The sequence below is a fragment of the Cyprinodon tularosa genome, unplaced genomic scaffold (genome assembly GCF_016077235.1).
Source record: "Cyprinodon tularosa strain WSP-4 unplaced genomic scaffold, ASM1607723v1 ctg382, whole genome shotgun sequence".
NCBI classification, from domain to species: domain Eukaryota; kingdom Metazoa; phylum Chordata; class Actinopteri; order Cyprinodontiformes; family Cyprinodontidae; genus Cyprinodon; species Cyprinodon tularosa.
In genome coordinates, this window is record NW_024039099.1 from 341,397 (window position 1) to 413,485 (window position 72,089).

The window sequence follows — 72,089 nt, forward strand, 5'->3', positions numbered from 1 at the left end:
TAACTACTACAATTCCAGCCTCCATAATATCCTGGAATCTCATGCACCTCTAAAAACAAGAACAGTTCACTTTTCCAAATCAGCCCCCTGGTACACCATAGAGCTCCGCAAAATGAAAACTGCTGGCCGTGCCCTGGAGCGGAAATACACCTCCACTGGACTACAAGTTTTCAGACAGGCTTACCGTGAACATCGAACATCATATGTCAGAGCACTCACCACAGCCAGATCCCAATATTTCTCACAAAAAATCTCAAACAGCACTGGAAACCCAAAACAACTATTCTCAACAATAAATTTTCTGCTCAAACCTCCCACACATGCACATGTCGATAATAGTACTAGTCAGTGTAACAGATTTATGGACTTCTTCAAAACAAAGGTAGCATCAATCCGGTCAGCCTTCCCTGTTACAGCCCCATCACCATCACCCGCTGACGGCAGTCCCTCAACCCAACACAATACTTTCTCAGTTTTCTCAGACGTCACGCAGACAGAGGTGGAGAAGATCTTAAAAAGCATGAGGCCATCCACCTGCGTGCTGGACCCTCTCCCCACTGCACTACTAAAAAATCACATCACAGCCATCAGTCCATTAATCACAGCAATAATTAACCAGTCATTACACTCCGGTCAGGTTCCTCCAGCTCTCAAAACTGCAGTCATTCGCCCCCATCTGAAAAAGCCCTCACTCGACCCTGAAATCCTGGCCCACTACAGACCCATTTCAAACCTGCCATTCCTATCCAAAGTTCTGGAAAAAGTTGTAGCAGCTCAACTCCACAGTCATCTTCACACCCATAAACTATATGAAAAATTTCAGTCTGGTTTCCGATCAGCACACAGCACAGAGACAGCCCTGGTCCGCGTCATGAATGACCTACTCATGACTGCGGACCAGGGCTCACCATCACTCCTCCTCTTACTGGACTTATCATCTGCCTTTGATACCGTTGACCACACCATCCTACTCCATCGTCTTCAGACCACAGTTGGACTCTCTGGAACCACACTCAACTGGTTCCAGTCATATATCACGGGAAGGTCCGAATTTGTTGCCATAGGACAGTCCAATTCATCACCCCATACAGTCAGCTGCGGAGTGCCTCAAGGGTCGGTCCTTGGGCCGACCCTTTTCACCATCTACATGCTCCCACTCGGTCAGATAATCAAAAAACACAAGGTATCTTTTCATTGTTATGCAGATGACACCCAGTTGTACATAAAAATGGACTCCACTTCTCCCACAGTTCTGCCATCTGCTTTTCACTGCTGCCTGGAGGAGATAAAGACATGGATGGCTGAAAACTTTCTACAGCTCAACAGCAGCAAAACAGAAGCCATTCTCATTGGCACCCCACACCAAACCAAGTCCTTCTCCCTAAACAGTATCCCTATCTTCGGTCAAAACATCCCTCTGTCCTCATCTGTCACAAACCTTGGTGTCAAATTGGATCCACATCTCACGTTTGACTCCCACATACGTCACCTCTGCAAGGTCTCTTTCCTCCACCTCAGAAACATCGCCAAACTCCGCCCCTCCCTTTCCCAACCCGACGCAGAAAAGCTAATCCATGCCTTTGTCTCCTCCAGATTGGACTACTGTAATGCCCTCCTCGTCGGGGTCCCTGGCAAAAGTCTACAAAAGCTGCAGCACATCCAGAACTGTGCTGCCCGGGTCCTGACGAGGAGGCGCAAACACGAACACATCACTCCAGTCCTCAGGTCCCTTCATTGGCTGCCCATCCAACACAGAATAGATTACAAACTTTGCCTCCTCACTCACCAGTGCATACATGGAACTGCCCCGGCTTACCTCAAGGAACTCCTCACACCTCACACCGCCTCCAGAACCCTCCGCTCCACCACCTCCACCCACCGACTGCACCAGCCAAGAGTCAAGCTCTGCACAATGGGAGATAGGGCCTTCCAGGCAGTTGCCCCACAACTCTGGAATGGCCTCCCAGAGTCCCTTAGGGTCCCACAGAGTGTGGAGGCCTTCAAGAAAGGCCTCAAGACATTTTTATTTAAAAAAGCCTATGAACATTAGTTAGTATTTTATCTGTGGTTTTATGGTTATTTTACTGTTTTGTTTTTACTACGTATGTTATTTTACTGTAATGTCTCATTTTAACTATGTATACCGTTTTTATTATACGGTTTTGTTTTAACTATGAATTTTGTAGCACTTTGAGATTTTTTTTAAATGTAAAGTGCAATACAAATAAAATTTATTATTATTATTATTATTAACTCTCGTCTTTAAAGTGCCTCCACAGCCATCTAAATATCGACAATTGTGACAGCAGCACTAGATTGCCAGAAAGTGTGGGGGTGGGGCTGGTATTTTATTCATTCACACTCTAAATAGCCCAAATCAATTGCAGTTCAAAAGCAGTAGCATATTTGGCTACTCATCCATCAGCAATAGGAGAATACTAGTAGTGTAGTTATGTCTTATTTGGTGTTCAATATATATATATATATATATATATATATATATATATATATATATATATATATATATATATATATATATATATATATATATATATATATATATATATATATATATATGCACAACCTTTAACCCAACTACATGTTATTTCAGATATAGTAATAGTTTTGTCAGTATTCTCTAGCCTGACGTAGTCCTACTCAATTCTAGTCAGAATATGAGTCTGATGCTGCTCCATAGAGCTGTGATTATGGGGCGTGTTTCGAACGAACCAGGAAAAAAAATGCCTCTGCACTCAATTGGATAGACCTACAACCAATAAGAGCAACGGAGTGCGTGACGTATGTTAAGCGACGCATAGTTGTTGTCAACAAAAATCAAAGCGTGCAGTTGCACGCCTAGAATAAGAAGATGAGCCTTGATCGTGTTTCTCTGTTCCTCTTTTAAAATTAACTTGCTGTCGATATCTTCTAGAACAGACCTAACAGCAGAATCTACACACCTCAACTCTCCAGCGGCAGCCATTGTTGTTGTCACCCAAGCGCGCTTTGGTGACGCGGTTGATTACGTTACTGTTGATCATCTGTCCGTCATCGTATAAAGCCCGCCCTGACAATTTGATTGCCCGCCAGATATTGTGCGAGCATACTCGCGCTACTATTGAGCAATGCCAGACCAAACTTCCCGACCTCAAACGTTGTGGGCGGGACTAAGTTCGGAATGGCACCCAGGCTAAGTATTCTCCACTTGGTGCAAACTGTTGCTTCCTACAAGCTGCTCTTTTCCTATGTAACTTCAAAGGGTTGAATCTGTCACTGAATGGTCATATGACTGAGACAGTTACTTTACGGAAATCTGATATCTCCTTATACACTTCAGCTAACTAAGCTCAAAGTTTTTGTTTGCTAACCAAACAGATCTGACCATTACAGTTTCAGACACATTTTTGGTTCTGTGATGAAGGATCTAATCTAGAGGGCTGAGTTTTGCCTTGTCTTTAACAGCAACTGCCACTGCAGGTCAATGTGAGGTGATCAGAAATGGAATGCTTGTGACACACCATGAGATTTGTTACTCAAAGCTAACAGATAAAGCCAAAGGTTTTAAGCAATAGAAGGAACTATCTGTCATGATCTTGGCGCTGATGACTGGCCTGGTTACTCATTTCATTCACCTGCCTAGCTCCACCCAGTGTCTTATTACTGTTCATCTGTCCAACCTTCTCCAGCTTCTATTCAACCAGATTATTGCCAGATTATTCTCACACACTTGGTGAGCGTCTTCTAGCTTATTTAAGTGATTTCTAATTACCCGATCCTGACTCATTCTGCCTCTGGACCTCTGAGCCTGCCTGTTTCTGTTCTGATCTGTTTGCCTGACCTGTCCTCAGACTCCTGCTGGATTCTACCTGTGTACTGAACCTGGAACTTATTCCTGACACATCCTTGATTTTCCTTTGGTGCCTCTTTGGACCCCTGATGGGATCTCTGATATCCTTGCTCTGACTCCCGAGCACATTCTCGACACCAGCTCTGGCTTCACCCTCTGGATTATCCTGCCTTCCTTCATCTGCTTTGTTCTGATCTCCTGCTTGTCCTCCAACCTCCAGGACTTCGGTGTCTGCGAATCTTTGGCCGGCATCCGCTGCCTCTTGTGAGCAGCCGACCAGCTGGGACCAACCTTGTCCTCTAGGCATGGACTGAACACTAAGACCAGGTTAGTGACTTACGCGTTCATTATCATCATCCGCCAGATAGACGGTCACTAACCTGTGTTCTTGTGTCCTTGCTTAAAGGAAATCTGGGTCCTCCTATTCCAAGCCTTTAACATTAGAAATCCCAGAGATACGAGAATTTTTGTCAGCCTCCAGCCCCATCAATAGTGCTTCACAACCCCTTTTCAAATGTCAATGCCCCTTTAGCTCTTTGGCTGGAGAACAAATCCACCCCCTTCAGTTTTGGTTTTAGCTAAAGTCTCCCTTCTCATGTAAAGAGAGCAGCGGGGAAAAAACATATTTGTAATGAAATATGACTAGGTGTCGCCAACAGTGGAATGATTTCAGCGGAGCCACCAGCACAGCGATCGGACGATAACTGATCTGTACAATGAAATTAGCTGCATGAGCTGGAACGCTGTAGAGAGAAAGCAAGAATATTTATACAATAATGTCCATCTGGCCTATTTGTTAGGGGGCAAATATAACTCAAGCCATCTCTCCTCTCTCTCTTCTCCGCTGCAGCCGTGCAGACAGTATCCTGAGACTGCAGTGAAGTTGGCAATATATTCACAGCTTTGGCTTTTCCGGATTAATGACGCGTCGATTTATTGATTTATTGTACAAAACAGACACCTCTCCGCAACCACAGCAAGGCAGAAAGTGACCTACAGCCGTGGTTTCCTCAAAACGAGTCTCCTATCAGGCTGGGAGAATTACATTTGACCCAGTGTGCGAATGGAACTGGGTCGAATTTGTCCAGAGGAGGTCCGTTGAGGTCAACAAACAGGAGTGAAGACCTGCTGTCTTCACGCAATCTGTTCCGCGTTGCCCATCTTTTTAACTGCGGAAAAGCACATGGCTAATTTTCATACGCGAACAGGATTGGCTGGCTCCACTTTGTAAAAAACAGAACAGATTTGTGAATAAAGGTTTTGAATTTTAATACTGGACATGTTGAGCTTAAAAACATTTTAGTGACCATTAGTGACAAAAAAATTATTTATTTTTTTTTTTGACACAATTTAAGACCCCCTTTAAATTTAGCTTTTGAGGCTTTCAGGGGGTCTCACGGGTTAATCGGGGGGGTCGAGCACCCCCGGACCCCCCGTATTTCGCACTCTGATTGGACCCTATGCAGAGCTGGTGAATGGCAGATGTAAAGAATAATCTATGAAAAAAGTGTAATATTTTGATAAGACTGGAGCCATGGAATTCTCCTCTTCCTTATGATGTAATGATATGGTAGACTGGAGTTGTATAAAATGCTTCTTTAACTGTGATTCAGGCTCACTTCACAATATGTGAGTCTGGTGAAGCCTTCTGTAACTTAAAGCAACTTCTCTGATATGAGTAAGATTACAATTTCTGTCAAAATCTGTTGTTGTGTCTCTTGGTTATTTAATACATATACATTATGACGTGTTATTTAAATAGTTTTTCCTGCGTAATTTCTTATCAGAAAATAACCAGAGAGATAAAGCTTCAAGAGCTTTCCATAACAAATGGTGTTCCAGTAAAGGTTGACCCTGTTCTGCACATGATAATAATTGTTATGGTGGTTGAATGTCGTTGTGAAGGGTTGTCTGAATATTGGGCTGTCAGACTGATAGAATATTGCAATCAAGTTTAGACCCATTTAACATTTGGACTGTCTTTTGAAATAATCATTATTGAAATTTTACTAATTTGTTCATTCCACAATTTTACCCCAAATCTTATCTCATTAGAAACCCCCTAAAATAAGGCTTACAACATAATAGAAATTTCCACACAGTAATTTGCAATTGTACTGAGTATTTAGTACATTTTGAATTGAATATTCACAAGATCCATTCTTTGTGGCAAAACAGATCCAAAAAAAAGCAATAGTGTAATTACCCGAATTTCAACAGGGAATAATGAACAAATAACTGTTTTACAAATGAGTAAAAAACAAATGATATTTAATAACATATATAATTGTTATTTATATGATTTAGTGCCTATGTCTGAAAAGGAGTATGGATTGAGACTTATAGTATTAAATAAGATGACCTGTCTCTATAATGCATGTTTGCCAATAAGATAAGATGCAATATTGGACTTGAAATAAGATTATGGTTTAGTTTTTTTTTTTGTCACGATAAATTTAGATAATCCCATTCCAATGAAAATAGTCTCACTGAAAAAATCAAAAAGGAGACATGCACTTCTTTAAGAAGAATTTACTTACTTTAAACTAAGAAACCCTAAACTACAGTAGTCACTATATGCTTGATTGTATTCTTAAGGCATAGAGGTGTTTAAAAGCTCTTTGAACTGTCAACATCTTTTTCTTTCTATAAAAATAAAAAACAAAAAAACAAATTTAGTCAATATATATGCAGTGGATATTTTTTGAATTTTTTTGAATTTTTACGGAATGACTATGACCTGGATGACTGAGAACCTTCATCAGCAATATATATGCACATTTATATAATATGTATAAATGTGCGTTTTACGTCTGTGCTTGTTACTATCCAGAATGTATTTCCGTGCAAAAGTAGCAGGAATCCTCAGACTGTCATTCATCATTCTGCAGCTGCCTGACCTCCTGATGAACCAACCTCTTATAGCTTGGCCATCAATTCTCAGTGCACATGAATACACTAGCATGTGCACTAAAACATACAGTCTGTATGAATATGATGAGATACTTGCACAGCAGCACTGTGAAGGTGATGTGTGTTTAATGTTATTCCTTTAATCTACTGCCAGATGGAAGAAACAGATGGTGATTGTGGCGCATAGGGAGTGGGAGAAAGAATTCTCAACTTAGTTCACATAAAATGATACGTTGAATATCAGTAGGACAAGCAAACATTCTTTACTTCAACTATTTATGGCTCTAGCACGGAGTGATGAAAAGGAAAAATCTTTAACAACAGTTATTGCACATTATCATAACAATAAGTCTTTGTGTTTTATGTGAGCTTAGAGAGAAGATGGTCATCCCAAGAACCATGTGGTTTTGACAGGCTCAGAAAAAGGTAGATTTTTCAAAATGTTTATTTAAAACTGAACCGGAGTGACAGGCGTCGGCATGTGAAGCACACTGAAAAAAAAATAGAGGTTGACAGAACTTAAATTTTCTAGGCAACATGATGCATTTGGTTTTTTGAGTTTTCCTTACTTAAATTCACTGTGGTTGAGTTTACAAAGATTTTTGAGTTCTGCCAACTTAAGTTTTTGGAGTGTTACATAGAAATTTTGAGTTCTACCAACTTAGGTTTTTGAGTTTCACCTTTAAGTTCTGAGTTCTATCAACTTTGTTTTATGAGTTTGACATATAGATTTTGAGTTCTACAAACTCAGATTTTGTAGTGTTATCTGCAAGTTGAGTTCTATCAACTCAGTTTTTTTAGTCCTACCAATCGTCTTCACTACCAATCATTCAACACACAAAAAATTATGTTAATACAACATTTTTATTGCTTCAAGCCAAACATTGCATCAATAGATACAGTATAAAACCATGTTCAACAACATAATCTTAACTGCACAGATCAAAGTAACCTGACACTGGACCAGAATGTTCTAGATTTGTAAGAGTGATGATGAGGGAAAAAACAGTAAGACACCATTTTAGTAAGAGGAAAACACACAGGTAATTTTTTGTGAAGTAAGTGTATTAACATATATGAAAAAATAAGTTTTACAAATTTGGACGGCCTTCAGTTTGTTTTTTTCAATTGTAGTCTCTTTAAATTGTGTGCACCCTTTAAAAAAAATAAAATGAAATAAAATGTCTTGTTTCCCAACGGAAATAGAAAAAGGTTTTCCCTTTTTATCTCTGAGTTTTTCTTTTTTGTCCTACCACTCCGACAGGACGATGAATGCAAGAAAAGAAAGTCCTCTTCAGTCCAAATCCTTCTCTTCAGTCCAAATCCAGATGTTCACACGGTTGGCTCGCCATCTCCATTTAAGTAGAGAATCCAGAATCCAGGGTATCCAAAAAACCCAGCCTGCATAGCACAACAGGGCTTAGTTAAATCCATTCACTTCTTGTTCTTAACTGTACAGTTTATATCTCTCCAAGTATGATAAATTTCAGTGTGTAATGTAACTTTTCTAACTCATTACGAATTAACTGCTGCATTACAGGGTTAACATATAAAATGTTAATGTCACTGTTTTTCTTGTAAAGCAAATAAAATCATGAAAGCTAAAAATCCACATGTAAATAATGTAAATAACAGTAAATACCCACATCGGATTAAGAAAGTAAAATAATGTAGTCTTGTAATATCCTGTGCCTGAGTGCAACAACACTGCACTACATAAAACAATTTAGAAATTTCATAAGTTATTACACTCAACTTAATGTCTCTTTTCATTTGTACAATGAAAATAACAGGCACACTCTTTTCTCATATGCATAAACACTCACCCGCACATGCGCGGCATAAACATGCACGCGCACACGCGCATTATAAACGCGCACGTGCGCGGCTTTTCCTTTCATCAGAACGTGAAAAACATGTGAACTCATGCTTCAACTCGGTGGCAATACACCACAAGGGAATGCTAACTCACGGAGCTAACCGCTAACTGTCTGTACTTTGCAGCACTCACCGGGAAAAGAAAAGATTCAGAAAACTGGTAAGGTCCCAGGGTCGTTCCTCCGTGGTTCTCCAGATGCATAAAAAAAAAAGGCTGTGCACTTGAAGAAAGGGCTAGGAAACCCCGTACCGTAGTGGGCGTGTCCATGAACATAAACAGTGCGCATGCCCATGAGTTTACAGTTGAGGGAACTCAAAAAATCTTGTATAGGCGATTTAAAACTCCTTGTTAAACCAACTTCTGAGAATTTGAGTTGGGCAAACGTGTATTTATTTGTTAGATGTCAAATTTATATTTCTGAGTCGGATTACAATACAATTGTGTGTTAGAACAACAATTGCCATTTACTTTTTTAACAGTGCAGGAACCTCAGAGGGTGGAGAAAACAGGTTAATGAACATGTCTTTCTGGAAGAGGATGATAACGAACATGTGAGTCACTAACCTTGTCTTATAGTTCAGTCCCCGATGACCATTAACACCCCCCAGATGACCCCCTTGGCCAATCCAGTAGGAGTGGTCAGAGCCACCGTTTGTTTCTCACCAAATTCTTTGTTACTGTTGGGATCTGGAGGTCTGTTCACTTTCTCCACCAGAGGGCGTACTAGATCTCCTGGAGCTGGAGCTGATTGCACCACCTGTTGCTCATCTGCTCATCAGGAGATCCGTATTTAAGGAGGCGGAGGACTTCTCTCCAGTGCCAGAGTGTTTGCCAGTAACAGTTAGCAAGCCTGAGCCAACCAGTCTGTCTGAACCTCTGACTCCCTAAAAAACCTGAACATGATCTGTTTTCTCCTCTCTGCTTCCTAGATTGAATCTGCCAGAAACCTGAAACCCTGAAGAGTTTCTCTCCCGGTGATCTGCCTGTCCGTTCTCAGAAGAACTCTGGAGAACAATTCCTGTCTAAGACCTGCCTGCACGCTCTCAAAAGATACTGGAAGGAAACTCAATTGGGTGATCTGCCTGCACTCAAATTAAGCTCTGCCTCCGCCTAGCCCTCAGCCTGCCGACAGCCTCTGGACCCTCAAGGTTCCCCCCTCAGCTACTCAGTTCAACTCCAGAACAGGTACTGCCCAGCACACTCGCATCCTGCTAAATACCTGGACCTTCACTAACTCCTCTGTCCCCCTCTGCAGTAAACCCACTCGTGACCAGTCCTGGATCTGATTAATCTGTGTGCCTTTCAGAACCCACTCGTGACCAGACGAGTTCCCCTCTGGATCAGTTCTTTATTGTGAACAAATCTTCTTAATAAACCTTTGAACTTTTCTCATGCCTCTGAGTGTTCTGCATGTGGGTTAGACACGTTAAACCAAACATGACAGTTACACCTACAGTATATTGATCTCAGTGCTCCGCACCACTAATTAGAACTAGACAACCCTCTTAAAGGTATAGAGGACGATCTTTTTTCCGGGTGGATCATCTAAATAAGTGGTCCCCTTAATTGGCAATCATTCTGGTGATATGTTTATGTAAGGCCGTCCTATGTGCTTGTCCCATTAGCTAGTTTTTTCTGCATATGCACACTTTCAGGCATATACTTGTGGTTAGCTACGGTTTCAGATTGTCATTGAAGCTCACATTTCTCACCCCGGTTCTCACTGTCGCCATAGGCTGCTGCTACCCGACGGTGGCAACTAATAACTAAGATGGCGCAGGCATCACGCTGTGGAGGGGGGTTTACATGACCAACGGGGAAGTGATCATCTGCCCGAACCTGAAGTTGACCTCTCAAAACCTTTGAGGGTGCTATGAGAGGTTTAAGTTTTGAGAATAACTCACAATGCATGAAAATTCCACCAGTAACATTTTTACCATTATAGACATGTTAGACATCATTGGAAAGCTTAGATTCTCCACAATTCAACCACCAAGATCATTTTATGGACACAGCGAGCACCAAAGCACAATTAACACAGATATAGCAGCATGTCAAAATGTAAACATGACAAAGCAGCCTCAACTACATGCCTTTGAAGGCGTCCAGAAGCCGTTTTATAAATCCAATCTTCAAATGTTTATACTCCATTCGTCCAAAAAGGCCCACAGATTAAAAGTAATCATATATGTTTTTTATAAAAATATTCCATGATGAGAACATCACCCATGACGTACGGTTGTTGACATCAGAAAGTCAGCTGGTCATAGTTTATTCTCAGCATCTTGCCAGTATTTACTTCCTAATACTTATTTCCTCTGTTGTTAGCCTGCGATGTTTGGTATGGTTCTTTACATCGTCTTCTTATCTATAAGACACAAGTGTCTGCATATTTTTATGATGTGATTTGAACCAGATGTAGTCCCCAAAATCTCACTTCCGGTCCACTTTGGGTCAATTCCTGTCAGCAAGTGACGCACGATATTGCACGTCATAATTTTCTGCTGTTATTTGTTAAGACCACGTGGGCTCTTGGGCTTTGTAGCCAATGAAATAATCTTTTGAATGAGCCAAAATGTGTGTAGTTTATCTAAACAGGTACCGCATTACAGGCTTGTTTGAGAGAGAAACACAGACACCAGCAGGTGGAGCCATTGCAAGCCACTTCAAGCTCACACCAAAAGTTCAAAACCCAACAGCTCTGGAACTATTATAACTAGAGGTCTGAAATTATATGTGTTCTACTCAGCCAATTTTCTAATATATTGCACATGTAATTTGGGCTTATACTTCCTAAGTTATTTGCTTTTCCATTTGGGTATGCAAAATAGGCGAGGATTTCGCAAAATGAGGTGGATGCTAAAAACTGAGTTTGCTATAAAGTTCCCGCTCTATATAGCGATTGAGGGATTTAGTGGTTATGGTGGACATTCGTGCTTGTATGAGCTATGAGAACAGCAACTTTTAAACAGAGTATCCATGACGATAAGTGGGCTTGTGCACGGTCTCGTACGTGTTTAATAGGCGTTCCCTCTCGGTAGCGGGTACAGGGTTGTGCATGTGCATTTTTTTTCAAGTGGGGAAAGTGGGTGTTTTTTAAAACGTGGCGAAAATCCTCCTCAATTGCTTTAAAAAGAGGTTAAATCTCTGCTATAAAATTTCCCGTCCAGTTGCCCAAACTGAACTTTTCAAGCTTAATGCAGGAAAATCCAGGTTGCATCAGGAAGGTCAAACTTTGCCCAAGTCTGTGAGCTTGTAAAGGAAGCAGCTAAAAGGGTACAAAATTGAATAAAAAAAAACAACTTTCTAAACATTTCAACAGAATCATCTTGAATGTAATCAAGACCAGTGATTTGTCCACTTTCTGACCCATACAATATGAGAAAAAATCAAATAATGTTCTTGCAGGGTCGGCAATTCCAGTTCAGGGCCGGTATCCTGCAACTTTTAGATCCATCCTTGGTTCAACACTCCTGAATCAAATGTCTGAGTAAACTCCTTAGTATGCAGTCAGTTCCTCCAGAGTCCTCTAAATCATCGAATTACTTGATTCAGGTGTGTTGAACCAAAGGCATATCTAAAAGTTGCAGGATACCAACGCTCAGGAACTGGAATTGTGCTGCAGAGCTTCTCAGTTTTCCCGTGGAGGGGTTTGTTTGCTCTTATGAGGGCTATGTTGCCCAAAACCTTGGTTTCTTTGGGGAGACCATCAATCATTTATGGAAAAGCTCCAAAAGCACTAATAAAACAGTCCATTTTGGTTAATCCAGTGCAGTGTCTGGATTTTGGACCCTTGTAGATCTACCAGCACAGAGAGAACTCGTGCCTGTAATGGGCAGTGACAGACAGTCTATGCTGTGGGTAAGGAAGGAAATTAGCAGTTCTTCTAGGGCTAAATTAAAACTGCTTTTATTTAAAGCCACCTAAAAACCTCTTCAGAGCATTCATTACTTCTACCTTTGTTAATATTATTTTATCTATATTCCATTTTAACCATGGGCGTAGGTTTGCATAGGGACCATAGGGACATGTCCCTACCAAAATTGTGGACCGACCTAATTGTCCCTACCAAAAATTGCATGTGAACAACATGCAAACATTTTTCTCTTGCAGCTCCTCCGCCTGGTAGCTGCAGCTGCCTGGTCTTTCCTGTACATTTTACATAGCATCGCATCAACTGTGCTGCAATGTTTAACTCCACTGATTTTTCCACCTTAAGTTCCTCCTTCTCTCTTTCTGATTGCTTGTTTTCTAGTGTGCGCGCTAAGTTCCACCTTTCTCCAGCAGAGTCCGCCGTGGATCCTTCTGAAGGAGCCTCCTGCACAGCTGCAGCCCATCAAGATCATCAGAGGATCCACTACTTAAGCTGTCTTCAGACCTTGCCTCAACGCCGCAGTGTTGATCCAGTTGGTCAGCGCCTAAGTCTAGAACCTCAGTGTAACTTTGTGACTTTGAATCCAGCCTGGATTCTAACCTCTGCCTTCCAGGAAACCAGTGTCTCCTCTGTGAAGCTCAGGAAGAGCTAACCTGCCGAGCCGACCCTCTGAGCCAAACCTGAAGAATCTTTGAGAACCTCCATGCAGCTCTGGGCTAAGAGCTGGAAAATCCTAACCCAAGGTCTGTTCATTATAAGGCGTGAGACGCTGAAGCAGCAAGCGGACTCTGCTGACAAACTCCTCTCCAGATCCAACAGTGACTCTCCCAAAGTAATCCTCAAGAACCCTCAAGGTACAATCAGTAATCTTCAGGAAATCAAGCTTCAGCTTGCAACGCTAACTGAACTGTCTCTCACGCAGACTCCGGTGAACCAGTGTCCAGGCCCGAACCAGAACCAGTACATTCTGTGTGCTTGTGCAAAAATAAACTTGTTGAACTTTTATCCCTGTGTCCGTCAGTGGTGTTCTGCATACTTGGGTCACTATTAGTGAACCCATCATGACAGTAACCAATGTTAGGATTTCTTTATAAAACTATATATTCTGAGTCAGACAGGAGTTCTGAAAACTGCTGGTAAAATGAACGAAGACTATAAACTATCAACATTTGTGATTCCTTTTTATCAATATTTCCTTGCTATTAATGTTTTCATTTTTGATGGCAGTTCAGGTATAAATAACAGGTGTTATTTCTTTTGTAGAACATAACATGAGAAGGATGCTAAAGATCTTCTATTTTTTGTTTTTCACATTTAAATAGTGCTATTTAATTAACTTCTACTTCTAGAAATAGGATAAAGACAAACAGAGGAACTACTTACATTGATTCTCTTTTTCTAGATTTCCACACGGTCCATAAGTAAATTAGTGCAAACATTAGTGTCTGGTAAATAATGCTTGAATCTGGCTGTTTATTTTGGATATTATTACATTACAGATAAGATAGTGCTATATTGTCTTTTATAATTGTTAAAAGTGATTTTATATTTGAATAACTTAGGCTCATTCTTAGTGTTGTGTTTGTAGATGATGCCACTAAAAAAGAAAATAGACATAAGGAGCTATTTAAACAGCCAGACAGTAAGCAATATAGGATGATGAAAGGTTTTGTTACATTTAAACTTTTACAATTAAAAACCTTGTATAATAGAAACATTATATGATTGTAGGTAACACAGATATAATGCTGCAGGGCAGCCTCGGGGTGAAGCAGCTGCCCTTCAGTGCTGTATTATGAAAGATGTGTTTGGAATGTTACCATAAAATTAGGGCTGCAACTAATGATTATTTTGCAAATTGATTAATCCGTTGATTATTTTTTTGATTAATCGATTAATAATCAGATAGACAAAGGTTCCTTAAAAAAGTTTGTTTACTAAATTAAACAAGGTGAAACATGCATTTTTTTGCATAGGACTAATGACATCAGACCAATGAAAATGAAAACCAATAGTGTCCCTACCAAAGTTGAAATCAAAGCTACGCCCTTGATTTTAACTATGAGAAGCTTCACTTGGCTGCTCTTCTTTAACCTACGTCAGACTGCAGGCGGTGCTCCTAAAGACCATCTCTGACTCTGTAGTAGCATCAGCCATCTTCTATGGAGCTGTCTGTTGGAGCAGTGGCTCATCTGTAGCTGAGAGAAAGTGTCTGGATCAGCTGATCAGGAAGGCCAGTTCTGTGATTGGATGGCTTCTGAACTCAGGGCAGGAGGTGGGAAACAAAAGGATCCTGACTAAATTAACATTTCGGTTGGACGATGTCTCGCACCCCATGCATGAAGCTGGTGCAAAATTGGAGAGCTGCTGCAGTGTCAGACTGCTGCACCCAGTGGCGTCCAGTGGCGCCTACCCACCCAGTGACCCCTGAGCATAAAAATAGATGTATAAATAGATGTATTTATTTTTTAATGACTAGTAAGGCTAGCCTGGTAAACCAGACTAAATGTGAGTTCCAATGAGTGAGACATCGGAAGATTGTTGATGAGAACAGCCCTTTCTTTGTCAAACCATGTCTGTGCCTATTGGCCAACGCTCTGACCAATGAGGGCAACTGACTCTGACATAGGCAGCACGACAGAAAGTTGGTGGGGGAGTGTAAACAAACAGCCTGTTGATAAAACGGCTAATACGTCCTTCTTAAAAATGAATCAGCGTAGAGCCTCTTCCTGCTCACGTTTCGACGAAAATCCCAAGTCTAATCCTTCCAGAACTGATTCCAAGTGACGGGCAGATGGGAAAAAAAAGTGATACATGAAATTATTTTATAGAATAAAATTCTTCAGGTAACACAGAGTACATGTCAGACTTAATAATATTACTTTAGCGATAGTTTCAAGGTGTTGCTTTATTGTATATCTCGTACCATGTCTTTCGGTTGTGCTGTTCTTTTTTCATCTCGTTACAGGTGATGAAGCAGACTGAAAATGTTTTGTCATTGTCTCCTTTCTATCTCCTCTTTCTTTCATCTTTTGTCCCTTTTTTTCTTTTTCTTTTTTCTTTTTCTTCTTCTGTTTTTCTGCTCTATTTACATTGCAGTGTCCATATAAACTGTAAAACTCCCTGCATAATTATAATAAAGCAATTTATATGCATGAAACAAGTGGAGCAAGATGGCAATTGCCATACTGCTCCACTTGTGAAAGTAAAATCTGTTGGGCTCCTTTTGGCATCAAGACAATTATTCTTATTGCCACCTTAACAGACAGGACACTGTAAAAAAAAAAAGAATAAAAATCATTAGCATATTCCTGTCTAAATAACATGCTATTGCTATGGTAATTAGTACGAAGGCAAATAAATAAAAAAGCTAATTAAAAGATATATATATATATATATTCTCCATTTCTCCAGCAATCAGCACTCCGCTCTCTCCATGCAGTGCTGCTGTTTTACAACACTTCAGTTGTATCTAGTCACACGAAGTGGGAGAGGAGTAGTGAACGTTCTCACTGCGTGGGATTTACCACTGGCTGTTTCCACGCCATTTCCTACACAGGACAAACTAACTTATGAAGTAATTTTTTATTCCATCCTTCCATTTTCTGCCGCTTAGTCCTTGTAAGCATTACTAGCCAGCCAATATAATAGCAGGTCTGTCGCAGGGCCACACGGCGACACACAGCCAACCAACTAAGGAGCTAAGAACACCAACCAGCCTATCAGTCATGTTTTTGGATTGTGGGAGGAAACGAGAATACTCGGAGAGAACCCACACATACAAAGAAAGAAAATGAAAAATCCATGCAGAAAGACCCCTGCTCAGGAACCCTGTAAACAGCTCTTAAAGCCTCGTGCCTCATAAAGGAGGACAAATACAAATACAAATTTTTCTAATGTGCATTTTTAATGTAGTTTATGCTTTTCAATCTATGTTAGTTATTTGAGACGAGTTTGACAAATTCTGATTAGCTTTGAAATGCTAGCCTAATTAAAGCAAATACTGAGTAAAGAATGAAATCTGATGTTTTGGTCTGCCGCAAAATAAGAAACTATAACAGACTAATATATAACGCAGTCCTTTGGCATTAGCAGTCCCATAACAGGTGGTTAAAGCTGTCTTTCATGGCAGGGAGGCAGAGTTTTGCATGAATTATAATTCTAATGAACAATCCATAAAATCAAATTGATCTTTGAATTAGCAGACAGAGTGAGGCGATAGTGATTAGGGTGTTCTGCATGGCACAGCTAATTAGCGTACCCGCTCATTGTATGTGTGTGAGGTTGGGTCTGTGTGTGTGTGTCTTTGTGTGGATTTATGGTTCTTGGTCTTAGACTTTAATTTCCTTCTCCTCCTGACATGTCAGAGGTTGTAAATCAGTAAGACACAAGCATACAAACACACTCACTCAGGCGCATGTAGGCAAACCATCTGCGCATAGGGAAGCATAGTTTACAGCCCACTGTGTATGTGTCCTGTTCACTGTAATCATTTTCTCATTTGACTTTACAACAACCTTTGTGGTAATAAGAGAGATAAACACTGAATTCGTGCAACATGATCGACGCAAAGGCTTCACTGTAGACAAAGATATTTGAACTAAGATTTTCAGTCTATTCCTAGCAGTTTCTTCAAGTGTTGAAAAGTTAATTAGAGTTTTAATAGTTTGTTGAAAAGATTCCTGGCATCTAACTAAAGAAGAAGACAGTGGCAAAAATCCCATTTCATTTTTTCGGAGGGAGGCAATAAACAGAAGAAGATTAGACAGTAATTGTAACAAAGGGACATGAATAAAAAACTCTCTAGCTTTTCTGCTCCTTCGCGCATTTCCTTGTAGGATTGTTTTTAAAAGTGAAAATAGTAGTCATAGCATTATGCTTTATTACGCTATGATTTATGTGTATACATGTTTTTTTTTTTTATGTTCAGCAATGTCGACGTGATATTAGATGGAAGGTGCCAACGTTTCACCTTTATGATTATATCTTACAGGATTTATTTGCACCCTGCTCTAAGTTCCACTATGATCGTTCAGAATAGATTTCACAGGGATTTGACACTCAAATTACGTTCCGAACTACAAAGGAAAATCCTTCAAGGGTAATTCAACATCAAGGACTAGTCTGCAGACAAATAAAATGACTTTAGTGTCAGTAAACAGAAATTCCAAAAGATAGCACCGCTATGCTGCAAAATAAGCCAACATAAACCCAAATTCATTATAGCTTTGTTACAGATTTTAGGCCTGCTAATAAAATAATATGTTTTTAACCATTAATTATTGCTGCATGTTATCTGTTTCTGTGAAAAACTAAAATACTGCATTTGTCAACAACAATAAAACTGTCAGGGTTGCAGTGTGTACACAGAGCGTATACAAAAGGAAATTTCATTTTGTTCAGCACTCATTACATTTCCATTTCTTAAAGTGGAGCAGTGATCAAATGTAAACAGTGTGATAGAAAAAACATGGTGCAAAAAACGCGTTGATATGGAAGTTTAGAGCAGACTGGGAAGCACTGTGTCAGCCACATGTGAGGGACATTAATGCAATGATTGAGTACATAAACTTTTGTGTAAATAAAACCATCACAAAAGATCTGAAGAAACTGCTGAACATGAGAAAAATAAGTCTTTAGGAAGGGAAAAGGGGAATTATTGAGTAATATACAGAAGCAACTTAAAGGAATAGTACACCCAAAACATGATTAGCCTTCATTTTCTACTCACCCCCATGCTGAACAACACTCTGGAGTACTTTTTTGATATCTCAAATGCATCTGGAGATCTGGGAGGCTTCTTGCTGTCTGCTGACATTCAAATAATGGAGGTCTATGGTGACCGAGACAGAAAGGTCCATAAAAGTCCACAAAAAACGTGTCAATATTCCTCCATACTGCTCGTCCAATGTATTCCAAGTGTCCTGAGTGGGTAGCATCCAGAATTTACTCGAAACGAAGTCATTTAGAATGTTTTTAGAGCATAAACAGTAGTGTATAGGATTTCCTAAAAGCGCGTTCACGAGTCTACGGAAACCGCGGCAGACCAAACCAGACGAAAGTGCACATCCAGCTCGGCAAAGAACTCATGCTCTTCCTCAACACTGAAGTCCTCAGACATTTTTCTTTCCTTGTTTCTTTCTTTGCACAGGTAAACAGCACATTTCTTCTTCTACGCTTGCATTATCGGCAGAGCAGACGCTGAATGCGCACTTTCATCTGGTTTGGTCTGCCGCGGTTTCCGTAGACTTGTGAACTCGCAGGCGCGCGCTTTTAGGAAATCCTATACACTACTGTTTATGCTCTAAAAACATTCTAAATGACTTTGTTTCGAGTAAATTATGGACGCTACCCACTCAGGACACTGGGAATACATTGGACGAGCAGTATGGAGGAATATTGACACGTTTTTTGTGGACTTTTATGGACCTTTCTGCCTCGGGCACCATAGACCTCCATTATTTGAATGTCAGCAGACAGCAAGAAGCCCCCCAGATCTCCAGATGCATTTGAGATATCAAAAAAGTACTCCAGAGTGTTGTTCAGCATGGGGGGGAGTAGAAAATGAAGGCTAATCATGTTTTGGGTGTACTATTCCTTTAAGGTCAAGTTAAGACAGACAGATGGAAATCTGGAAATCAAACTTGAGAACCATGAGACAGCAGTGATGCGGAAGACCTCCTGCCCTGTTCCAGTACCAAAGAAGTACCTGTTGCCCTGACATCCCACATCATGAAGGTTCTAGAGAGACTTCTGCTTGTTCACCTTAGCAAACAAACCAAACAACTATCAGAACCGTCATCATGGAAGACTGAAGTCCAACTGGCAGTTCTGCACCTCAAGCTCTAGCTCAAATGGGTTACCAGAGAAAACAAGGCTCTGGACTGACCTAGTCAAAGTCTGAACCTGATTGTTTGAGATGTGGCTACATTACCTGTAATTTAATCTTATCGCCATCGCTATGGGAAAAAAACTGGAGGTGGTGGAGGAGAATAAGTAACTTGCATTTACCTGGACAACAAGCTCAATTGTGTCAGATTTAAGAGATCTGACCCACATGCAGATAACCAAAGGTTTATTGAGGAGACTGTACAGGAGTTGAATCAGGAACTCAGAGAACTGGTGAACCGGAACTGGAAAGTCTGGAGAGGAGATCACAGTGATCAGTTCATGGGCCGTAGGAAAAACTGATTGAGTGTTTAGCACAGTGGAAGCGGGATTCACGTTTGAGGGGGTTCTTGTCTTTCCTCGATCCAGTTTGTGTGGGTTTATCCAGAGATAGGGGAACTCCTTGGAGAGCTCCTTGAGGAGCAATGGAGCGGACTGTAAGTTGGATTACTGATGGGGACTTGAACGGCACATGTGGAAGTTTTTCCCTGCTCAGTATGAACTCGGTTAATCCTTCCAGGGGGAGAAGGCCAGGCATCCAGTTACACAGGAAGGTTTCCTGCTGAAAAGGCAAAGACAAAAACAAAGTTAGACCCAGAGAAACAAAGGCTCAGATTAGACTCAGCTAAACTCAGCTTGGCTAGAGTACCCAAAACTGGCAAACACTCTGGCGACGAGGTAGTGACAGTCCGCCGCTCAAATACTCTTCAGTGATGAACCAACAAGCCGCAGGTGTGCAGGAAGGCCAACAAGAACAGGGCACCACCTGGTGGTGGAGGGAGAGAAAAACACACAAACAACCCACACAAACTGGATTCCTAACAAATTGGACACTATCTAGAAGAAGGGACAGAGCAGACTGTACGTCTTCAGGAAGATTAGGTCCTTTGGATTTGCTCTCTTTATTTCAACCCAACGACATCTCCTGATGGTATGTACCATACTACTAGCATCAGAGCGCTGATAGCTGATATGATTAAGGAAGTACAATTTGTCCGAATTCAACACATTTATTAAAACCTTGCTTCACTACTGATCTGTAATACAGCAAAGCCTAACCTAAACTTATCACAACATTATGATTTGCATTGCCTGGTTAATTAGCTCCAATAGATGGAAACATATCCAATTCAAATTTTCTCCTTTTCTACATATTTAAAGGTTTACTAAAAAAATCTCAGTTCGCAGAGACGTGTACAACTACTTCAGTTTGAACACACCATTTACATAAAAATATTAGGGCTTACATCAAACATAAACATGCTGATGGATGTTTTTCTTAATATTCTAAAAAAGTAAAAAAAAAACAATCCACTGGACTTTGTTTCCAAGTTTGAAGACCTTCCGCTTCCCATATCTATTAACAGAGATATGCCCCCTTCTGCAGACACTCTGGTGCACCTCCCCAATATTGTAGGTGACCGCAGACAGTAGGGCTGGGCGATATAGAAAAAAAGCTTATCGATAAAAAAAAATACATATTGATCGATATCGATAATTATTTAAAAGATTTGAAACCATATTTTATGTGCAGCTCTGCCTGGACTTTTTATGATATTGCTAAATGATTTAATTTTAATAAAGAACACAAACACTTCCAATTAAATCTTTATTTAACCAACTTTTTTAACCATAACAGAATTGTTTTAAAGAAAAATAACTTAAGAGACCTGAGTTATGTTATTAAATACTGACAAAGAATAAACTAAAGTGACCAGAAAAGTGACCAAAACAAATATACTGCCAAACTGGCGAACTACAAAAACCCTTCTTTGGAACAATTTCCTCCGCCTCTCCTTGCTGCGACATCTTCATGTGCTCGGTGTTGTGGTTTGAGAGGGCGGCGCTTTGTGACGGCGTGCCTGGGTCCGCGATTGTGATTGGTTGGGAGGAAGTAGTGACTAGCATAAACCTACATGCTAGGCTACAATGAGAAGGAAGGAAAACTGCGTTTCTTTATCGAACTTTTATCGACCCTATTTTTTTTTATTGCGCCACACGTCTATCGATCGATATATATCGTTATCGAATTATCGCCCAGCCCTAGCAGACAGTGTCGTAGACAGCATAACAGGGAGGAGGGAAAGGAGGCCTCTGATTGGTCAATTCTACATCCGCTCTACAGTATGCGTAATTAAGTGTAAATTAAGTGTATTTAGCCTCAATTTGAGCTGTTAAATAATTAATTTTTTTTCGCTGTGTATCTAGAGGCAGAAACTCTGGCTGTAGTGCCGTCCACAACGCCTGGCACACCTTGGACACTACCACAAACACCATACAGGTTGCTAGTTTGTAGCTCTGTGCGACGGTCTGGTTGTGTCGCCGGCGACCCAGATGGTTTTGAGAGGTTAAAAAACAAAGCTCATAAACAAAACATTAGATTGATAAGATCAGTCAACTTTTAATTCATTCATTTGTAACTTGCATCCCCACTTAGGTCCTTCAGCATTTGCAGAAAGATGCTGCATTTGTTGTGTATGTCTGGTGTGCAGAAGGTGATGACGTTGATTGCTACAGCTTTATTAATATTAGAACTTGTGCTTTTCTGCTGTCAATCTGAGGTCCAGCAGAAATATTCAGCAAAAATGTTCTACATTCCTTGAAGTAAGATTATTAAAATATTAAGCATATTTCTTTCCAGAAATATTTATATTAAAATGCATTGAAAGACAGATGCTTTCTTTAAAATTGCATGTTTTCCTCACAATAAACAATAGAGTATGTCAACTAAGATCACTGACATCGCATTGTAGCATCCGCCGCAGCGCCATAGCAACCCCCTTTGATACAGTGATAAAATAATACAATAGGGATGTACAAGCTGCCCGCTTCATGCTTCATTCGGTGTAAAATCTTTGTATCCCACTGATTATCCTCCATGTTGCCCATGAAATAAACAAAGATAAACATACCCACACACACAAAAATGATAATAACGAAGTTGTAAAACTCAGAACTATTTTTCACACCACTGCGTAAAAGGCATGGTTACCAAGAAACCAAGGTTGTCTGTCATCCGGGATATCAAGTTTTTTTTTTTTTGTTTTAGACTTGCCGTGGTCAACTGGCAATGCTTAGGTATTGGCCTAGAACATCAGTAGACAATGCAGGTGAAGTGTCTTGCCCAAGGACACAACGACACTGAAAGTCGGAGTCGGGGCTTGAACCGTCAATCCTTCGATTTTAGGGCAAACTCCTACATCCAACGCCACTGTTGCCCCGTCATCACACAGATCGGCGGAGAGGGACCGAAGGCATCAGAGGTGAAGGTAGGAGGATGAAGGGTCCTTCTAGGACTATTAAAACGGTTTTATTTCAAATCCACCTTCAAACCTCTTAAGAGCATCCCTTATTTTATCTTTTTGTCAACAATATTTCCAATATTTTCCATGTTGATGTTTTCATGTTGGTACAATCTCAATGTTGAGATTACAAGGACTAATTGATTTGATGCTTGAATTGGTGATCAGCAGATAGTGATTTCTATGATGACCAAACCAACATTGGAAAGTTTTTGTGGTGCATTGAGCTACACCCATTCACACTAGAGCAGGGATCTAAGTGTAGGTTACATTGCATTTTATAAGGAACGCAGCTTAGCCAATCACATTAAGGAATGGGAAATGCCCATAGCTAACTTTTTTCTGTATGAGAATTAACTGAAATCTTTGGCAAAACTAATAAACAGAGTGTCTACATTCTCTGAAGAAAGATGGTGAAAATAATATGCATACATCTTAGCAGAAATGTCATTAAAATTACTATTTAAGTCGATGTTCTCTTCAAGATGTTCTATATTTCTCATGTGGGAATTATCGGCCATGTTACTTTTTTTGCTCAGATGCGGCCAATGGTCGGACGCGCCGCTGAATCTCTCAACACCGTCTCCCATAGACTTTACGTCTAAATCATACGCTTTAAAGCATGAATAGCCGAAGAGGAAGTGGTTAAGATTTTTATCATTTAGAGATCCTTGTTTCAGTTTCTGTGCAATTTTCTAAAACTTAAAGTGTAAATATTTCAATTTAGTTCTTCAACCTCTAGAAAAAAGTAATGTATTTCATAACTCATGAAAGGCACCTATTAAAACTAAACAAAAAGATGCATAACATTTAAAAGATAAATTAAAGTGAAAAATCTTTACAGGCAAAAATTAAGAGAACTTGAAGATAAAATGCATCATGATTAATCGTTTTCAATTAAAATTAGTGTTTTATTTGTTATTATTTAACTATTTTCTTGTGAATGTTAAACAATTGCTGCTGATTTGATACAAAATAATAATGTAAAGCATTTTATGATAAGTCGGAAGAATTATGTCTGAACGGGATCAGGCTCAATCAGTTTATGGTCTCGTGGGCTTGGAATAATTTTTTATTAGTATTTCTTTATGGAACTTAGCAACAGTATGGGATGCTGAATCTTGCTCTTGAAAAATACAAACCAATAATAATGCTTTTACTGTAAGTAAAAAACAAACCAAAACAAAATCATGCACCCTCTGTCCTGACTTTACTCACAGCCTGCAATATGTTTTACATCAATAGCAATCTTTAAAGCCAACGACTGCGGACTTTAAAATTCACAGAAAGCAATTTAAAATATTTACTGCAAATGTTTACTGGAAGCAACAGGAAAAACCACACATACACACACAATCCTTCACAAGAAAACGGCTCTGACCTATCCAGAAGCTGGGAGAGGGTAGAGAGGGCAAGGGTCATACGGAGTGAGGGGAGTGGGCATGATCCGTTAAACAGGGTTGTGGTCTTTTGATCCAGATTTGAAAGAACTACAGGTGCTGGTCATAAAATTAGAATATCATGAAAAAGTAGATTGATTTCAGTAATTCCATTTAAAAAGTGAAACTTGTATATTATATTCATACATTACATACAAACTCATATATTTCAGATGTTTATTTTGTTTAATTTTGATGATTACAAATGACAACAAATGAAAATCTCAAATTCATCATATCAGAAAATTAGAATATTACTGAAGACCAATAAAAACAAAGGATTTATAGAAATGTTGGCCTACTGAAAAGTATGAACATGAAAAGTATGAGCATGTACAGCACTCAGTATTTAGTTGGGCCTCCTTTGGCCTGTATTACTGCAGCAATGCGGCGTGGCATGGAGTCGATCAGTCTGTGGCACTGCTCAGGTGTTATGATAGCCCAGGTTGCTCTAATAGTGGCTTTTAGCTCTTCTGAATTGTTGGGTCTGGTGTATTGCATCTTCTTCTTCACAATACCCCATAGATTTTCTATGGGGTTAAGGTCAGGAGAGTTTGCTGGCCAATTAAGAACAGGGATACCATGGTCCTTCAACCAGGTACTGGTAGCTTTGGCACTGTGTGCAGGTGCCAAGTCCTGTTGGAAAATGAAATCTGCATCTCCAAAAAGTTGGTCAGCTGCAGGAAGCAGGAAGTGCTCTAAAACTTCCTGGTATGTGGCTGCGTTGACCCTGGACCTCAGAAAACACAATGGACCAACACCAGCAGATGACATGGCACCCCAAACCATCACTGACTGTGGAAACTTTACACTGGACTTCAAGCAACGTGGATGAAGTGCCTCTCTTCTTTTCCTCCAGACTCTGGGACCTTGATTTCCAAAGGAAATGCAAAATTTACTTTCATCAGAGAACATGACTTTGGACCACTCACCAGCAGTCCAGTCCTGTTTCTCTTTAGCCCAGGCAAGACGCTTCTGACGCTGTCTGTGGTTCAAGAGTGGCTTGACACAAGGATTGCGACAGCAGAAACCCATGTCTTTCATACGTCTGTGTGTGGTGGTTCTTGAAGCACTCACTCCAGCTGCAGTCCACTCTTTGTGAATCTCCCCCACATTTTTGAATGGGTTTTGTTTCACAATCCTCTCCAGGGTGCGGTTATCTCTCTTGCTTGTACACTTTTTTCGACCACATCTTTTCCTTCCCTTTGCCTCTCTATTAATGTGCTTGGACACTGAGCTCTGTGAACAGCCAGCCTCTTTAGCGATGACCTTTTGTGTCTTGCCCTCCTTGTGCAAGGTGTCGATGGTCGTCTTTTGGACAACTGTCAAGTCAGCAGTCTTCCCCATGATTGTGTAGCCTATAGAACTAGACTGAAAGACCATTTAAAGGCTTTTGCAGGTGGTTTGAGTTAATTAGCTGATTAGAGTGTGGCACCAGGGGCCATCAATTTTGAACCTTTTCACAATATTCTAATTTTCTGATATGATGAATTTGAGATTTTCATTTGTTGTCATTTGTAATCATCAAAATTAAACAAAATAAACATCTGAAATATATGAGTTTGTATGTAATGTATGAATATAATATACAAGTTTCACTTTTTAAATGGAATTACTGAAATCAATCTACTTTTTCATGATATTCTAATTTTATGACCAGCACCTGTAATGAGATGTCCAACAGGACCTAGGCAGAGCAGAAAAATCAAAACAGACAAGCTTGGTCAAAAAACTGATCAGACAGATCAGAAACGCTGCACTTTTTACTACGTCAAGGCTTTCAATAATCTGGCATTGGCTGACATAGAAGGCAGCAGTGATGGGAGTAACGGCGTTGCTCCCATAATGGTGTTAATGGAAATAATGGAAATAATGGTGTTACTAACGGCGTTACCTTGTTTTAGTAATGAGTAATCTAACTAATTACTTTGACTGTAACTATAACACAGTTACCATTGCAAACACCCCGTTACTCAGGTGCACGTTACTCAGGTCGCACAATTAACCTTTTTTTCATGATAGGACTCGTGCGCGCCTTGTCATGAGAGAGGGGAGGATGAGATTGGCTGATGTACAGGTGCTGGTCATAAAATTAGAATATCATGAAAAAGTAGATTGATTTCAGTAATTCCATTTAAAAAGTGAAACTTGTATATTATATTCATACATTACATACAAACTCATATATTTCAGATGTTTATTTTGTTTAATTTTGATGATTACAAATGACAACAAATGAAAATCTCAAATTCATCATATCAGAAAATTAGAATATTGTGAAAAGGTTCAAAATTGATGGCCCCTGGTGCCACACTCTAATCAGCTAATTAACTCAAACCACCTGCAAAAGCCTTTAAATGGTCTTTCAGTCTAGTTCTATAGGCTACACAATCATGGGGAAGACTGCTGACTTGACAGTTGTCCAAAAGACGACCATCGACACCTTGCACAAGGAGGGCAAGACACAAAAGGTCATCGCTAAAGAGGCTGGCTGTTCACAGAGCTCAGTGTCCAAGCACATTAATAGAGAGGCGAAGGGAAGGAAAAGATGTGGTCGAAAAAAGTGTACAAGCAAGAGAGATAACCGCACCCTGGAGAGGATTGTGAAACAAAACCCATTCAAAAATGTGGGGGAGATTCACAAAGAGTGGACTGCAGCTGGAGTGAGTGCTTCAAGAACCACCACACACAGACGTATGAAAGACATGGGTTTCTGCTGTCGCATTCCTTGTGTCAAGCCACTCTTGAACCACAGACAGCGTCAGAAGCGTCTTGCCTGGGCTAAAGAGAAACAGGACTGGACTGCTGGTGAGTGGTCCAAAGTCATGTTCTCTGATGAAAGTAAATTTTGCATTTCCTTTGGAAATCAAGGTCCCAGAGTCTGGAGGAAAAGAAGAGAGGCACTTCATCCACGTTGCTTGAAGTCCAGTGTAAAGTTTCCACAGTCAGTGATGGTTTGGGGTGCCATGTCATCTGCTGGTGTTGGTCCATTGTGTTTTCTGAGGTCCAGGGTCAACGCAGCCACATACCAGGAAGTTTTAGAGCACTTCATGCTTCCTGCAGCTGACCAACTTTTTGGAGATGCAGATTTCATTTTCCAACAGGACTTGGCACCTGCACACAGTGCCAAAGCTACCAGTACCTGGTTGAAGGACCATGGTATCCCTGTTCTTAATTGGCCAGCAAACTCTCCTGACCTTAACCCCATAGAAAATCTATGGGGTATTGTGAAGAAGAAGATGCAATACACCAGACCCAACAATTCAGAAGAGCTAAAAGCCACTATTAGAGCAACCTGGGCTATCATAACACCTGAGCAGTGCCACAGACTGATCGACTCCATGCCACGCCGCATTGCTGCAGTAATACAGGCCAAAGGAGGCCCAACTAAATACTGAGTGCTGTACATGCTCATACTTTTCATGTTCATACTTTTCAGTTGGCCAACATTTCTATAAATCCTTTGTTTTTATTGGTCTTCAGTAATATTCTAATTTTCTGATATGATGAATTTGAGATTTTCATTTGTTGTCATTTGTAATCATCAAAATTAAACCAAATAAACATCTGAAATATATGAGTTTGTATGTAATGTATGAATATAATATACAAGTTTCACTTTTTAAATGGAATTACTGAAATCAATCTACTTTTTCATGATATTCTAATTTTATGACCAGCACCTGTATAGTGAGATTCCGTCTGTCAGTTGGGTAGGTGGGTGTTTCTGCTGGTGGGTGTTAACGTACAGCACACACAGAGAGATGGAGAGTCAGGAGGACTCCAGCAGCAAAACAGGGTTTTCCAGATGGAAATATCGGTGTTACGTCGAGCTGCGTTTCCCCATCAGATACGGTTTCCCCTGCATCTCTGCACAGCGCAGGCGGCACGATTCACCGCGCAAGTGACAAGAAACGCGCATGCTAGCTAAAGCGTCGTACTTTTTTTTTTATTTACTTTATTTGGAACAGTAACAATGGCAATCTCAAACAATACAGTATAAAAAAACATAACTTATAGTCAATCATACCTCCTGACACTTTTCTTAATATTTTTTGTTTTCTTTCAAGTTGCGAGGTAAACAGATGTTTATTTTATGCAATACGCTTCAGAAAGAGAGAAAAAAAAATCTAAATCCAAAGATATCTATAATTACACATGTCGAATATAACAGAATTATAATGAAAGATAAATGAATAAAGAAAAATAAAGAAATACAAAACACACACACACAAAAAAAGAAAGCATTATTCTTTAATTTGTATCGAGGGAGGGCTGATAAAATTAGAGAGGTGATATGACAAACTTTTTGCCTTTGGTTTCTGAATTTTGTCCAAGGAAAGGGTTAGAAGATGGATCTCCTGTTTAAATACAGATCATATCGGTTTAGCTTTTCCAAATCTGCATTTATGTATATAAAATTTTAAAGTGATGATAATGCTATTAATGAGATATTCATCTCTTTTGTTTTCACATAAAAAGCCATAAAAGACATTTTGTTTTATTTAACCTTTATTTAACCAGGAAGTCCCATTGAGATTCAGAATCTCTTTTTCTACCTGGCCAAGGTAGCAGCCTTTTTGATGAGAGGGTGGCTATGTTTATGAGTTTACTAGTCAGTAGAGTGTGCAAACATTCCCACAATCTCAAGGCGCGTAAAAGCCGCCCTGTGCTCCCGCCACAGGGGAACTACGGAGAGCGTGAACGATCAAATGTTAGCCTCTATTGAGAAAGGGAGAAATCGAGATGGATGGATGGATGGATGGATGGATGGATGGATGGATGGATGGATGTGTAGCAGGAAGAAGCCCGCTCCAATATTCAGAACACCTGGCTCCCCTAATTACCTCATGATTGCTGGAGAGTATAAAGGGAAACTCTCACCTGGTTGCTTATGCTGGCATCTGGTCACACGCCGTTTGGAAGGTCACTTGGAAAGTATGCAGGTCTTAAGCTCTAACATCAGTAAGTAATGCTTCCATCTGCTTAAGACCTACATATTAATCATTTTATTTGTCTTGTTTAAATCTAGAAACCACTGGAAGTCTGCTGCTTTGTGTTTGGCTCAGTGCGGTTATCACATAAAACGGGTATGTATTGTTTTATTGCCCCCATACAGCTCCATAATGCAAAAATAACAATTATTCATATATAGAATATATTGGAAAGCTGATCCTCTTGCTATGGGCCTGAAAGGATCCTCTGATTTGAAGTGAAGTCATCCAGCTCTGGTAGGTGACAATGGTTTCCTCTGGCTTCCATCTTCTTTAAATCATCTACTAACCTTTTGATCTAATTCCAGCTGCAGCTCGCTGGAGACCCTGCTGTTTTGTTTCCCTGTTTTCTTTTCTTTATTTTTTTCTTTAGTTAATCTGGTTCATTGGTTGGTATTTCCTTTGGAACATTCTATTGTTTTATGTGGCCCCCAGCTTTGCTGGCAGGTAGCAACAAGGGGTTCTTTTAGACTATTCTATTAAAGCATTGATGATTTTAATTGGTTATGTTGGACCGCCCTCTCCCTGCTGGTAGACCTCAGTACTGTACACTCCCTTCCTATTGTGTTTCCTTGTTTTGATTGTTTTTTTTAAAGAAAAAAAAGTCTTGTTCTCTTTGGTCACGAACCTCGAGCCTACTGAGTCTATTTCCTTGGGTGCAATTCCCAAGGTGGCGTTGTTGACAACTTCTATTTCCACTGCTCCTCACAGCAGGGTGTCAGACTCCTACCTTAGTGTTTCCAAAGATAAATGGATCTGACGGGCCTATAAACCCCGTCAGATAGCGTTCCCCCTGTCTAACATGGCGGGAACGCTATCTGACGTGGTGCATTACCTCTACTCTACTCTGTCAATCAAACATGTCTGGCCAATAGACAAGCACCCGCCTACTGTGAAATGTGTCAAAATTATTCAATTAAAAAATTTTGAACTTCAAATTTTTTTTCACTTCAAAAAAGAAAAGAAACACATTCTCTTCAATACGCTTTTTAATTCTTGGGGTAATTTTTATTTTGCATTTGAACAGTTTTTTCTTCGATTGATTTTTTTTTTTTTTTTGAAAAACTTTTTGGGAATTGACTGATTAAGACACAAATGTCCTACCCATGTGTGGCCCAAACACAAAATAGATTACTTCTACCAAAGAGAACTTTTTCAATAATAAAAAAAGAGTTCAAATGCTGTTTTTGGAGTCTAAAATATTTTATTTGCATTCAAAAACTATTTTCTATGATTGAAAACTTTTATCTTTTCATTGAAGTTACTTTTTTATTGATTCTGTCTAATGTCCTACCCATTATATGGTCCAGTCCAAAAACAATGTTACTTCAATTTAAAAAATTGCTTTAAACTAAAAATGACTGCACTTCTATCAAATAAAACATTTTCAATCAAAGAAAAGCAGAGTTTAAATCCATTTTTTTGAGTCTCAAATATATTTTTGCAGTCAAAAATGAGAAGTTTTTTTGTTCATTGAAGTGAATGTTGTTTTTTGATTGACAATTTATTCTTTGATTAAAGCAAACTTTTTTTGATAAATAAAACAAATCTACCTTCATACGTTAGCAGAACTTCTGGATTAATTAGAAGAGAGCACTGCTGCTAGTTTTGTTGCAAGGATGGAAAACTATCCACAGATCCAACAGGTGGCGCTCTGATGCAGGGATGGGAACTTTCTTCCATTTTTCCCCAAATCCTAAAAATATAAATCACACCAAAGAACGCTGGAGATGGAGGATGTGGGATTTCTGGGTTATAGAGCTCTGCTCTGATGGATGTCAGTTCCTGCTTGATTCCTCGTGACTCCATCAGCTCCTCCCAACAGAAACACGTCCACCATCGAAATATTCCTTTATCCTGTTTCTATAATTTCATCATGCAAAAAAAAACTAAACTGCACGGTGAAGCGGAGCGGTGAGAGCGTTCACTGCTCCTCCCTCACCTCATGCTGCTATGTGACATTTGCTCCAGGACAAACATTTAATCATGAATAATTATTATATATTTAAGCCCACATAATCCTTTTCTATTAGCCTGACGTAGTCCTACTCAATTCTAGTCAGAATGAGTCTGATACTGCTCCATAGAGCTGTGATTATGGGGCGTGTTTCGAACGAACCAGGAAAAAAAATGCCTCTGCACTCAATTGGATAGACCTACAACCAATAAGAGCAACGGAGTGCGTGACGTATGTTAAGCCACGCATAGTTGTTGTCAACAAAAATCAAAGCGTGCAGTTGCACGCCTAGAATAAGAGGATGAGCCTTGATCGTGTTTCTCTGTTCCTCTTTTAAAATTAACTTGCTGTCGATATCTTCTAGAACAGACCTAATAGCAGAATCTACTCACCTCAACTCTCCATTGTTGCCATTGTTGTTGTCACTCAAGCGCGCTTTGGTCACGTGGTTGATTACGTTACTGTTGATCATCTGTCCATCATCGTATAAAGCCCGCCCTGACAATTTGATTGGCCCGCCATATATTGTGCGAGCATACTCGCGCTACTATGGAGCAATGCCAGACCGAACTTCCCGACCTCAAACGCTGTGGGCGGGACTAAGTTCGGAATGGCACCCAGGCTACTTTTCTATAGTGAGATAATACACTTTGAGCCCGTTTTGCCATAAAAGGCTGACAGAAGACTTTTACATTTTTGCGGCTCCAGATAGATTTGTTTTTTTGTGTTTTTGGTCCAATATTGCTCTTTGATCAGTTGGGGTTGCCCACCCCTGGGTTAGGGCACACAGCTTTGATCCGGAGGTTCTGATTTCAAGCCCCACTCCCACAGACTGACACTCTGGGTCTCTGAGTAAGCCCCTTAACCCCTCACTGCTCCCCAGGCGCCGAACAATGACAGCCCACTGCTCCCCAAGGGGATGAGTTAAATGCAGAGACTTCATTTCATTTTTTCATTCGAAAAAACATAAATGTCTTTACGTTAGCTTTTGTCAGACAGAGCACATGTAAATAAAGAGTATATGTAAAGGATTGTGGGAAATTGTACAGCTCCTAAGCACCAGGTAGGATTGTTGGAAGGTCCCTACGCTAAATGAATTATAGATAGGAATCCAGCTTCCTCTTCTTATCTCCTTCCTTACTGCCAGCACTATTTGGCCTGCATGGATCATGGCGACCTCTGACACACTTCTGCTTGCCTTACCAATTTAATAAAAACAGATGGAACCCAGTTTTGTCATGACAGAAGGCCACTCAATGAGCCAGGTTCTCCTGGATGTTTCTTCCAATTAAAGCTACAGTGTGTAATAATTACAGGCATATAAAGTCAGAAATTTAATATATTATACATAACTATGTTATTTATCATCACCTATGAGCTCAGCCTTTTAACCATAATATTTGCGCTGCCTTAGAATTCGTTATTTATAATTACATAGGAGCGGGTCTCGCAGCCATGGAGGCTGACATCTTTGCGCTACGGCAAGCGCAGAGGCAACAAACTAGCGATTGCGAGATCTCCCATGACGCTCGAAAATAACTACGGCAAGTTGAGAGAGATGAACTGAGACGGTACTGAACAGTAGATGGCAGTATTATGCCTGAGAAGCGTTTAGTCTGCCTGAAACCAAAGAAGAAGAAGAAGCAGGTATACTGCGCATCAGTAACAAGAAAGGTGAACAAAGGCGGCAGGCGTGAGTGACTTTGCAAACTGTTTGGCACTGTGTGGCCAAACATCAGACGAATGGAGGATCATGCCTACTCTGTATCACAACGAAAAGCGGCGGACACCGAACCCCCGTCATCTAAGAAGCGGAAACACGACGAGAATAAACGCAAGCGTGACAAGAAACGACAAAAAACACGGATCAACATTGGCACGGCATTTACACGATGCAAGTCACTGATGGAGGAAAAAGGTTTTCAAAGAGACGCTCAAGTTGCCAGTTTTCTCTTGGACAGGTAATTAATCCTACACACACAATTGTCTAATATCACTGCAGTTTTTGGAGTACAGAATGCTCAGTGCTGTCTAAAACAATAACATGCTGCGTGATGATGCTGTTCCTCTCCAGTATACTTATTCAGCAACGTCCCTGACGTTTCATAGGTAATGATTCAGTAATTTTCTGTAAAATAATTTTCTGGATATATACCTCGGTTACTTCTCTCCGGCTCCTTTGGAGATCTTCAAGCGTTTCCTCCTCTGCTCTCACCCCGCTGGCTCCCCTCTCTCGCCTGGCCCTAGCTGCACGGCCTCCCTGCCTTCGCCCTCGTCCTCTCCCTCTTCCTCGCGTTGTAACCCCCGTGCCACCAAAATGACTTGGACTCTGTAAACGGGGAATATATATTCTTCCAGGGAACACAATCTCGCTGTTAAACTAATGACTACAATTACTTCGTCTGTTTATATCACCATGCAAAGCAGCTCACCAAAACGTCACAACGATGTAGAAAAAATAACGGGTATATTTATTATCTTAAGTCTACATGAAATCTATACCCTACTCAGACTAATGAAATACTATCTGTAAAATTATCTATGTAAACAAACCTCATCACTTGAGAGGGTAGGTGATGCGGACGTCGTGGAAGAAATTTTGTCCCGTAACGCTCGCCGTACTGTTGGGGGGGAGAAGCGGTGGGGGGGAGATGTTCATGTTGCTGCGGTCTGCAGTCTGACCGCTAGATGTCGCTGAAAATTAGACACTGTAGCTTTAAAGGGGAGTTCCATTGTCAGTACAGGTATTTTGGGCATGAGGGATTGCTGCAAAGTTTCACTCAGGTTATCCTGAGCTATCACTATAGTTACGCTACTATAGGCTTAGGCTGCTGGAGGACATATGGTTCACTTTTCATTATTCTGCTTCACTCTATTTATATTCTGCAGTGTTTGGTAGTTAAATCCCTAACTGTATATTCTGTCTTCTTTTTCTTGTGATAGCAGCTTAATTTGGTCTCTGGTCCTTCTTAGCTGTGAAAACATCCTGGAGGGAAATATCAGCCGGCCTGCTGCCATCACAAACTTTGATTATAGATGAGACAGTTGGTCCTGTTTTTCACTGCTTCGTCCCGTTTCTCTACTCAACTCTATGTGCTTTGTTTTATTATGTTATTTTATCATGTTCAAATGCTTTTTTATTTGTTTTTATTTCTATAGGCATATAACCTGACTATGCACCCCTAGTATTTACAAATTATGCATACCAACATTTTTTAAAGGTTCCTCCAATTTTTCATTATTCTGGATTTTTTTAATAAAGTCAACATAATGCGTTTTACAGTGTACCCCCTACCAGACCAGAGCTATATTTCAGATACACTTTGGTTAATCTTGAATCTTAAAGAACGCCTTCAAAAGAAGTTGAATCTGATGACTGGATCAGTTTCTTCTTGTAAGGAGAAGCTAAATTTCACCTCTGAGAGATATTCTGCTACGGTTTAAAGATCAAACATTTTGCTTTGATAGAGAAACGGATCCAGTGGGAGGAGACAGATTTTCTTTCTTTCCAAACAGTATCATCATGAAACGAAGGACACCGAATGAGGAAGAACGGAGCTGAACGAGGAGAGGAGGTGATGAAGATGAAGGAGAGGGGAAGGAGAAGTGCTGCAGAGTACACGGTCAGGTCAAATGCTTCATTTTTGGGTGAAACAAAGTTCACATTACCATACCCTTCATTGTGTGTGTGTGTGTTGGGTGGCGGGGGGAGTGTGTGTGTGTGTGTGTGTGGGGGGGGGTCCTGACTGTGTGTCTGGTCTCCATTGAACTGTGTGAGACAGAATTTGTAACCAAATGACGCCGATAGATAGAGCTTCTATTGTGAGGTTGTGTATACATTCACACCCACCCACTAACACACACAGGTGCACATGCACGTGCACAGACACACGTGCACACTGCCACATCGAGACACAACTGCACACTCATCTCCTAATGAGAATAAAGTTCACAGAAACGGCAGACCTCTGGGTTAAAGAGACTCACAGATTGGTTTGCATCGGTTACCTGATAATCCAGACAACATGTACGTGTTTGTGCAGAAACTGAACCCTTGAACTGTGTTTAACCCCCCATAACCCCACCCCCACCCGTTGTCCTGTACATCCTTCATCTGCTCTTTATTGTTGCTTTTCTCCTTCCTCTTTCTCTTCCTGTTTTTGACACCTTCATTTGTTTCCATCCAAGTCTTTCACTCTTTCTCTTGAAGTCAGCAGCACATTAGATTCAGGTGCTTTGAGCTCAGGGCTACAATCACTCTGAGCTGCTTTCAGAGTCTAAATGGACAAAAACAAACACGTAACACACATTATAAGACAGAAATAAATCAATGATCATTTACAAGACATCTGGGTAAACACCGAATATTAACTAGATGTTAAATTGGCCTCTTTATGAAAAGCATTATGGCGACAAAGTGAAATTAGTTTTCATTATTGATCATTTATCTGGTATTTGGGCCTTTAAAAATGATGTTAACTGTTAAAGTGCGTCGATTATGAAGGATGTTTCAATTAAAATCATGTTTATCGATATCGGCTACATTCGGTCAGGAGAAGGACCAACAAATAGATGTTATTGCATCTTTAATGCCTCATTTGTGCACAGAGGGAAATCCCACTTCACTACACATTTAAAGCCTTTGAATCAGCAAAAGGAGGAAACAAAATTAAACAAACGGAACTTTTAAAGATATAAAAAAAAAACTGTGATTGGAATATTCCTTTAAGAAGATTCACTAATTATACTAACAAGCTACTTCATACACTGAGTTAGAAACTATTGAACTAATAAAGTTAGTATTTATCAAGCAAAGTAACGATGCTTTACTTTTTACAACCTAAAATGTCAATGACTTTGGTTGCCTTTCCTCTTATGGTAGCTTTTAATCCAGCTTTGATTTTAATTATCAGTTAGTAAATGTCTTATATAAATTATAGAATGATTAATAAAAATTAATTATACACAATCTTATTGTGTTTTTTTGGGGGGGTGGGATGGAGCGAATCAGAATCAGAATCAAAAATACTTAAATAATCCCAGAGGGAGATTACTTTAGTTACACGCTCCGGTTACAGTTTTATATAATATATACACACACACAATATAATAAAGATAAAAAAAATAAGAATAAAAGAGATAAAATATATACACATATAGCTCTTCTGTATATATATATGTACGTATATCTATGCATATGTAAAAACTAAATCCAAGTAAAGTGATACATGGCGTGCAAAAAAGACATTAATTATAATGTATTGATGTAGACATGATTATCATCATAGTCATTTTTTCTACTAAAATAACTATGAATTTAAAAGAGTTTTAACCCTAAAAAATAATACTTACATTTAATTTATTGTATTGTGTTATTATATTTAAGTTGTTTTTTTCTTGCATGCTTTTTTAAATTCTAGTTTTTTGGTATTAACTTAGCATCCAGTGTGGACAACAAAGAAAGAATTTGATTGCACAGGGAAACGTGTCTCTTTATTGTGCATATGACCATAAAATCTTGATTTGATTTGATTTCTTAAGCAGCATAACAAAAATGTACAATTTGCTGCACAATGAAACTGACAGCAATAAGGTGTGCTATATCTCCACAATATTCATGTTTTTAAAAAGGATGCGAGAGGTTTCAGTATAACATTAAAAAGTAAAATGCATGGTTTGGAAAAACTAATACATCTACAGTAGTTGGAGGTCAGTATTGTTTAAGGGTTTTTAGAAAATACTTGTAACAGTTATGGGCTAGGCAGCTAACTGCGATATCAGAAAACAGTTCGTTAAGGAGCCTGAGGTGTGAATGAAAACACAAGGAAACTGTTTTAGTTGGTGTTTCGTGCAAGTGTATTATTGGTTTTCCTTGGAAACAGGGAAAAAATAAGGGGCAGGAAAAAAACAACAACAAACAAACAAAACAATTACAAATACTGTACACAAATAAACCAATTCAAGAGTCCTACGGGTCTTGTCCTTTTTTAGCTCGCCATCAGTTGTTCAGGATCTGAGGATCTGATCCATCATATATATAAAAACCCGACCTAAAAGGCCAGAAAACCCATTAAGTGTTTTAACAAACAACACAAATGCAACAAATAAAGTCAATACAACTATCAAATATCTAATATTTAAACATTTCAATCAGGTTAAATTAACCATAATTTAAATAAACAAAAAGAATAATCATTTCAAACTAACCAATTAAGGTTAAACTTGAAAAGTTAAAATCACAGACATGTTTTGTCTTTGACTTCAGTGAGTTTAAAATAATGCCAATCCTTCCAGTTCAGAAAGGCTCTCGTTGAATTTAAGGGGCTTTTCCTCATGGATTTCTGCATCTTCTAACTGATTTCATGCGTCGTGTACGATGCATCATAAACATTCGCCTTCATCACATCTCCTACGGCAATGCACGCCTCTATCAGCAGCTCTGCTTTTCCCCCCACTGCAACAAAAAGCAGACGTCTGCTGCAGCAGTTATGGAAAGCAGCACACAATGTTGGAAAGCATGGACTCAAACTCTTTCCCAATATTTTGTGTTACTGTGGTAAGAAATATAAAATGCAGATAAATAAAAAATCACTATTATTGTTTTTGAAGTCTTTTGTATACAAGCCGCAGCAATAAGAGCCTGTTATAATAAAAACTGCTGTTGAAATATATAAACCTATTTAAAATTCAGCACAGCAGTATTAAAAAAGTGTGTTTTTTTTACCATGAAGCAGACAAGAATTAATACATATAATCATATTCTTTTAGTTTGTCAATTTTTCAGTTAAAAAAGGAAAACAAAGAAATAAAGTAAACATAAAAATTCACAAAGTTCACCAATTTTTGGCGGGTTAAACTAATATTCTAATTTATAATTCATTATCAAATTTCTTTTATCACAATAATGAAAAACAAAATAATAAATGCCTACCCTACAAACACAAAACTTTATATTATCACACAAATACTGCTTTAAATAACACTTTTATCACATAATGCTGTATTTCGAGCACAATGTAAAATAAAATAAAAATTTTACAAAACAGAGCAGTAAAAATTAGAAATAGAAATTCATAGAACTAGACATAGATATTCTCATAGAGTTATTAAAATCTTTGTGATTTGGAAAATTACAGTTTTAAAATCGATGCAGAAACCTCATATAACTCATTTCCCAGGACATATCCGACATATATTTAATAAAAGCAAAATAATTATGATTAACAGGAATCTGAGAAATCTGTTAAACCAAAGTTCAGAAATAAAGTTTTGAAGGGATTTCTTTCTGCTTATGGAACAAATTATTGTGTTAAGAAAACATGTTTCTCGTTTTGCTGCTCTTTGTGCTCAATGTTAAGGTTTAGATATGAAATAAAGATTAAAACTTTGGCAATGTTCCAGTAGTTTGTAAATAAGCTGCTATGATCAAATATTAAACTTCTCTATTTTCAGCTCTAAAGTCAATTTGAAAGTCAATGTTTATTAAAGCAGATGTTAATTAAACTGGGATGTTAATCAGTTAATAATACAATATGGAGACCAGTCTCACTGCTGTGGATTAATTCAAATAAAAATTAAATTAACCTTCCTGCATCCATCTGAAATGATAAACTGGACTTAGTTAGATATAAAAGAAAATAATGCAGGGAAATAATGCATAAAATAATGTATTTATTTACCAAAGAGCTTGATAAATACAATCAACACCTGTTATGGTTGTTTAAAACAAGCATAACAGCTAACCTATCCAGCTTTTAGCCTAGCCTGGTAGCTGAGAGTGAGACAGTGTGAACAATACTGGCCGTAAATGAAACAGTTGTGTTTCATTTACAGCCTTTTCACAATTTGAAAGTCAATGTTTAAAGTCAAATTGCTTTTCACAATAAGGTTCTATCAAGATCCAAGAACAAAAACACAAATAATAGAGAAAAATTATATTTGCATCTAAAATGAAGCTTATGAAATACTACAGTTCACTGCAGGAAAATCTGTTTAAAATAAATTTCTGTTTTCTGAAAATCCTACTTTTGTACAAATTGTGCTGTTTGTAGCTCAAAAAAAAAAAAAAAATAGAACGGTTCCTTTTATCCCGCTTTAATGCTGTTTGTACATAACTGATAATATTCACTGATAAAAACAAACACACTTGAAAAACAATCTAAAAATAAGTAACTATTTCTTAAATTAAGTGTATTTACCCTTAATTTGAGCAGGTAAATGAGATGGTTTGTGTATTTCTACTCTTAAAATAAGATAATTAGATAATATGCACTTGAAATACGGCAATACAATTGTCTCGTTCCATTGGGAGGGTTTCTCACTAACCTCAATTCAAGAACAAATGCCCTTATTTTGAGAAAAAATTACGTATCTAGATTTTGATTTTTTGCAGTGCATGTATCTGATCTGAACTCAAAAACAGGTTAGGAGAAAATTTGTGTCACTTTGAATAATAACAATTAATGGCACAGCAATTACTATCATTTCTTCAATAATTTTTTAAAACAGTATTTTATTTAATTTTAAATATTTAATCATTTTATTCATTTTTTTTCTTTTAGTCTAAAGCAAAGTACATTCGAAATAGATTCTTTAAAATCAAATGCGTCTTTAAAATGAAAAGGTTTTTAGTTAGTTTTAATGTAAATGCACCAGTGAGATGGAATGAAGTCTCTGTTTTCTGTTTTTGAAAACAACCTGCGGTCCTCCTACAAATACTTTGGTAAATCAAACATAGCAAACATTATTTTATTTAAGTAAAATGCCCCCCCCCCCCTCCAGCTTAAGTCCAGCAGCATCATTAAGGGTGTGATGACCATGTGAACTCCACGCGGTGAACTCCTGAACTGAACTTGAACCGATTGTGGGGTCATGGAAAGGGCAAAAGGCCTCTTGAACATCCTCCATGGAACAAGCTCGGGCTTTTGTTCATGTTGCTACGAACAGCAATCAATAGTACAAACACAACTGTTTCATTTACGGCCAGTATTGTTCACACTGTTTCACTCTCAGCTATCAGGCTAGGCTAAACGTTGGATAGGTTAGCTGTTTTAAACAACCATAACAGGAGGCTATATCTTTGAAGTGTATTTACTGTCATTAAAGCTTAATAAACTATGCATAAAACAGAGGATAGTCACTTCAGATGAAGATCGTAATAATGAGGGCTGGTATGGAAATTTCTAAACAAGTTTCTACAGTGAAAATACCCAAAAAAACATGAGATTTCTTATTACACCTTTGATTGGTTCAATTTTAAAGCTTATATTTCCTTCCCTTAGATGTTGATTGTATTTATCAAGTTCTTTGGTAAATAAATACATTATTTTATGCATTATTTCCCTGCATTATTTTCTTTTATATCTAATTAAGTCCAGTTTATCTTTTCAGATGGATGCAGGAAGGTTAATTTAATTTTTATTTGAATTAATCCACAGCAGTGAGACTGGTTTCCATATTGTATTATTAACTAATTAACATCCCAGTTTAATTTCAACTGCGACACTTAGGCAAACCCACACTGATCATTCATAGAGTCTCATTAGGAGCAGAAAGTTGACAGAACTGGGAGAGAAAATGTCACACACAAAAAACACACACACACACACACATATATATATATATATATATATATATATATATATATATATATATATATATATATATATATATATATATATATATATATATATATATATATATATATATATTATTCTGAGATTTTATTCCCTTACTTAATTCTTCATTGTTATTAATATCATAAGTAAATAAATAATAAAAGGGTTAGGGTTATTATTAAATGAGGATTTTCCCCACATATATTTTTGGTTGATTTGAATGTAACATCAAACTAAGAATGGCACACAATCATTTTATTTATTTTGGATGAATCATGTCCTGCTTTGACATGATTTCTAAATGTAGATCCCTTCTAGAAATTCCAGTTTCGTTTACTATAAACTCTAAAATAGAACTGCACACAGAAATACAACAAAAGGAATTCTCACTTTACCATGCGTGCAGCCGGGCATGTACGTAGACCATCTCTCTCCGGTCTGAATAGGAAGTTATAAGTCATTGGTTGAAGGGAGGAGACGGTGAACTCCCGCTGAACTCTCCACTCCCTGGAACCTTTTGCCAGAAGCAAAAAATGTATTAGAGCCGAATTTAAGGCCAAAGATTAGACAAATGTCCAGGAAAAGAGTGTTTATAAAAAAACCTGAGAAGGAACTGACCAGGTAGAAATAAAATAAAGGAGAGTCTGTATTTAAAACAATGGCAGCCAGAAAGATGAAACTGAGAGAAAAAGCCCCAAAAGGAAAAACTACTCAGTGTGGACCTTTTAAAGCAGGAAAAAGACAATTTAAACCCTGATTAGCAAAGAAAAAAGCAAACAGAGGAACCAAAGCTAAATTGACACATGGGGGCAGTATTTGGACAGACTTGAATCCCACCCCAGACATAGCGGGGCGGGGCAGTGAGTGGGAAGAGCCTTAAGCACCTCGTAATGACCGAAAGATTGCAAACTAACAACGTCTGCCGATCCCATTGGTTGACATGATTAACCTCATAACGCAGCGTCAGGTTGGCATAGCGAGGTGGGAAGGGCATTGTGTGATGATGTCGACGTGACACTCATACAGCCGTACACAGCGACTCCATGGAAACGCATAATCTGCTCCAACAGACAACACCCAGTTGGCTAATACACGTACGAATTCATGCCGCATTTATGTAAATACAGCTAAACAAACACAGTCAACTGTGGTGCACACTGACAGAGAAGACAACAGATTCATGGACTTACACACTTGTGTGTGTGGCCATGGTTTTGTTATCTTGTGGGGACCGTTTCCAAGGATTAATCTGCATTTTGGGGTCTTTTAGTTACTTGTGGGGACCAATGACTTGTCCCCATGAGGAGAGTTTCTCGTCTTGGAGTGGGGGTTGAACATTGAGTTTAGGTTAGGTTTAGTTATGAGATGGTAATGTTAGGCCATAGACATGAATAGAGGTTGTGCATGTCGGGGGTGCTTGTGTGTGTGTGTGTGTGTGTGAGGGAAAGAGATTAAAAGAGAAAAGGATTAGTCATAGTTTTTCTAGCCCTTAAAAAGTGAATGCATGTCCATCACCTGATATATAGTTTTGCTTTTTAAACTTTATGTGTTCTTTTTGAGAGAAAGGCAAAAACTACAATCAAAGTGATGAAAAAAACAGTGCTCAACACAGGTCTAGATTGTAACCATGGCAACGCCTTGGTCAGAGATGTCACACTTTAGACCATCTCAAAAGTTGTTCCTCTTGTGATCCTTCAAATTCATTTAAATTCATTCCTGTCACATGAAGGGGTTCTATAGAAAGGATTCTGTCAGATTATCCAGTAAGATTAAACATTTTCTTTCTAAGGAAACACAACTTGTATTCTGTTCTGGAGCAATCCCTCACACTGAGCATGCATGCAGCAACAGTGGAGAGGAAAACCTCCCCCTTTAACAGTGAGAAACCTCCAGCAGAACCAGAGCCAGGCTCAGTGTGAGCGGCCATCTGCTGAGGGGTTCACAAAGACAGAAGCATAAACTGATAATAACATGGCAGCACAGATGACTTAAAGACTTTCTGTGTTGGAGAAGGTACAATAGTTACCTATTGCTCCATAGGAAAGAAACAGTTAAGCAGAAGACTTCTGAGCTGAGCTTTATGGCAAAATGATTAAAAAGAGAATATATAGTTAGTTGAACTAACCAATGCTGCAGAATTGTAGCCTAGTAAACTAGCCCCACCTGCCCGTGGCCAAAATAATTTTTGCCTGCCAGTTTGGTCTAGCTTAGACAATCACAACACAGCTATATTTTTGCAATTTCAGGATGAAAAGCGGGCTATTGAACAGTAGCATGCACTGCAGCAGCAGCAGCTTCCAATGAAGCGCTCCATTGAAGTTAAAAGTAATCTTTTCTGTTGCTGTTGTTCAATAAAATACGTTTTAAGATCATTTGAGGCGAGAATATTATACTTTAAGGCGTCACTATATGGTCCATTTACCGATTTAATGCATGATTAAAAAAACTATTTCCGAAGTTGATAGAACGGTGGAGCAACCGGTGGAGCTCCGAGGCTAACGGCAGCCAGGGCTAACGGCAGCCCGTCTGTAGCGGCCCTCTCTCGGCATAGTCGTGTGTGAAGGACCGCTGGCTCTGATGGCGATTTTTGACTCGGCTTTGGAATCGGTTCTGGAAGGATTAGACTTGGGGTTTTCCTTTAAACGTGAGCAGGAAGAGGCTCTACGCTCATTCATTATTAAGAAGGACGTAGGCTGTTTGGTTCCACTCCCCCACCAGCTTTCTGTCACGCTTCCTACGTCACAGTCAGTTGCGCTCATTGGGCACAGCGTTGGCCAATAGGCACAGACATGGTTTGACAAACAACGGGTTGTTCTCATCAACAATCTTCCAATTTCTAATTCATCGGGGCCAGACTAAATTACACATTTAATCTCACATTTAGTCTGGTTTATCAGGCTAGCAGAATTGGAGAATTAAAGCAGAATGAAGCAGAGTGAGGGAAAGTGGTCCCTATGTCCTCCAGCAGACAAAGCTTATAGCAGTATAACTATAGATAAAGTTCTGGATATTTGCCACTCTAACTTTAGGCTTTATTTCATCAGAGGTCAATGTTAAACATTGCTGTAATCAGCAGGTAGTAGAGGTTTCAAACTAGCATGAAGCACAGAGCTATAATAAACTGGCAGAGCTTTGTGTTGCTTCTAAGTAAGATGTATTTTTTTACATTACAACCAGTCCTGGAAATGTTGCAGACTGTCCAGAGATGTAGAGAAAGAAATGACTATGGGGATATTGGGAATACCCAAGAAGACACAGTCAGTGGAAACAGCTGATCAGTCATGTGAGATAAAAGTATTTTTTTTATTTCATTCCTCATTTAGCACACTAACTCTTTTTTATAAACAAGCCAAAAAAAAAACTCAAGAGAGCGTACAAAACCCTTTTTACCACTGAAGAAGCATATAAAGTGCAACGAACAACATACTTTTAAACAAGACATCTCTGTTTAGAACCACTGTTTTGAAAATTTGATTTTTCACTCTCATTATGTTAGCCGTAAGCAATATAAAAAATAAAGCCTTGAAATATAAATGAAATATGGTCTTTATTTTATTAAAAAAGACTAAAAGTACCAGATTTTTCCATTTTTTTCCATTTAACTTTATGCTTCTGCAGATCTAAAGCTGTAGCTCTATCACAGGCTTAGGATTTCACATGGAACCAAATATGCAAACTACTCAGCTACTAGAAATGATATTCTGAATGAATTGTGTTTTACCGTGGTCCATAAAAGGCACCCTGTCAATTTGATTTGACTTTGGGTTGTAAAATACGGATGCTTTGTTTTAATGTACATTGGACTTACACGTTGACGGTGTTTTCAGTTGTAGCTTTATTGTTAAGTCCTTGTTTAGATTTTCATTCTTTGCTGCCAAAGCAGTAGAGATATTTATGGCAATGAAATAGGTTGGTGTCTACAGGCCAAACCCTATAAAACAAACAAAAAGAAACAATGGCTGACAAGACATCTGGTTTGGCAATACGATAAATCTTTAAAATAAAATAAGTTTCTGCACTTTACACGACCTGTTAGTGATTATGTTCTGATTAAGAAATTAAAACAGTTAAAAGTATACTCTGTTATCTGTAAACTAGGCCAAATAAAATAGTAATTTTAATATGAGCTAAATACAATATCCAGTGTGCATAAGTTTGATGCACAAGTAGCTGTTGGTGATGAAAAAACTTAAGGAAATGATCATAAACCAATGCTATATTATTTTTTTTTGTCATCTGCTACACAACCAGAGAGAGAAACCTAGATTTTAAAGATCTACTTGGAATATGTTTAAGATAAAGCATAGTAACCTAACACTACATAGTGAATGTACATAGAAGTATTCAAATAAACCTCTTGTAATTTCAGTGGTGCATTTTGCCTGCCTTTGGAGAGGCACCTAATCTGTTTCATAATTATGGATTGTTCACATTGTTTAAAGGGGGGGGGTTGGTACCAGCTGTTTGTTTAAACGTTGGAATAAGTAAAACCGTTTGTAGACTATTGGATAACAGGTCAAACACGAAAAAAGGAGCAGATCCTTTTTTTCTTAAACCAACAGAGCCCTACCCAATTCCTAAGCTCTGAGTAATCAGCCCAGTCTGCTCTAGAACAACTAGTTTACCTTCAGCCAAACGGCTCAGAGTCTCTGCATATATCGGAATCAGAAAGAAGAGGTTCACACGCAGACAGAATTCTTATCACACTGCAAAAAACATCTAGAGATAAGTGGAAATGTCCTAAAATAAGGGAATCTACCCTTAATTTAAGTAGGTAAATAAGATCATTTTCCAATGAGATTAATATTTTAACTCTTAAAATAAGATAATTTGATTTATCCACTGGCAAAGTGTCTCACTTCAATTCAAGTAAAAATACACCTTTTAAAAAAAGACTTATTTAGATTTTTATTTTTTGCAGTGCAAATTTAAACATGTCTAGTTTATCATGTGATTGGCTTGGATATAGTTTTATGGAAAATAGATTTGTTGAAAATCTGATTATTTCATCTGTGAGTGTAACAAAAATGAATTTTTGTTTAGATTCAACTCTAGGGGGCAGTGCAGCGTGAAAGATCTTCAAACGGATTTAAAGTGTGTCTTTTTAGGGCTGAATTTGACCAATTTTCTGTATTAAGAGGATCGTTGTTCTCATTTTTCAGAATTAAAGTAGTGGGATCTCTCTCTCCCTCTCTCTCTCTTTTTTTCTCTCTCTCTCTCATCCTCAAATACACTCAGAGCCTTACACAAACACACACACATACTCGTTCTGACATCGTAGTGAGGACCATTTGTTGATTCCCATCGACTTCCATTGATTTTCAGTCATTTTCAACCCTTTCTATGCCCCAACCCTAAAACTAACCCTAAACCTAACCATTACCAATGCATAACTCACCCTAACCCTAGTCCTTCACATAACCAATTGAAACCTTAACCCTAAACCTAACCATTGACAAAATAGCATGTGAGAACTGCCAAAATGTCATCACTTTGCAACAACTGGTTTTGAATTTGATGGTGAAATTGGAAAAATGGTCCTCACTCTGAGGGCAAGGCAGGCACACACACACACACAAAGAGAGCATAGAGAGATACAGCCACTTGGGGCAGTGTAGTCCAACAGTTATCTGTAATCTGGGCTAGACTGTGAACCCTCTGGCAGTTGTGAGATGATGTATGAACCCAGAAAGGGTCATTTGTCTATTCTACAAAAGTATCATTGTGTCAGTGATTTGGGGGAGCACGTTTCTGTGAAATACTTTATAATTTCCAGCCTTTGGGCCAAAAACATTAAATCAAATAAAATGACTGAACAAAAAAAGAAGCTTCCATTAACTGTGAACAGGAGGATTTTCTACCCTGGGGAGTTTGAAGTTTCATAAGTCTGAAGGCTAAAGTCCTTTTCTGCTTATTGTTTACTTACAGTTTGTTAAAAGTGAAATTTATGGAGATTTTATTGCAGTAAGTCCCTGTCATGTTTCCTCTAGAAAAGGATAGCTGGAAATACTGTTAGCAGGATTGTTTTATAAGTCCTATTGAATCATTTAAAGCCATTTAGCTACATGAGACCACACCCTCTCATGTCACAAATATATAACACTTGCTAGATGAACGGAATAAATTAAACATTTTCTTTAACAGGTGACACTTTCAATTTGTACCATTTATAGAGGAACTGAATAGGTGGCATATAACACGTTTTTTTTTTGTAACATGAGAAAAGGTGAAGAAAAAGGTTTGATTTGAATGTGTTTGCATAACCCAGTATATTTACAGCCACTGGGAGAAGTGAAAGAAGTACACCAAAGGGAGAAAATAGCTGCTGTTTGCTACAAAAATGACATAATAAAGACCACGCCAATACATTTTAAGTGAAATGATCAATCATTTTTAAAGTAATACTAAATTATTTTTAATCTTAAAGGAACCAAGTAATCCACAACCACAACTGTCACATTATATTCACACATAAAACTCTTTTTTTTAAAATAATAAATCCATTTTAAGAAATAAATACATGTGGGAAAAAGTCAGTGCATTGGAAAATCTTTGAGGCAATTTTCTGCTGTCGCAACTTTCTGTTTATCATTTAAGGCTTTCATAAAAAGTCAAACAAATGAGTTCTATTCAGTTTATTTCTATAGCTCCAATTCACATCATGTCATCTCAGGTCACTTTCCAGTTCAACCAGATCATCCAGTCAGATTGATTCAAAGTTTTCTATCTAAGGAAAACCAGTTGATTGCATCGACTCATTGACTCTTCAGCAATCCCTCACACTAAGCATGCTTGTAGCGACAGTGGAGAGGAAAAACTCCCTTTAAACAGGAAGAAACCTCCAGCAGAACCAGGCTCAGTGTGAGCGGCCATCTGCTGAGACCCACTGGGGTTCAAGGAGACAGAAGCAGACATAGAACAAGAAGCATAGATACAAAAGGCAACTGTCAACCAGCTCCACAGGCGGCCCCGTCCAGGAAACACACAGCCAGGCAGACGAGCTCCGAGCCAGCTCCCATGTCAGAGGATGAAGAGGGCACATCCAGTTAGTCACAGTCAGAGAAACAGGACTACACTGGAAAACAGGCCAAGCTCCAACATCTAGAAACAAAGGTGTTGATGGCAGCAGCACAGCTGATATTTCTCTCCAGGATGGAGTCAGAGCCAAACAGGAACAGACCAGATGAAGCTACTATGAGAAAAAGCAGAGAGAGCAGAACGTTAGAGATTGAACTAACAGATTCTGCAGAGTGGGAGAATAGAGCTCTGGTACCAGTTTAAACTATGCAGGAACTCCGACGAGACGAAGGAAACCGATACTGAATGAATATTATTACTGGAGTCTGAGATGATTTTCTGGACCTCTCATGTTATCGTTTTACTGACGAAGAGACGAGTGAGTTTGGTCTTTATATGGATAAACAGGTTACCAAATTAGGCACAAATGCCATAATGACGTTCTCTATTACACACTGAACAAACAATCTGAAAATATGTAAAAATGTTTTCTGTTTTTTCTGTCTTGAAGAAATATATCGATATAAATATATAGATAGATATGCAATGGTAACGCAATCAATTAAAAACTATTTCTTTAGCACATTTTCACAGATAGGATGTAACAAAGTGCTTCACAATTAAAAACTGTATGCAATGCAGAAAATAAACACTCATAAATGCATATCAGAAATATTGAAAGCCTAACTACAGGTTTCTTGAAATAAAAAAGGTTTTTAGATGCTTTTTAAAAACATTTCCAGAATCCAAACCCAGATTCTGAAACAGGTCTTGGTTATCACTAAAATATTTAGATTTGACAAACTTAAATTAGAACAAGAGATATATTTTAGGATCTAATTAGGTATAAAGAATAATGGTTAGGTCCACTACCACCTTTGGTGAAATTAGCAGGATAAAGTGATTTCAATTAAATTTAGAAACACTTCATTGATCCCAAAGGCAAATAAATGCTGTCGTAACTCTAAAGATTTTATTCGAATGGTTTTTGTTTATGTTTATAGCTGAAGATAGGAATGAATAATGTAGGACCTCTTGCTTTCTCTTGTGTTGACCTTAACTTATTTCTGTATACTTCCCAATCATTTTCTGTTCTCGGACCAGAATGTTGACATTTTGGACAAAGAAGACAAGTTTTTTGAAAGGGGTGTGAAGGAAGCCATTTATGTTAAGAAAGAAAAGCCAAACTTAAACATCATTTCAAAACCCAACCCCCATGCAGGGAACAAAACATCTCGCCTGGGCAGCCAAGGCAACAATTGCCCCTAGCGACTCCCCTTTCAGAGGCCAGAGTACCCGGAGAGAACCCATGCATGCTCAGGGAGGACATTCACACTCCATGCAGAAAGACCCCAGGATGGGAATTGATCCCAGAACCTTCATTCTGCAAGGCAGCATTGCTACCCACTGCGCAACTGAGCAGCCCCAAAACCAATTCAAGATGAAGTTATTTTCTTTCCTTCAAGAGAATAAATGAATTTAGAAAATAAAAAATGTAAATAATATATACACTCATACAAACGGTAAATGTTGCAGGCCTTCCTGCTTAAATTATTTAATGGTTACATTCTCTCTACAAAGACCTGTTAAGTTTGAAAGGTAAAGAAATGCCAGTCTTAAATCTGAGCATCGATCCAAAATTTTTATTCTTTATTTTAGCTGCCTTTCCTACACAATAGGGGTGAGTGTTGGCATGGGTGTTACAATACGATACTTGGATCTCAATACATTATTATGACGTTATGGCAATATCTGATATATTGCAACATTTTACCCATTTATCAAAATTAAATGTATAGATATAAAAGCAAGTGTTGTACATGCTGATCTGAGGGTATTGATCATTTTGTTATTTTGGTGTTCGTGTTATTTGGGTTTTGAGTCAGTCCACAACTTCTACTGTGACTGCCTCAACTGCAGAAGTGCTGCTGCGGTGCACAACAGAAGGGCTCCACAGCGCCACCTGCCAGAGTGGAGGTGCAGAGGTAACCAATTTTCACTCATATTTTTAGGTAAAAAACAACAAAACGACAAATCTCTTATTTCTAACACCCCTAATACAAATAGCTCTTACATAATATACATCTCAAATAGGGTTGCCAACCGTCCATTGAAAAACTGACTCTCTTAGTATTTAGAAATAGAAGTACCAGTCCCGTATTTAGTGGAAAAGGAACACACTTTGTCCTGTACTACTGTGAGAGAAAAAGAATAGTCAGTAAAATGGAAAATGAAAGGAAAGGGCACGTTAGATACAAAACTTGCAGTAAACGTGTTCCCAGGCCCTGTCCTTCGTTGTGACCAATGAGCTGACAACATATACGTAACGATCCAGATTCTCCTCATCCCATTGGTTGAGCCAGGAGTTGCTCACAGAGAAGATAGCGGGAGACAACAGAGCAGGATGGGGGACAAACGGAGTAATTTAAATGCTGACGCTGCTTTACTCTGCAGCACTCAACGACAAACAACTCCTCACTGCTGCAAGAGCTCGGAGGAAATATAAGTGGAAAAAGTCGCCACATAATGAGCCATTGATCAATTTACAAATTTGCACAAGTTTGCTGTTGCAACAAAGATGTGCACTATTTATTAATTGTTTTATATTCATTTTTACAGTTTGAAGTTAAGCAGGACGGGGTTATGTTTAAGATACTTATTTTATTCATCAAAGTTTTTTATTTTGTATTAAAGCGGATAATAATTAATTTTCCATGTCACTCACAAATATGCATCCAATTCAATGCAGATTTGAGTCAAATAGTTAAAAAAATTATATTAATTTCACACAAAGGGGTGCTAAAAAAAATCACCATGACAGGAGGAATGAAGCCAATCTGGTCAGCTGACGCGCACATGAGGTGTCCCTTTTTTTTGTTTTTTTTTCAGGGAGTTGGCGACCCTAATCTCAAACCAGAGGTGAAAATTGACCCGTTTAAACATTTGAACTTCTTTATATGAAATAGATTCCCATCTGTTTCCAGTGGCTGTGTTTAGTGTTTCCATGTTTTGGGTTCCCCTGTTGCTGAGAAAGGAGTCTTTAACAGCCGTCAAAGTAGCTTCTTATACTAGTGGCTGCTGCCAATAAAAACACACGTACAGGAACACACACCTAGACATGAACTCACAAGCTTGCAAAGCCTTAGTCAAACACTATTATGCGCAATGGTCCTTCCCTCGCTCGCTTATCCAAACACACACAATTGATTGGGACAAATATTACTTCATCCTAAGTATTTTTAAAGCATCTGTTGACAGAAAGAATGAAGAGCAAATATGAAGCCGCCATTGTTTGGGCTTGAAGTGTTGTCTGTGTGAGAGTTTAACAAGCTCTCAACTTCAGTAACCTAAGAAAGGAAGCAATGAAAACTTCCCAAAGAAAGTGGAATGAGTGTAATCATTAGCTTTACAAAAGGCATTTAAATAAACTTTTTCAGTTTTTGTTGCTCATGTGTCTGAGTGAATAGATTATTAATCTTACTTAAAACAGCCCTAAGAAAGACTGTCTATACATGCCCAACTTTTGGCTTTCTTCTCGCTCCTGTGTGTCAACCACGGGCGTTTGGGTAACATTAGAGCAGAAATAGATCCTGGATACTTTGATCCCACCACATCCTGAAGGTTCTCTGCCATCTTAGTAAGGTGAACTGATAATGTTCAAAAAAACAGTTTGAGATGATCGGAGATATGATGTCATACCTTGCTAGAGGGAGCCATTTTATTCTTGTTCACTTGAAATTCCTGTTTTTATTTTTTTTATGTTATATATGTTCATATCTGATTTTTTTTTCAGTTTGAATGAAGCATCGTTCCCACGAAAATATCGGGTTAACGCGTGTCTTTCAAACCTGCTAACAATCGGTATTTGGCTCCCTTCCCACTGGCAAATAAAGCTGGTCTAACCCCCCGTTGGTCTGGGGACTCCATCACGCTGAGTTAGCGTTGATGATGTCACCATTGTAACAGAAATCAGGAAAGTAAACAATGGAGAGCAACATGGAAGGAAGCCAGGGTGCTATATTGTCTCTCTCTATTATTTGTCTGAATCCCTCTCACCAGAGCTGCTCCATGTTTATCGAATATAAAACAGAGTTGATTCTGCTTGTTAGATCAGAAGCGACTGCCGCGGTGTGTTTCGAAGTCTGAACGATGTGTTCAATGGTATCACGTACTTTAGGGGGTCAACTCGGCGTGGGTGTTTCCACAGCATGCCACTGACACTACCGTATTTTAGCGACTATAAGGCGCATATAAACTTTTTTTCCCCTCAAAATGTGCGGTGCACCCTGTAGAGCGGTGCGCCCTATGTGTGTTGTTACTGCAGACGTTGTTGAGAACCATGAGAACGTTAAAGGGGGGATTGTGGGCGTGGATTGGCTGCCACGCAAATGGACAGAAACTGCCGCCTATGGTGATATTTAAGAGAAAGACTTTGCCTAAAGAGACTTTTCCAGCTGGAGTCCTTATTAAGGCAAATGAAAAGGGCTGGATGGATGAGGAGATGATGAAAGAGTGGCTGAGGCAGGTGAATGTAAGGAGACCAGGTGGTTTTTTCCACGCATCACCATCGCTGTTAATCTGTGACTCCATGCGTGCCCATCTCACAGCCGATGTGAATAACAAGGTGAAACAAATGAACGCTGTGCTCGCCGTTATTCCGGGAGGTCTGACAAAGGAACTTCAGCCGTTCAAAGTAAGGATGCGAGCGGCGTGGGAGCGATGGATGACAGACGGAGACCACAGTTTCACGAACAGTGGAAGGCAGCGCCGGTCAAGTTACGCCACCGTTTGCGGATGGATTGTAGATGCTTGGACTAACGTGTCTGCTGGCTCTGTTGTTCCAGCTTTCGCAAAAGCCGGCATCATTTCCGAGGAAACGCCCGGCACGGAAAGTGACTCTGACAGCGAAGAAGGGGAAACTGGCATGTCTGATTTAGCGCAGCTGTTTAATTCAGAAACAGAGGATGATGACTTTGATGGGTTTGATTAATACTTTGTAATAAATACATGAATAAAGCACAATCATACTCAGTTTTGCTCCCGCTCTATTTTTAAATACAGATGCAGTAGAGGTATTTAAACGTACTAGAGGATATGTACCAATATAAAACCCGCGCCCTATAGTGTTAAATACAGTAATGGCACACATAACTGAGACTGCGGCTTTTAGTACGGTGCGCCTTATGGTCGTGGAAATACGGTAAAAGCTGAATTTCCCGGGTTTAAAGAGGTTTTTCAGAAAGTGGCAAAGGGGTATAATGGGGTCTATGGAGCAGGGGTTTGCAGGGGTGGGTCTTGAAGCTGGCCTCTTTATGCTGGTTGGCAGAACGTGCTTAAAGATTTTCCTGAGAGTGGCCAAAGAGAGGGGGGGTTTTCCTTGTGGAACTCAGATGATAGAAGAAAAAGACATCTTTCATCCAGAGCAGTCATCTTGTGCTGATCTCTTCCCGTGGTTTCTAGAGTTTATTATTTTTAGAGCGCTTCATAAAAGCTATTTTGACAGTGATGTGTTATATATGTTTCAGCATTTTTAAGGTAATATGCTATGATTGGATTTCATTTCTATTGAGCCTTCTCCTGTTCCAGAGATCAGCAGCCCCCCATGCTGAGCGGACGCTTCAAGGGAGCTAGATTGTTCTCCGGGAACCTGGATGTGGATCGGGTTTTCTCATTTGGGTCTGTGTAACCATTTCTTCAATCTTACAGGTTACCAAACCAACAATGCAAGTTAGGGGTAAGATGTTGGATGGGGCTTCTATGGCGCAATCCGGCTTGATGTTTTTAGAACCTGGACAATAAGAAATCTAATTTTTATAATCATGGAATGAAAACACACCAACTAATAAAGCCAGTCTTATACTCTCCCTTATGTCTTAAGGATGGTTAGGTCCTTCAGCATTTCCAGGAGGATGTTTATTTTCCATAAGTCTGTTGAGGTAAGTGTGATCTTTTATATCTTTATCTGCTGGGGGGACAGCAGATAAAGATAAAGCAGATAAAGCAGGCCAGCTCTGTTCTAGGAACTCCTCTAGAACCTGTGGAGATGATTTCCCAAAGAAGGATTCTTTATTAAGTGAAGAACATTATGGAAAAGCGTCCTCCTCAGAGAATTAATATAAAACAACAGAGTGTCTTCAATAAGAGGCTTCTAAGATCCGGTGCAAGACAGACTGCTACAGAGGTTCCTTCCTGCCTATTGCTGTCAACACATACAACAACTTGTTGAATAGACTGCCAGTGAGTTACTGTGACATTTATTTTTCCTTTGGGATTAAAAAAGTCTTTCTGAGTTGCGTTGAATTCTAGGGCCAGTTTTACGGCCAGCAGCTCCTGATCCCTCACAGTGTGGTTTCGGTCGGGTGATGTAAGATAGCAGGAGAAGAAAGTGGGTGGGTGGAGTTTGTCATTAGAACGCCGTGAAGGTACAGCTCTGACACTAGTATCAGAAACGTCAACTTCCATTAGAAAACATGCTTGTGAGAGTAGTAAAGGTTGGAGCTGTGCTCCAGTTGACCTCAGCAGATGGCCGCTCACACTGAGCCTGGTTCTGCTGGAGGTTTCTTCCTGTTCAAAGGGAGTTTTTCCTCTCCACTGTCGCTACAAGCATGCTTAGTGTGAGGGATTGCTGAAGAGTCAATGAGTCGATGCAATCAGCTGGTTTTCCTTAGATAGAAAACTTTAAATACATTTGAATGGGTGATCTGGTGAGCTGTAAAATGCCTTGACATGTGTTGCGAATTGGCGCTATAGAAAGAAACTGAATTGAATTGAATATAGTGACTTCATCCAGAGGGGCAAGGTCCAAGCAGATCTGGTTTCTACACTGGAACTACATTTGAACTTATTCTAAGTTATCCCCCTTTGTCCTGCTCCTGCCCCTCCCTCCTCTTTTACATTACATCATGTCAGCTCCGCTGTGGTATGAAGTTCGCTTATGCCTCCGGCCGGCCCTGCATTTGCCCACCGGGCAAGTGCAATGATCGCAAAAAAAATTTATTTATCACTCGAAATTACTTTAAAATCACCAACATTCGCTGAAAACGACCCACAAGCGTTGCCGGCGCCATCTTTGTTGTTTTGTACATATTTTCGCGTGATTTGAGAGAATTCTGCAGAGCAGCAGCTGGATGATGAATTTAATCTATACTATAATACACGCTAGATTAAAAATGATCAGTCAGGGATTAGGAAAATAATAATAATAATTGTATGCGCACAGTGTAAATATTTCTATTATATGGCAGTGTTCTGTACAGTGATGCAGGTCATACATTAAAAATGTTCATTAAATTTTTTTCTCTTAGACATTGGAGTGCTGCATTTAAATGTTATAGAGCTAAACATGTTAAATTGGTGAGTAGTAGTAGTGTAAGTTTTTAACCTGTCAAGTTTTTTTAGATTTTTAACATTGTAATTTATATTTTTCCAAGCACACAACAGTTTAAAGCAAAGTTTAGTTTGAAAAGAATGTGCAGGAAGGATTGAAAAGCATGTTAACACGGTAACGTAGGCTGGAGTTCATTATCTGACGCATGCAGATACACACCAGGAACCTGGAAACTTAAAAAATACTGAATTACAAAAAACATTTAAACATGTTTGATTACATATATACAAAAATGAATATTAGGAACTATATTTATCAAACATTATACTGGGCAAGTAAAAATTGTTTCTGGGCAAATGAAATGTGAAAGTCAGTTGCCCACAGCCCCTGCCTACTCATATCTTGGGTCATTGTGTGGTTTTTATTGTTACATCGCTGGCCATGCATAATGACATAAATTGCTAAATTGAGAGTAATACAATTTACACAGGTGAGGGGGTGGCTCCAACTGAAGCCCATCACCATTATTTCTCCTCCTCAAAGAACAGCTTGCTGCTCTTCCAGGACGCTGCAGAGAGGTCCGCCCCTCCGCCCGTTTCTTACAGCTTGAAGTGATTTTCACTTCATTTCAGAGAATAATCGCCATAAAAAACCTGAAGTTATGGCTGTAGAGCCACACGTTGTAATCACTATCAGAGCTCCTGCAAATCTCTGCTGAGTCCCAAATGGAGTGAGAGTTAAAGTCTGTAGCCATAGATCACTATTGGAACTGATTATACTCTTTGCATAGGGTTTGGAGTGACTCCATATGCTATAAAATAAGCCCCCTAAGAAGCAATCACTTAAATTGAGTTTGTTGAAACTTGCAGCCTTTTGTTGTTTCGATTGCGTCTGTTTCTTCCCTTGGCTGTTCGCTGTGGCAAACATTACACCGAGGAATAAAACAAAGAAAGAGATTTGTAGAGTTGAAGGAAACCTCTGTGGAGATTAGGGGTTCTGAATGAGTAGGTTCCAGAGAATAAGGGCAAAAACCCATCTAGAGTTAGATGACCTGCCTCCCTTAGACATAACAGAAAATGAATACCACAAACAAAGAGGAAACAATATTCTTGCTGCGCTTTCAGGTAAATATCCTTCACATTTGCTCAATTTTTTTCTCTTTATAGGGTCAGCATCACGTTACATTTTTACCTCTCGGTTCATACTATGACATGTGAAAAAGAAAAGCAAGTATCATCAGGTCACATTGGTCAATAATCCGCTAGAAGCTGCAAGAATTTAAAAAATCAAATAGACATCTGCAGCCCATATTAACTTTTATTTTTTATCAAATATTTTAAACTCATAATGTATGAATTACTTGTATTTGTAAGTCATTCATTCATGAATAAAACGTAGTTAAAGTGCATTAATTTCACCAGCAAAAACCTGATAACATAGATTCACATGGACCCAAATTTAAATTTCTTAAAATAAGTCAGTCTTGATGCAATAAAAAGTAAAATTTTAAATCCAAGAGAATGACAGGATGATTTTAACTAATATGTATGTAACGCTAATAAAAATTGGATATTATGGTCATTATAAGAAGATAATGATAAGAAGCTTAGATTAATTTTAGTTGTAAAATCATTTCCAGCTGTCACAGCCTGAGGTGGAGTAATTCAGCAGTAACCTCAGCACCCAGTGGGGGGCAGCACAGCTCACACTTTCTTCTCCCGCTCTGTTATTATGTGAACGTTTGCTTGCTTCCTTGCTAACCAGGTGTTTATGTTGCGCTTCTGATTTATGCAAACTATCTAAGGTGGTGGTGAACTACAGGAAACAAATAGATCCGATGGAAAATTGATGCTCTGAGCATCAAAGCATGATAACTATTTATTGAACCCCTGCTTCTTCTTCCCTGCTGTAGTGCACTGATAATGTAACACATTCTTGTTTGTGTGTGTTCTATGTTTAGGAAAGAGAACTAATGAAGGGAGCTGACTGTGACCGAAGCAGCAAACACTCTGAAACCTGTTTGGCTCTTTAGCAAGACTCCAAAGATATCCTGACAGATAGGCTCTCTGATCTGTGTGTGCAGACACACCATTCCTCCCCCTCTTCACACTCTGGATGACCCTGCCATGAGTCTGAAGCCTCTCCATCACCTTGTTTCCTTAGCAACAGGCTGCAGGCTATGACTGTGCAGTAAAACTTTAAAGTTGTTCTGATGATAATCGTGAGGGTTTCACTGCCTTTTATTTTTGTCAGTATTTTATCAGCTGCATTTTGATACTAATGTGAACATTTTTTTCACAGGATTTTAATTGTAATATAAATGTCTTAAAGGTTTTACATCCTACTTTTTGAAGTTACTATTATATATATTCTTTTTTTTCCTTCCTACCCAGATCAATGACACCACGGAGTTCAATCTAAGAAACCTCACACCAAAAAATAAATTATATTGATACAATTACTCTAGTCTTTGGCGCTCAGACCTCGGCAGGAAACATTAGCGCTGAGTTTGCTTTTATATGCATGAAGAGGAGAACAGTAGATCCTGTGGACTGCGTGAGCTGATACTAGTGCTTCACTAGGAGACCTGGAAGATGAAAGTCCTGCTTGGATAAAACAGGTTGCATAAACCTGTCCATTTTTAGCAAGCATGAAGCAACAGTGGAGAGGAAAATCACCCCTTTGGGAAGGAAACCTCTGGCAGAACCAGGCGGTCTTCTGCCGCACCAGTTGGGATGTGACTGGGAACGCAGTAAGAGTCTGGGAGGAATGACGCTTTGATGAAGCTTTAGCTACGATGGTGGAGGAGGGATGGAGGTATAAGCGGGGTCATCTGAATGGAAGTCCGACAGAGCGCGACCACTGCCTGCACTTTGGAGCAGAATGAGATGTGGATTTAGAGACCTTTTAAGATGAACTAAGGAGGCTGATTGGCTGATGAAGGCGGATTAGTGTAAGTAATCGTTTCTTCAGTTGAACTTCCACCTAGGCTCCAGTAAAATTGGTTACATCATCTTATTGTTTTGTTTTGTTTTATGAAATGCCTTCTTTTAAAAGTGCATTTTCCAGATCATATTCTCTTCACTTCCTCTGGAGTGTGGAGCAATTACACATTTACGTAGGTCTGCATGTTAGCAACAGCATTTTTACAGGTCCGTATGCTCATTAAGAGTCAGAGTTTGTATTGGGCTTAAAGTAAGCAGAATGTGATGTATGAAACACAATTTGAAAATAATCTGAAAAAAAAATTATGAAATCTGTAAAAGCAAAGTTTTGAAATAGTTATAAAAAAAAATCTAAAATACAAAATCCATTTTTTTAAAAATCCCCAAACTTGCCAAAAATATGAAATAACATCTGAGAAAACAGCAAAGTTCCTCATAGAACCTTTTATCCAAATCAAACACTTAATTTGTAGATTGTGTTTTATTCTATATTTTTCCATTTACAAAACGTGTTCTTTGCTTATAACATAAATAATGGAAGAACATTCACTCCATAAGACACCTGCCTTCACTAATAAAACACTTTGGTCTGTCTGGATGCCAACAATTTCATGACGTTGGTGCATCATGCCATGATGAGCCATGATTAAGTGTGTTGTCGACTGGGCAGGTGCAGTGCTATAGTGATAGGTGCCACTGAGGGGCCACCATCTCTGTCCTACAGGACTCTCTACAATCATAATGCTGATTATCTGAATGAAAATGACTAGAGGCAAAAAATCAAAAACAAAAATCGTTTTAAAAGACGGCAGCAGAGCTTGTAAGAGATCCTGTTAGGTAAGAACAAGGTGCTGCAGGCTTGAAGCCAATCACAGCAGCAGTAGCCAACGTGCCTTTTCATATTCTTGATGGGTTCACCACTGGCAGAGTGAAAACATCTTTCCCATCCAGAAAAAGAGATGCAAACAATTGCATCCTTTTGCATTTTTCAAAATTAAATAAAGGCTATTTCAATCTGAAAAACTCACTCGGAGAGAAAAGACAATTAGGAGAAATTTATTGATACAATTACTTTGTCTTTGGCGCTCAGACCTCGACAGGAAACATAGCGCTGAATTTTGATAGATATGCATGAACAGGAGCAAAGAACAGGGCTGTTTCCCCCCCAGGCCTAAAACTGGTGGTGGAGTGGAGATAGATGGAGTTGGTCAGTCTGTAGACTGCTGGTTGGAGAGACAGTCTGCTGAGCTTTATGGGGAGATCCAGAGGACTGCGTGAGCTGATACTAGAGCTTCACTCAGGGACCTGGAAGATGGAACACAGGTTGAGAGAACTTGTCCATGATGAGCAAGCATGAAGCGACAGTGGAGAGGAAAAACTCCCCTCTGGGAAGAAACCTCTGGCAGAACCAGGCTCAACATGGCAGTCTTCTGCTGGATCGGTTGAGATGAGACTGGGAACGCAGTAAGAGTCCGGGAGGAATGACGCTCTGATGAAGGTTTAGCTACGATGGTGGAGGAGGGGCTGGAGGGGGGTTGAGACGGGGTCATCTGAATGAAGTCACAGCGCATCCACTGCCTGCGCACAGGAGCAGAGAGGTGCATATCGGAGGCCTTTTAAGATGAACGTTGGATGCCGATTGGCTTTCATGGAGGCGTGGTTCAAAGCTGATTGGCTGTGTTGCAGGTGGATGTAGGAAAGCAATTAGTTTCTTCAGTTGAACCTCCGCCTAGGCTCCATTCCAGCTAAAAGTGGCTCAGCCATATTTGTTTTGCTTTAGCTTCTGTTTGACGCATTGATGTCTTATGTCGCTGAATTTCATTGATCCGAAACATTTCTGTGTCGAGGCTAATGCATCTCTTGGCTTCTGGATAGATGCATTTTTTGGGAGTTTGTTCATTCACTAATCTAATGACCATCCATCTTGCCCGCGAGGTAAATAGTTGGTAATTGTCCCCTTTAGAAAAAAGTGGGTGATCCAAAAAATGTAAGAATAAAATACCTGAGAAACTGTAGCTTGTTAGGGTCCATGTTCACAGTCTGTTGTAAAGATCATCTAAAGGTGTCATTAACTAGCATTTTAGATGAACGATCCTTCTGAAGTTGTCTTTAAATTCATGTTTAATCGTTTCTAGCGCTGTCATTGTAGGTGCCACCAAGGGGCTATCCCCGTCCTCAAGGCCCATGAAGAAGTATACATAATGAATACATTAAGATAACGCCTCGTTAGGGTTTATGCTTGACCATTTCGGGCTTTCACACTCATCGACGCGGACTCCATAGAAATTGTGTAACCACACGAAACGGTTGTTTAGACTTTTCTTTGGCAATATGATTTGTTTCAGATTATAACATACAGTAGTAGCCAATTTTAAAATTTCTCCACTTTCATTGATGGGCCCTTTGCTGATGCTTGGCCATTCCCCTATAATTCCTTTTTAAACATCCAAAATATTCTTTCTGTCATGATTTGTAGACATTAAAGGAATCGTACACCCAAAACATGATTAGCCTTCATTTTCTACTCCCCCCCATGCTGAACAACACTCTGGAGTACTTTTTTGATATCTCAAATGCATCTGGAGATCTGGGAGGCTTCTTGCTGTCTGCTGACATTCAAATAATGGAGGTCTATGGCGCCCGAGGCAGAAAGGTCCATAAAAGTCCACAAAAACGTGTCAATATTCCTCCATACTGCTCGTCCAATGTATTCCAAGTGTCCTGAGTGGGTAGCGTCCATAATTTACTCGAAACGAAGTATTTTAGAATGTTTTTAGAGCATAAACAGTAGTGTATAGGATTTCCTAAAAGCGCGTTCACGACGCTACGGAAACCGCTGCAGACCAAACCAGATGAAAGTGCGCATTCAGCGTCTGCTCTGCCAATAATGCAAGCGTAGAAGAAGAAATGTGCTGTTTACCTGTGCAAAGAAAGAAACAACGAAAGAAAAATGTCTGAGGACTTCAGTGTTGAGGAAGAGCATGAGTTCTTTGCCGAGCTGAATGCGCACTTTCATCTGGTTTGGTCTGCCGCGGTTTCCGTAGCGTCATGAACGCGCCGGCGCGCGCTTTCAGGAAATCCTATACACTACTGTTTATGCTCTAAAAACATTCTAAATGACTTTGTTTCGAGTAAATTATGAACGCTACCCACTCAGGACACTTGGAATACATTGGACGAGCAGTATGGAGGAATATTGACACGTTTTTTGTGGACTTTTATGGACCTTTCTGCCTCGGGCGCCATAGACCTCCATTATTTGAATGTCAGCAGACAGCAAGAAGCCTCCCAGATCTTCAGATGCATTTGAGATATCAAAAAAGTACTCCAGAGTGTTGTTCAGCATGGGGGTGAGTAGAAAATGAAAATGATTTTGACTGGCAAGGGCCATTTTGAGATGCTGCTACTGTATAAAAAGAAAGCAGCACAGAAGACTACATTATGCCGAATTGTTTGAGTGTTTTAGGAAGCTAAAAATAATTTAATGCCACAAGGTGGGAAGTCAAGCTGCTCATCTATTGCATAAACATAAGCCAATAATCTGTGACATAATATATTTAACCTCTTTCTGAGAAACTGTGCTGCTGAAGCAGCCTGGGAGAAAGTTATAAACCAACCACTTTAGGTCCTTGGTCTGAATAACACCCCTTCTTTTCAAACCTGTCAAATCTGTTATTTGGACATTAGCTGGGAGCGTAGCCTGCTCCTCTCACCGCTGACACAGACCTAGATCATCATCCACAGTACAGACAGTAACACACACACACACATACACAAAATGGACACACATTAGCATGTAAATTAAGCTCCATTCAACCGCAATTCAAAAGCCTTCCTCTTTCATTTGACTACACATCAATCTACAGGTACCCACATCCACGCACAACTGTCTCCTTAGCCATGTTCTTAATTGTCACTGTCTGTCTACTGACCATCTTTTCTTCCTTCTTTCCCATCTTATAACTACACTTCTTATCTTTTAAATCAGTGTATAGCTCATTCTTTGGATGTTTAAAACAAATTCAGAAAAAAAAACAACAGTATTTTTCCCTGGATTCAAATATTTTATATCGGGCTAAATAAAAAAACAAACCATGCTTAATTTTTTTTCATTCAAGTAAAAAAAAAAAAAAAAAACGTTTCTGAAATTTTTTAGAAAGAAGCCCCAAAACAATGTTTTAGGACAATTACTACTATTACTACAACTACTACTTGAAATACCTTTAAAAATGTAGTGTACATATACAGCAGGTTGGAGAAAATTGTGCCCTTGCCCTTCGGAGACATTCCAGTTATTAAACACGGCTGATCTTTTTGTTGCAGACATTCATCATTTTTCCGGCTGGAAGGAAGCAGAAAGCAGTAATTCCCTGGGATACAGACAATAGCTGCACTGAAACCCCTGATCTGCACCGATTATGGAGTTTATTAAGAGTGGAAAAACCCGTCTGACATCAGCGATGTTTCAGCAGACATAACGACCAGGATTTCTGGTTCGGCTTGAAGGTCTGAAATGACACAACTTCAAACTATGAAGAATATCTTTCTTTTGACCATGAGAAAAAGACAGACTTTTTTATTTTTATTGTTGTTTTTCTATTTCAATTGTAGTACAAAAACAAAAAGCATTTGATTCATAATTTTTCTGGTTTTAAAACACGCACAGATTCTCTAACCCCCTATAAAGTTGTGCTGATTTACATTCCCTTCCAATAAAGACAAAAAATAGAATGAATTGAAATGGACAAAAGTAAAAATAAAAATAAAAAAATTAAAACACGTATATCATGACATTCATTTTGTATGTATCATACATACATATGTATATATTAATAAATAAAACAAGTAAACCAGCCTGATGGAGCTCACAAGTTAAAATGTTGTTTAGCAATAAAAGGAAAATCAGATTTTTTTTTCTGTAACGTTCAGGAAACATTCAGTCAGACTTCTACTCATGTTGACATAGATTTTGGTTGACTGTTTATCAGCAAGGAGCTTTTATTCAAAAATGTATTAAATTTTCTAAAATTATAATTTATAAAATTTTTATTAATCAATAATTTAATTCAATTCAGTTTATTTCTATAACGCCAATTCACATCATGTCATCTCAAGCCACTTTCCAGTTCACCACATCATCCAGTCAGATTGATTCAAAGTTTTCTATCTAAGAAAAACCAGCTGATTGCATCGACTCATTGACTCTTTGTTGGGATCCGAAGGATGCCCACCAGAGGGCGCCGAGGATCCCTTCCTGAGGGCTTGTGCTCACCTGCAACACCTGTCTTCCATCTGCTCATCAAGAGGACTCCTACTTAAGGAGGAGGAGACGGACACTCCAGTGCCAGAGTGTTTGCCAGTAATGGTACCAGCAAACCTGAGCCAGTCTACCAGATCTTGCCTGATTCTTGTGAACCTGTCTGACCCTGTTTTCTCCCTGTCTGTCAGAACCAGACTTGCCTGGAAACCAGAAACCCTGAAGAGAGAGACCTCAACTTGGAATCTGCCTGCCTGCACTAAATCTGAGTCTCTGCCTCTGCCCATGCCTGGAATCTGCCTGCCAGCCCTCAGTCTCAGCCTCAGACCTCTGCCAGTCGACAAGCCTCTGGACTCACAAGGTTCCCCCTCTGCAGATATGAATCCCTTCTCTCAGCCAGAAACCTGCCTGCCTGCACTCAGTCTCTGCCTCAGCCCTCAACCCTCAGCACTCTGCCTGCTGATACGCCTCTGGACTCACAGGGTTCCCCCCACCTGCTGATCAGTTCCACCTCTAGAAGTGGAGATCCAGCCGTGACCAGTCTGACCACCCCAGTTCCTGTTCACATTTTATTTACACTGTTAGTCAATAAACCTTTGAACTTTCTCCTGCCTCCGTGTGTTTCTGCATATGGGTTAGACATCTAATCTCATCATGACACTCTTCAGCAATCCCTCACACTAAGCATGCTTGTAGCGACAGTGGAGAGGAAAATCTCCCTTTGAACAGGAAGAAACCTCCAGCAGAACCAGGCTCAGTGTGAGCGGCCATCTGCTGAGGCCCACTGGGGTTCAAGGAGACAGAAGCAGAGATACAAAAAGCAGCTGTAAGAGGCGGCCCCGTCCAGGAAACACACAGCCAGGCAGACAAGCTCCGAGCCAGCTCCCATGTCAGAGGATGAAGAGAGCACATCCAGTTAGTCACAGTCAGAGAAACAGGACTACACTGGAAAACAGGCCAAGCTCCAACATCTAGAAACAAAGGTGTTGATGGCAGCAGCACAGCTGATATTTCTCTCCAGGATGGAGTCACAGCCAAACAGGAACAGACCAGATGAAGCTACTATGAGAAAAAGCAGAGAGAGCAGAACGTTAGAGATTGAACTAACAGATTCTGCAGAGTGGGAGAATAGAGATAGAATGAAGCAGAATGATGAAAAAGGGGTCCCTATGTCCTCCAGCAGTCTAAGCCTATAGCAGCATAACTATAGAGATAGCTCAGGATAACCTGAGCCACTCTAACTAGAAGCGTTATCAAAAGGAAAGTTTTAAGCCTAGCCTTAAAAGTAGACAGGGTGTCTGCCTCACGGACTAAAACTGGTAGTTGGTTCCACAGGAGAGGAGCCTGATAACTAAAAGATCTGCCTCCCATTCTACTTTTAGAAATTCTAGGAATCACTAGTAAACCTGCAGATTGAGAGCGAAGTGCTCTGTTAGGAACATAAGGAACAATCAGATCTCTGATATCAGATGGAGCTTGGCCATTTAAGGCTTTATATGTGAGAAGGAGGATTTTAAATTCTATTCTGGATTCAACAGGAAGCCAATGAAGAGAAGCCAGGATAGGAGAGATATGATCTCTCTTTTTCATTTTCATCAGAACTCTGGCTGCAGCATTTTGGATCAGCTGAAGGCTTTTAACTAGTGTTGCGCCAATGCCATTTTTTGGCCCCGATACCGATACCCAATACCTGGCTGTGCAGTATCGGCCGATACCGATACCATAATAATGCAAAATAATTGCCATCATGGCTTCATGTCAAGCTGCTGCCTACCTTTGTAAAGCAGGAAAAAATCTAACACAACTTGAATCCAGTAGAACTTTTTATTGCCTACCAGAAGTGGGTGACAATAGTTAAATAAACTTGTGGCTCTCAAAATGGTATCGGTGCCCTATTTGTTGGTACTCGCCGATACCGATACCACCATTTTAGGGCAGTATCGGGGCCCTGTCCGATACTGGTATCGTTATCAGTGCAACACTACTTTTACTACAGTTTGTGGACTTCCTGATAGTAAAGAATTACAATAGTCCAGCCTTGAAGTAACAAATGCATGGACTAGTTTCTCAGCATCACCCCTGGACAGGAGATTTCTCATTTTTGCAATATTCTGCAGATGAAAGAAGAAAATTCTAGAAACCTCTTTGATATGGGATTTAAATGACAGGTCCAACACCAAGATTTTTTACTTTATTATCTGAAATCCGTTTAATCCCAAATGAAATGATTGACTTATCAGCTTCTTTTTCAGAGACTCTGGTCCAAAGGCTATAACTTGGTATTACTTTTTCAGTTTTGTGTTTCTGGTGTTAATTGATCATTTTCTTTATTGGGAGGGTTGTCATGATCTTGGCATTGATGACTGGATTATTGGTTTATTTCATCCTCCTGCCAAGCTCCGGCCAGCATCCATTATCATTCATCAGATCCACCTGTTCCAGTTCCTATTTAAACTGCATGGTCTCAGCCATCAGTGGCAGATTATTCGAGCCATAGGTGAGAGTTCTCCAGCATACACATTGTGTTTATTCAGATTTCCTGATCCTGACTAGTTTCTGCTCCTGGATTTCTGAGCCTGCCTGCCCCTGTTCTGATCTGTTTGCCTCTCCTGTCTTCGAACTACCATTGGATTCCGCCTGCTCTTGACCTTTGATCTGTTTCCCGATCCCGGCTTGGATTTCCCTTCGGTACCTCTTCGGATCTCTGATCTTCTTGTCTGGACTTCTGCTTCCTCATCGACACCGGCTGGGATTTAAATTACTTTCAAAAAAAGTTAAACCAATCCACTGGACTTTGTTTCCAGGTTTGAAGACGTTTCGATGTCCATCCAGGAAGCTATCTCAATTGAAAATGTTAGAAATAGCGTTGAGTTGTGAAGGCCTCATAGAGTGGACCAAAAAGCTTACTTTGGCTTAGAAAATGACAGGTCCTGATCAAAAATAACACCAAGATTTTTTTACTTTATTACCTGAAATCAGTTTAATCCCATCCAAATGAAGTGACTGACTAATCAGCTTCTTTTTCAAAGACTCCGGTCCAAAAACTATAACTATAACCAACTGTCTTCAGACATGCCTGGGTTAGCTTCATCTGGATTATAGACAGATATAGCTGGGTATCATCACCATAACAGTGAAATTAATCCCATGCTGTCTAATAATTCTACCGATTGGGAGCATTTATAAAGTAAAGAGAATTGGTCCTAGCACTGATCCCTGTGGTACTCCACAGGTAACCTTTGAGCATGAGGAAGATTTATCATTAACGTGAAGAAACTGAAATCGGTCAGATAGATATGATTTAAAGATTGACCTAAAAAATACTGCAGAATGGAAGAATAGAGATAGAATGATCAAAAAGTGGTCCTTTTGTCCTTCAGTAGTATAAGCCTATAGCAGCAAATATAACAGAGTAAAATACTTTTTAAGTTTAGCTTTGTTATACAGCTTAAAACACAAAGCACACACAGAGACACCTGTACCTAATTACTGTAATGCCAGCAAATATACTTTGTTACTCTACTCCCCTGATAGTTTGGGGAAAATAAAAATAACAACTGTTAAGATAAGGCGATGAAAATGTGTTAGAAACAAATTTCTGCTTAAGGGTAAACTATCCAACAATGGCCAATTATAGATTTACAAGATAGAGATGAACAACAAAAAGGAGATGTATAAGAGCAGAGAAAAAGGAAAAGCAGGAACAGAATCTTCTTTCCAGGTAATCAAAAGCGGCAGTTCATTTAATAGACTTGACTCAAATAAGCCCAGGGATGGTTATACTAATCACAAATCCAAACTGCTTGAATGGTCATCCTGAAGGGACCTTAATGAAGAAAGAACACTACCAGCAGCTTAATGACCTCCAGCTAAACAGACATGTTTTCATTGAAGTTATTAAGCTGTGTCAGAAACTGCACTGGGTTTTATTGCTGTTCCAAAAACAGAACTGAAGAACAATTATTGACGCTCTCTGCAGCCTGAATGTCTGTGGAAAATGGGAGTCGTAATTTTAATGCAATGCTTTCACCTTCATTTATCTATGCACTTTTCTCAGTAATCAACATTCCTATTAGGTTTCTTTCTCTGCTTAGAGAGAAGCAGACAAATGCAAACTAAAACACACCAGATGTAATTTTTCTTCTAATTTGTCTATCAGACAGAAAATCTGGTTTATGATGTTGGTAGTAATTAGAATGCATTAAAGTAAATGAGGCCATGCAGACCACTAAATATTTCCCAACTGTGTCTTCATCTATCAAACAAAGGTAGACCATAGGTCTAATTTGTGGGGAGCTATGAGGCAAATGAATGAAGAGTCTCATTCAAGTCATAATAAGAACAGGTAGAGACACATAGTGGCAAATTAAAACACATCGCTTTGAGAAAAGTACAAACTACAATGGTCAAATCAAATAGGCAAATGTTTATCACACAGGCTTACAGACAAATGTAAATAATAAGGCATTAAAATAAACAGTTAAATTAGTCTGCTGTTGACTTTAGTCATGCATTCATATATTTTTCAATGTGACTCTAAGGACGTTGAAATGTCCTTAGAGTCACATTGAAATGTCCTGTTTGTGCTCTGGTTAGGCTCTAACCAGAGTAGAAAAAGATGTGGGAGGCCGCGTTGCACAACTGAGCAAGAAGATAAGTACATTAGAGTCTCTAGTTTGAGAAACAGACGCCTCACAGGTCCCCAACTGGCATCTTCATTAAATAGAACCTGCAGTAGCCTGTTTGTGCTGCCCTCTGAAGGGAGTAGTACACACTGTTGTAGGAAATCTTCAATTTCTTAGCAATTTCTCGCATGGAATAGCCTTCATTTCTAAGAACAAGAATAGACTGTCGAGTTTCAGATGAAAGTTCTCTTTTTCTGGCCATTTTGAGCGTTTAATTGACCCCACAAATGTGATGCTCCAGAAACTCAATCTGCTCAAAGGAAGGTCCGTTTTGTAGCTTTTGTAACGAGCTAAACTGTTTTCAGATGTGTGAACATGATTGCACAAGGGTTTTCTAATCATCCATTAGCCTTCTGAGCCAATGAGCAAACACATTGTACCATTAGAACACTGGAGTGATAGTTGCTGGAAATGGGCCTCTATACACCTATGTAGATATTGCACCAAAAACCAGACATTTGCAGCTAGAATAGTCATTTACCACATTAGCAATGTATAGAGTGTATTTCTTTAAAGTTAAGACTAGTTTAAAGTTATCTTCATTGAAAAGTACAGTGATTTTCCTTCAAAAATAAGGACATTTCAATGTGACCCCAAACTTTTGAACGGTAGTGTATGTATATATATATATATATATATATATATATATATATATATATATATATATATATATATATATATATATATATATATATATATATATATATATATATATATATATATATATATATATATATGTGTGTGTGTGACGACGTTTCTCTTCCATCCAGGAAGCTTTTTCAATTAAAAATGTCAGAAATAGCGTTGATTTCCAGGCTTTATGCAGTCGCCCAACAAAGCCTTGTTTGGGCGACTGGATAAAGACTCGTCAATTTCAGTTAGCATGTTGTCTCATCAAAAACAAGGCCTTGATGGGCTACTGTATAAAGCAACTCAACGCTATTTCTTAGATTTTGAATTGAAAAAGCTTCCTGGATGGAAGAGAAACGTCTTCAAACTTGGAAACAAAGTCCAGTGGATTGTTTTTCACTCTTTTGGAATTATGAGCAATATTTATGGTTATTTAGTCTGCTTTAAGAGAAAATTTAGGGGCTTATTATTTTCCCAAGTCATTTTTTCAATATGTCATTCATTCACTTTAAAAAAATTAATTTCCAGAGTAAATATTCAGATTGCCAGTTAAAAAAATCTGTCAGCAAGCTAAATATTTATTTTCCAAACTAAACACTTAGTTTGGAGCTAAATATGTATTATTTATGTAGTAAATATCTGAATCAACAATTAAGATCAATCTGCTTTCCAATGGTTTCTTTTCTAGAAGAATGCGTTTGAGTATGTTTATGAGAAATGCTTACTATGTGGTTACTTTGGGTGAAAGTAAACGTGCAGTTCTGTATCCAGTAAGTTGGGGATATGTGCACGTACCTCACCTTTTATTTTAATTTCCCCCATTTCTTGCTGTTTCTTTTGCAGAAATCAGGACACTGCATGGTTTTCTTCCACTCTGTTTACATTTGGTCACTACAGCACTTTATGAAATGGAAATGCCATGAGAGTTGTATAAAACGAAAAGTTCGTGTATACAAAATTATAATAAAAGTTTTGTAACTCTAAGTCTAAGATTACTATTGTTCTGCCTTGTTGTCACAGTATAACCAGCATTTAAAGCCATCAATGTATCCCTGTAACGAAAAATAGCTTATGAAAAAACACAAATATTCCCTCTTTTTGTAGTTAAGGATTTAGATCAAGCTAAAGAGCAAATTATGCTTTTTTATTAAAGTAAATTTTTGTAAATTTTTCCATTACAGAAAAAAACTACACTAAATTCAAAGTTCCTCAGCAGTAGATTTGTGGTGGATGAGCAGAATAGATTCATTGTTAGCAGAGAACAGGATTTAAAGACTAACCACATGCTGCTGTGTGGGTGGACAGCAGCCTGCTGCTGATGTGTTTGAGTGTTCCTGCCTCCGGCAGACAGCAGGAATTTGTCAGCTCAGTGATGGATAGAACCAAATCTACAGAAGCCTGTGGCTGGGGCACATGGGTGGGGGGGTCACCTGCACCGTGGGGCTCACCTGCCTCTGGGCAAATTCAAAAGTTTAAATGGGGTTTAGGTCCCATCACCAGGGTGGAACTGTTTTGCCTCTGTTTGGTGGACAGATTCATTTGGAAACCAGACATTAAGTTAATGGGGATTCTGGATGAGCCGTCCTTACTCTTATCGCTCTTTGTTTTACATCTCATCATAGCCATCTTAGCAGAAAGGATTGCTGTTATTTAATTCTTACATAAAGCTTATTTAAAAATCATGATCAGATCCAAACAATAAACTAAGGTGGAAGTGTTAGGTACACATAAAAAACATGCCTAAAAAGAACAATATTTAGAGAGGGAGTTTCCTCTAAGCCGCTGTGATCTTTATTTGACCATCCTCCTCATAAATTTAAAGGAACAGTCCGGCCAGCAAAGAGTAATCAATGGATCATTATCTATACCTAAAACTAATAAGTAACAAAATGAAGACATTAATTTTCATTGTGATCACTGAGTCTGGGAGCGGCCATTTTTGCCCAAATCTAGTAGCCCCTCCCTCCTGCCATCTTCCAGCAGTGACGTCACGGTGCGGTAAGCCTAGCGCCATTCTCCCCGCTTTCCAAGCTAAATCAATGGGAACTACTAGACACATCTGCAATCAACAACAATTATTGAAGATTTCCAGAGGACTTCACCATTGAAATTCACCAGAGCTATAGTGAAACTGACAATGCCCACGTGCATGGCAGCTGGATGCTGGAATACATCGGGTAAAAGTGAAAAAAAAAAGAGTTATTCCACCTTTCTGATTCCTGATCCTCCACGGACGGGTTGGTCGTTGGATCGCCAACTTGAAGAGGGAGGATTTGCCATCGAACTTCTGGCCAGAGAAAAAACCCGAAATATGTAGCCAACATTTGGAAGAAGAATGTTTTCAAGATGACTTGGATAATAGCGCGTTGTGACAATCACCAGATACAGCACTGGGACTTGATCAACAGCCGATACCGCACCGTGACGTCACAAACCAGTAGGTGGCAGTAGTGTTCTTTGACAAACATGGATGCCTCCAGTAAAGCACATTCACATGAAAATTACTCTGAATTAAAAACACTGATCATTTATTGAACAGGATGGAATCATTTCACATTTAAAGAACTTTCAGAAGTTTGGATTCTGAATATGAGCGACTTTTCCCTTTAACAGAAATGCAATGCTGCTGTCATAGTCAGGACCACCTAACCTGAGACCAAGGCTATGTCTAATCACTATAAAGAGCAGGGACTATATAGTGCACATTATAGTGAACATTAGTGATTAGGACGGACGTTTGGAGACAGCCAAAGACAAGATGGAGATTTTTTTAGGGGACGAGACTAAGGCCCCGTCCACACGAAGTCAAACCCTGGCCTAAACGCACAAATTTTTCACCAAACCAGCCTCTCATCCATACGAAGCCGGCGTTTCGGGGTCTGAAAACTTTTTTTATTAAGCCTTCAGAGTGGGAAGATTTTGAAACGCCGTTTTCGCGTTTCCATCTTTAAGCTCTAACCGCATTTTTATTTTTACACGCATGCGTCATAGCGTCGCCTCTAAACACGCATGCATGACACAGTATCACAACAACAATGGCGCCGTACTGTGTTGAATGGTTGCTGCTTATGCTACTCACCCTGCTGTCGGGCTTACAACAGAATCTTCTTCTTCTGGAATATCTCCAGGAAGAACAGAGCAATATCGACGACAATTTGACTGAACCACGAAAATGGACCTGCAGGGCCATTTTCCGGTTTGGTTGTTGTATAAATATTACTGCACATGCCCAACATTTCGTTGCCTGTTTTCGCCTATTTTTGCTTTGGCACCACAGCGCCACTTACAGGCCTGGCATACATTTTGCAGCGTTTTCATGCATTCGTGTGGACGATCACATTTATTTTACGTCTCCGTCTTTACTACAAACGTTTTGGAAAACATTAGCGTTTCGTGTTCGTTTTGACTTCGTATGGACGGGGCCTAAGAGCAAGGGATGAGAAGACCGAATCAAAACTGAGACCAACGCTCAACACTTCATGTCACAATATCGTTACGGCTGAAATGGGTTTCTCCAA